This window comes from Cupressus sempervirens, chromosome 5 (genome assembly GCF_028749045.1).
Source record: "Cupressus sempervirens isolate cs-2001-9-10 chromosome 5, ASM2874904v1, whole genome shotgun sequence".
Lineage (NCBI taxonomy): Eukaryota > Viridiplantae > Streptophyta > Pinopsida > Cupressales > Cupressaceae > Cupressus > Cupressus sempervirens.
The window spans coordinates 306,361,844-306,433,932 of NC_143122.1; the positions used below are offsets into that span (position 1 = coordinate 306,361,844).

At 33.8% G+C, this 72,089-nt stretch overlaps 1 protein-coding gene across 1 annotated transcript; it reads left to right on the forward strand.

Annotated features, from left to right (window-relative positions):
• The first annotated feature begins 4,911 nt into the window (after positions 1-4,911).
• LOC149555806 (pentatricopeptide repeat-containing protein At3g03580-like) lies at positions 4,912-53,899 on the forward strand. The gene is made up of 3 exons (XM_089829959.1): positions 4,912-7,099; positions 50,125-53,212; positions 53,310-53,899. The coding sequence occupies exons 1-2, from the start codon at positions 5,198-5,200 to the stop codon at positions 52,495-52,497; spliced, it is 4,275 nt and encodes a 1,424-aa protein (XP_089686085.1). The 5' UTR covers positions 4,912-5,197; the 3' UTR covers positions 52,498-53,212; positions 53,310-53,899.
• Positions 53,900-72,089: the final 18,190 nt, after the last annotated feature.

The window sequence follows — 72,089 nt, forward strand, 5'->3', positions numbered from 1 at the left end:
TTCCACGGTGCTACAGATCTTGCTTCACAATTTTTCATTTTCCATGATCATCTGCGACCCTTGCTTGGCACGAAGCTCAGTCTTTCTTCTGCCAGACATGATATGAGAAGCAAACTCTTTTTTTCATTGATTCTTCATGTCCAAGAGGTCAGATCAACATACTCGACAGGCCATTCGCTGCCCAGAACAAAAGAGAAAGTTGCACACCATACTGAGCATCTTTTCTTATAAACAACTTCAAACTTCAAATCTAGGGCTTTTTAAATTACATGTGCTGTGCAAGCCGTCAGGGAATTGGGAGAGTAAATCCATCTCATTGCAGAGAAAATTTGTGATAGAGTTGAAATTGTAACTCTCTTATTAGCTAAATTGTGATTAACTTAGATTCATGCTCTTCTAATTCACTAAATTATAGACTTTAGGCCCCGTTTGGTTGCTGGAAGACGAGGGCCAAAATCGGGTTATCAGGGCTAAAATTGGGTTTTGGAGAAAAATATGGACATTTGGTTGCTTAGATTTATAATCTGGTTTTCACTTTTGTCTTCCAATTTTTGACCAAAACTAAGTGATGCGTCTTCCAACAAAAAGATGGAATTTGAAATTAAAACCGGGTTTTCAGTTTTATGAATGTTTTTAAAATAAAATTGGGGGGTCTGCGATTTTTTGCGGGCGGGGGTGGTTTTGCTGAGCGAGTTTCTATATTCATTATGGGTGTTGTTTGATTGACATTTGTATTTTTTAATGTTTAATGTTTATTTAATATTAAATATAGTTTATTTATTATTATTTTAATTTATATGTAATGTTAAAAGTAATAAATTCAAGTTTTTTTTCCCTTATTTATTATTTATTTATTTTTGTTAAGTTAAACTAATTATCAATACATTTCGTTTTATATTTTTAAAATGATGAGGTTAAATTAGTATTTTTGTTTTATAAATTTAATATTTTTAAAATTAAAAATTAGTTTTATTTGTATTTATTTTTAAAATGTGATATTCTTCTATAAAAAATTCAAACCTATGTTCTAATGTTAAACTATTTTAATCATTGATTGGATATTTTAAAAAATTATAATAAATTATATAAAGCGAATTAAATGTCAATTTTTTTTGAACTTTTTAACCTTGTTGAACTTCATAGTAATCGAATTCGAACTTGAACTCGAATCTTGTGACTTAGTTTTTGACCAACAGTTGTGGGTTTCTCTCGATGATGGGCAACTTTGATCACATCTCCAATTCCAATTTCTAAATTGGCAACCAAACGCAAAATGTGGATTTGTATATTCATCTTCCGTGTCAACCAAATGGTCCACTGTCTTCCCAAAACACAAAACCAGGTTTTCAAAACCCTGGTTATGAGATAATAAGGTTTTGACCCAAATTCCTCTTCTCCAACCAAACGGGGCCTTATAGATCTTTCTCAAATCTCATTCCCTAAGATTTCTTTTGGGCCACAACTCTCTTTGTTTCTCGTCTTTTCTTCCAAACATGCGATTGGAATTCTCATTAGCACTCACAAGCTTTCCAGCTGCAATAGCCATAATCGATTCCACATCCAGTTGCAGCATAATTAGTTGTCTTGCTCCTCCTCCCATGTTCCCCCACAATTTAATGTCATAAATATATGAAACAAATACATCACAAAAATGATTGTTGTGGATGAGCAAAATCGCTACAATGACGAGATGGGGGTAGAATTAAAAGATTTAGAGTCCACAAATTCCTCTTTGAAAAGCATAGGAGACATGCTTTGATTTTGAGGGTTTGTTTTGCTAAAATGTGTCCATAATGCCAAGTGGAAGAGAAAACTTTGGGAAGATGCCATGTGGTCACTTGATTTTCTATCACAGTTGCAGAGGACCCTTCGCTATGTCATGCTATTCCCATCTCTCTCCATCAGCTAGACTAGACTGTTTATAGATCAGCAATGAGTACAAGCATTTGAGGTTACAAAAGGTGGATGGACTATTAGAAAGGGACTTGTATTTTCAAAGCTTTTCATAGCTGCGAAAAGAAACCCTAAGTTAATGACAACAACACCAACCTAGGTAACGAAGATGGTATACATAGATCTTTTATTATTAGACAATAAAACCAAACATTGCCAAGCCTAATATATGTTGACACTCTTATTCTTATACTTTAAAAATATAATAAAATCAATTTTTAAATAACTAATATAATTTTGGTTATTTAACTATATGGTTTTTAAGATAGAGAATGATAGATACTTCTAAAAACTTCAAAGAAATTGTGTTATTTGTAATTTTAATAATCTATTACATTTTAAGATAGTTTGGTTTGGTCATTTAACAAAAATAGATATTAATTATTGAAATTAATTGAATATTAATTTTCAAATCATAAATGCATATTATTATTTGTTTTAACTTTGGTATTTCAGAATTAATATTGTCCTTTGAAATAGTTTAGTTCAAAAAAAGTTGCTTTCATTTGAAGATTATGAACTTTGACTTAAATTTAACACAACAAATGTAGGCTCAAATGATCCATTTCAAGTATGAACTTTTGATTCAAAATTAAATTCATTTAAACAAAGCAATAAAATTAAATTCATTTAATGATCCATTTAGCTTATGCCAACTATTTATGAACTGTAAATCACGGTTGTTAGTATACACCACAAAATTTTTGGGCAACAATTACTCCACCAAAACATAAAACTCAAGATTATAAAATAAATATTTCATTTGAGGCAACTATTTATAAACAATGTTTATGAGAGTAGAAAAATAAGCATTAAGAATTATTAAACCGACTATATGTTCATACCTACATTTTCACAAAATTTTACATTGACTAAAGAATTTTTAGAATCTACTCTGTACCACTCATAAGGTAGAGACTCCAGCTCAACCAGAGCTCTAGTTTCTCATTTTAATTATGTATAATGTTTTTTGTATAATTGTATTTAGAATGATATTTTCAATTTTATAATAAAAAATATTTAGATTTGTCAATTCATAGAAATGAATGATAATTTGAATGTAGAAAACTTTTAATTAGAGCTTTCGCTTGCCATTTACTTTGAAGCTTGCTCATATTCTGTGGTTTCTGCAAATTGGTTTCTTTAAAATTTCAATTAGACTAAGTTGTGGTGCTTAGTGGCCACTAGTGTTTAATATTGTGTATGTAAGGAATATTTAATGAAATTTTATTCTTTTTATTTATTTGTCAAATTTAGATTTTAAAGTCTAAATTATCCATCGATAAACTTAAATGTTTATTGATGTTAAATGGTCACATAAAGGTGATAATTGAGATTTTTTTATATATAAATTATTATTGTTATATCTATGTTTAATTTTTAGGACTTTTCATTAGATGGGATCAACATGTTTCAAGCTACCTATCTAATAGTTCAATCTTCCGTGTCTTACCTATCTAAAAAACTTAAGATAAATTTTATTGGTGAATACAAATTATTTTATGGAAATACAATTCAAATTTCTTTAATTTTTAATTGCTATTTTAGGTAATTTAATTTTATGTGTTAAATGTTTAAAAGATTAAAATTAACTATTGGATTTAAATAGACACAATGAATAAATGATAAACTAAGAGAATCAGAAAGAAGAAAAAAAGCTATATAGTAAAGGAAAACATAAACAAAGATAGTTCTTGAAGGGACCTAAATGACGATTCTAACATTCAAATTTAAAGGATAGGAAATGTTGGAAGTGAAGCCATAGAGTTACGAAGGCCATTATGCTTCCCAAATATATGAATTTGGAAGCCAGACAAAATACTTCCTATTGAAGTGAGGGAAATATTTCTCATTGAAGTGAGAAGGCTATGAGAATGCTATAAATTGTTAGTAATCAATCAAATATAACATTTGCGGAGTATATGTGCCTCTAAGAATATGTTCATAAAGGTCAAACATCTCTTTCAAGAAGAGAGAAAGATATCCTCATAAGCCATAAGAGCCTAGGAAAAAATATGTGAGTATTTGAAGAGATTTTTCTATTATCGTCTAGTTCAAGTAATTCCTTAGTTCGAAGGAGCATATCTTGCAAATACAATGCTCTTGAAGAGTGGTAATTTGTCAAAATCTGATTTTTGTGGGACCAAACACTTAAGTTGTGCAAGAGGAGCTCTTTGGCTCCCTCAAAGGGAGATGATTTTATCATTACACTAGAGATAGATCTAAGTAGCAATGATATTTTTAAAAAAAAAGTGACTCTTAATGTGGAATTCATGTGGGTCGAAGACATACTTTAAAGGTACATCTCGATACAAATACCTTTGTTCAAATCCATTGGGAGAGATGGTCAACATTCATTAAAAAGCTATGTGGTAGGTGCTTTGTAATATCAAGGTTTATGATGTGCACGAAAACTATTGTATACTAAAAAGAGTCAACCTTTAATTTGTGAGTATTGCATAAGATTTAAGAGTGAAACAAGGATACGAGACAACAAATCTAAAAGGTGGCTATTATGCATCATAATCATCACATATAATACATTGAAATAATATGCAAAATTACATCAAATTATACAAATACAATACATTGATAGATCTACCGCTTAATATTAATATTTTTAAAACAACTAATTATAATTAAATAAATATAATTCAAATACACACTAATTATTAATTTACATAGATATTATCCATATAAAATTTTAAAAAATTATAAATTAAATTATGCTATTAAAAATATTTTTTAATCAAGATAAAAACAACATCAAAACTAATAAATTTTTCCCAAAAAAATTAAATGACTTTCACATGCTCTCTAGTTTTTTAAAAATGAAACTATGTTAACTTAAAAAAAGAAAAGAAGAAGAAGAAGAAACCTCAACTTGATCATATTAAAAAGAATTATCTTTAATAAAAAATATTTCTTTTATACAATTATGTTGAATTTTTTTTTGAAATATTATAATAAACTGAATATATATCTTTCAGCATAAAAATCTTCAAGTTGTCGCTCAGAAAATATATTCGTTGGAAGAATTAAGAAGTTATATTTCTCCAGTGATAAATTCAAAGGTGAATGAGAGAGCGTATACAATCTTCCCAAAAAACTCTTGCTCATAATGACACTGGAAAGCTCATGCCTACTCTCTGTAAATGCCAAAATTATAAAATAGTGTAATCAGAGTAAGAAGATAATAAGTATTGACACAAAATGCTCACACATTTCATTTTCAAATCATGCAATGTCAGCCATAACCAATCTCAAAGCACTCTACACAGAAGGTCGTTTAAAGGAGGCTGTACAAATTCTTCTTAATAAACAGAATCCTTGCGTAGACTCTTGTACATACCTTCATCTATTACAGGCTTGCATTACCCAGAAAACGCTTGCTGAGGGTAAGAAAGTCCACTCTCACATCAACGACAAAGGACTTCCATTTACCCCAAACACATTTTTACAAAACACTCTTATCAACATGTATGACAAGTGTGGAAGTCTGGAGGATGCTCGAAATGTTTTCAACTACATGACGGAGCCAAATGTTTTCTCCTGGAATGTGATGATTGCAGCTTACAGAAGGTATGGGTTTTCACAAGAGGCATTGGCATTGTTTTCTCAAATGCAAGAAACAGCTGTCCAGCCTGATCAGTTCACTTTCTCTAGTATTCTACCAGTATGTACTAACATGGCATCTGTAGATCATGGTGTGCAGATACACGGAAAAGTCATTAGGTGTGGATTTGATTCTGACACAATCGTGATGACCACTCTAATAGATATGTACGCAAAATGTAAAAGAATTCAGAAAGCACGCGAACTGTTTGACAAAATACCTGTACCAACTGTTGTCTCATGGAATGCAATCATTGCTGGATTTACCCAAAACGGGCTTGTTAAAACAGGGTTGGAGATTTTTAAGAAAATGCAATTGCTAGGCATAAATCTAAACTCTGCAACGTTTGCCATTATCCTGCCACTATGTGCCAAAACAGGGTTTCTTGAACAGGGTATGGAGATCCATAGAATAGTAATAGAAAGTGGGTTCTTGTTGGATGGTGTAGTTGTGACTGCCCTGATAGACATGTATATTAAATGTGGATGGTTGCAGAAGGCAGATATATTGTTCGACAAAATGCCTCAACAAAATGCTTTCGCGTGGAATGCAGTGATTGTGGGATATGCACAATATGGGTTCGTGGAGAAGGCCTTCAAGAGTTTTCGGCAATTGCAAATGGCAGGTGTAAAGCCCGATTCAATAAACATAGCCAGCATTCTCCCAATTTGTGCCAAACTTGGGATTTTGGAACAAGGTATGGAAATCCATCAAAAAGTTATTGAAAGTGGGTGTTTTTCTCATGTGGTTGTGACGGCACTCATAGACATGTATGGAAAATGTGGGAACATACAGAAAGCACGCAAATTGTTTGACAAAATGCACAACTCAGATACGGTGTCGTGGAATGCAATCATAGCAGGTTACACACACAATGGTCTTCTTAATGAGGCTTTGAGGCTTTTTGAAGAAATGCCTCAACGTGATGTTGTATCATGGACCGCGATCATTGTTGGGTATGCACAAAATGACCCTGTTGAAAAAGCCTTGGAAATTTTTAATGAAATGCAACAGGCAGGTTTAAATCCGAATTTAGCAACCCTTGTCAGCATCCTGTCAGCATGTGCCAGAATTGGAGCTTTGGAAAAGGGTATGGAGATCCATCAAAAAATTGTCGAAAGGGGATTTTTGTCAGACGTAGTTTTGAATTCCCTGATAGACATGTATGCAAAATGTGGAAGCATGTCAAGAGCACATATTTTGTTTGACAATATGCGTGATGCAGATGTGATCTCATGGACTGCGATGATTACTGGGTATGCCCAAAGTGGCGTTCTTGATAAGGCTTTGAGTCTTTTCAAAGAAATGCCGAAGCGAAATGTGGTCTCATGGACTGCACTGATTAGGGGATGCGCACAGAATGGACTTTTTGGTAGAGCCATAGTGCTATTCCAGCAAATGCAAATTGCAGGCATAAGACTGGACTCAGCAACCCTTGCCAGCATTCTCCCAGTTTGTGCCAAACTTGGGGTTTTGGAAAGGGGTATGGAGATTCATCAAAAAATAATTGAAAAGGGGTTTCTATCTGATGTGGTTCTGAATGCTCTTATAGACATGTATGCAAAATGTGGAATTTTGCAGAAAGCACTTGAATTGTTTAATTATATGCGCCAACCAAATGTGACTGCATGGAATATAATAATTGCAGGATATGCAACACATGGTTACGGCAAAGATGCGCTCAAACATTTTGAGTTGATGAAACACCTTGGAACCAATCCCGACCATGTTAGCTTCATTTGTGTTTTATTTGCATGCAGCCACACGGGTTTAGTGGCTGATGGCTGTAAATACTTCAATAGTATGACCAACGATTATTGCATGATTCCTACAATGGATCATTATGTGTGCATGGTTGACCTTCTTGCCCGTGCTGGTTATCTTGAGGAAGCTTTAAATGTTATCATCAAAATGCCTCTAAATCCTGATGTGGTTGTCTGGATATGTTTGCTTGGTTCTTGTAGATCACATACTAATATAGGGCTAGGAGAGTTTGTTGCAAGACTCCTTTTTGAAATGCATCCAAAAGATGCTTCTCCTTATATTCTTCTGTCAAACATTTATGCAGAAGCAGGCAGGTGGGATGATGCTAAAATGGCAAGGAAATTTATGAATGATAGAGGAATTAAAAAAATACCTGGATGTAGTTGGATGTAGTTGGATGTAGTGCTTATTTTCGTTTAGGAGATTCACATCCAGTAATACTGGAGATCTACAAAAAATTGTCTTATGAGATGAAAGCAGCGGGATAAATCCCAATCAGAATACCCGTCTTCAATGGCGTCAGAAGGATTGCCATAAGAAGTTAACAATTGAACAGCTAAAGTTATGATGAGCTTCAGCCATGCCAAACTGCTTCGAACTTTATCTACAAGTTGTTGTGAGAGAATTTTTGGGAGAAATATGAACCATTTTGATTATTGAAATTTGGACAATGTCCTTGTGAAGATTATTGGGGATGCTTATGCTTGGTAAAGCAGGTCATCAACAAAGGTTGTTACCTAAAAAGGATGCAGCATGTCACTCTTGCAATTTGTTGAAGTTTAAAGCTCTATTTTATAATACAATGTAGGATGCATGACAATGAACTTTTTTCCACAAAGTCTGCTTTTGCATAGAAAGCCCGGATGAGGAGCTGCAAGAATTTGAAATATCAATGAAGGCAAATTCCTGAAGCAAATGGAACGCTAATCAGCCAGCAAAAATCACGACGACCTAAAATCAAGCCAATTCTTGGACAGAACGAGAAATGTATGTTGTTTATACGCTTCTGTCTTAAAGTCTGGATTAATTCTATTATCTTTTACATATTGCTCAGCCATTTAAGCTGAAAACCTGTATACTTGTTATATATGCAGGTTTATATTTGTATCAGCTGGATGTTTTGTGCAATTTTTGGTCATGAAATGATGACCGTGATGACCATATTTTGCATTCAATTAGACCATGTCCTGGACAGGTTAATTGCTGAGTACTTTTCGAGTCCAGTTATAAGAATTTTTTTATAAGAGTAAAATGCCAGGTGCATCCCAGTGACTTTTCAGAGATTACTTTTCTTCGTGGGGATGATGGGGATAGGTCTTGGAGATGAGAGAACATATTATGAGTATTTCAAAGTTTCATCTGTTATATGCTTGTACATCAGTGTGTTATGATCAAGATACAACATGCTAAGGACAACTACAGCTTTCTCCGCTCTTCTAAAGGTTCCATTTAACAAAGTACGCAACTCTAAGTAGACCAGCTTCCCTCAACAACAAGAGGACTAGAAACTTGGAACAGTAAAAGAATGACATGTGGTAGAAAAAGAATTAGGCCCGTGCATAGTCCAGTACAGAATTGGATCCTTATGCACCTGATCCATATTGGCCTCTTTTGAATATACTGCACCTCACGTCTGAATTGGCCCTCGAGGTGAGTTTCATTCCTCTTTTGTTATTAGTCCCTGCCTATATATAGACAGGAAACTAATGTTTTCATTAGACATCCCCTATTAATTTTTTCAATGTTTGAATCTTACATTCTAAGGTCTAAAATTTATGTATTTTTTAAATCAATAGTTGTAAAATAATATTTAAATTCATATTGGTCAGTACCAATTTTGCTGGGAGTAAAATTGAATTTTCTAAACCAAAAATAAGGAAAAAAGAAGTGAACAGATAATTATAATTATGCATTAATTACTGTCAGTGCTGACGGATTTAGAAGCATGGGTGATTGTCCGTAGACAAGAGATAGCCAGACAAAGTGGCAAGCGTCTGAAAACTTCCTCCAAATTCTAGAAGTATCTGGCATGTCCTCTTCTAGTTTATCCATCGGTGGGTAGTCTGTGAAAATGTAGGGCATATCCGCTATTCTGCATGTAGACGCAGATAAATCAACATTTTATTTTCCAAGCTAAATCAAACAGGCCGCTTCTACCATTATTCCAAATGCTCATTTCGGCCTTAAATACTGATCATGAAATGGGAAGACGTCGGTGTGGGATTATGCAGGCTTTCAAGCGCCTCTGCGGCTCTTGGATACCAGATAGGGTTCCAAGTCCAAGATGCCAGAAACGGCTTCCCTCAATTAGAAACTTATCCAATGCCTAATGTGTTAAGAAGACTGTAAGATATTGCTTCAACTGTCGCCATGAGCCTGGGCTCCTGGAATACCCCCATTTCAGCAATGGTGAACTGTAGAGAGGATGAAAGCAATTCGCTACCTCTTACACTCATTTCGGCAATGCACAAGAAATAATCATTCAATGTTTTGAGGAGCAAATACTAATTACCGCCGATGTTGAGTGCATTCTTGAAGTCAAGTCGTTGTCCAAGCAAGAGCGTGAAAAATATTTTGCGAGCCATATTTAGGCCACTGGGGCTAAATCGTATCTGATCGAAAGAGTACCTCATATTCTGTCAAAGTTCAAGAATCCATTCTTCTGGAATGCCAAATCAGCCCTGTTTAGCTCGCCCCCTGAACTCTTGTATGACTGGTATGAAGCTCTGCCTATATTCGTTAAGCTCCGCTCCTTTAACTGTGCTGTTTCTCCCCAAGCTGAAGACATAGATGTTAACAATCTGTTGGAATTGTTCATTGTCGAGGGCTTACTTTCAATCAAGTACCACCTAATTGATGCAGATTGTCTGATTAACGATGACATGGCTGGAGCGACTTCCAAAAGACATGACGGCCATGACAGAGTTGTGCGAGCTTTGGCTATTAATTGCGTGGAATTGTAGGAACTTCCGAGTTGGGTTTCTGAATTTTGTGACTACGGTTTCATTTCTTGAGCGGCTGTTACAATTGAAAAGTGGGAAAATTTCATAGGATTGAAATCTCGGTGCTTCCAGTTTCAACAAAAGCGATGTGGTCTTTGTCCCGGTGATTTAATTAGGGATTACTGGTTTATATTCTATTCTATCTGAAACAGTCCTCTTAAAGAACGTGGTATTTGAAAACAAAATTCCTATTCTTGCATGTTTTTGTAACCTCATGGAATTAGCATCTCGTGTGTGCAATTTCTCCATTAATGAAAACCAATGATTTTCGATTTCCATATTGCTGTGTGTGTAGGTTCAGGGGCTCCAACAACTTCCCCTTCTCCAACAACTTCAGAGAGCCTCTACATAGTACATAGACAGCAACAAATTCTCCAACAGATGCAGTGCAGAAATGATTTGTCCTCTGCCAAATGCCTTAAGAATTCAATAGCTCGCTATGCAACAAAATCGTAGGTCAGACTGAAGCTGTAATGCCCTTTCATCGGTCTTTGCATGAAAAGGATCAAACTAAACGTGGAGGGTGAGGATTCAATCCATTGAGTGTGGAAATGAGTATGCACCGCCCAACACAACAGTTTGGCACAACATTTTTAATAAAAAAATAGTTTATTTAAAAGTAAAACTCGTTACCATTTTGGTCAGGGCAGTTTTCAACACGCTAACTAGACAATATTAGAACTCATTAATCTTCTATTTATTTATTTAATTTATTAAAGATGCATTTCTTCACTCATTTTCTGGGCAATGTCACGATGATATTCCGCCCTGATAAAATGTGGTTACAGATAGCAATTAAGGCTACTAAGAAATACGAGTCATTTTATTTAACGTTGCATAATGTAGACTAATTTGAAATTTGAAATTTGAAATTCATTAAGTCAAGAATTCAGTGTTTTTTTTCTTTTTCATTTGTTACACATTTAAATTTTTATTTTTGAATAGGGGTAAATGCTTTGACTTGGAGCTATGAACCAATGAGGCTACAAACGGGGGACCTCATCCCCATGAGATTTGAACCTTGATGGAAGGATAACAACATAACAACTTAACCATCACAACTTGCCAGTATTGGCAATCGGCGAATATTTGTGGGTTTAAAAATGTGCTAATTCCGTGAAAATGAAGACCTGGAGAACCCATTGTTACACATTTAAATTAAGTTGATGTATTTAAAATGATTTTTCTTAAGCTATTTCAAATTAAATAATCATCAAGGCATGGTGAAAATCGTAGAGTTGCTTTATGTGCAACCAACGTGGGAAGTCCACACGTTTGAAGCTTGATTTGTTTTAATTGTTATAAATATAAATGACGATATCACTTTAGCAGAACCCCCACAAGTCACTAAAAGATGCATTATTTTTAACAATCAAATTCACTAAGCAAAAGGAATTTATTTTATGTGGTTTCTCTATTTTAAATTTTTTAACAATAGGTAAAATGCTTTTAGATAATTTAAGTTTAAATAAAAAATTTAAAAATAAAATTATAAATGAAAAGGAAAAAAGTTAATTACAAAAATATTTATAATTTAAGACTATTTTAAAATTTAAAACAAAATACAATTATAATTTTCTTTCCAAAACATAGTGATACAAAAAGTGAAAATTAAAAAAATTATAATCAAATATTATTTTAATAGCATTTTAAATTTAAACATAAGAATTCTTTAATTTCTAAAGTTTTAAAATTTTAAAACTATTACTCTACAAAAAACATTGAGATAAATTCTTAGTGAAAATTATAAGATTTTTTAAATTGTGTTGTTGTCAACTACAACTTCAATAATATCTCAAGATCTTTTAAGTTTGCTAATTAAATATAAATATAAATAATATATAACTTACCAATATTTCATAAATTTTAATCTCTATAACCACTTGATATATATTACAATTCTCTTATGACTTCTTGACATATATTAAATATCACTTATAGACATTAATATTACTTTGAAATTATAAATGTAAGAGGGAGAGGAAAAGAAGAAAAACAGAGGCACAAAGTCATCTTGAAATCTTACAACACTGAGCTTCCACATAAACATACTAAGATGATACCCCCAAAAGGCAGAAGGCAAGGACTCAAGCTCACAAAGAGCTCTCGTTTCACAACACTTATTTTGATGTTCCGGATTTGATAGTTTCGTGTGTTTCTACATTAGTTGCAGTTCAATTGGTTAATTTACTTGCATTAAAAACACACACAACATTAAAAGGAAAGAGCATTCTATAGAAAAGATCCTTTGAGTATACATCTTGGAAAAGGATTTTGATTCAGCATTGACACCCCTTGCATTCTCTTTGGGTTGTGCTAATCATATTTGGGTCCTTTGGAAGGTTATGCTTGAAGGTCCCTCCTTCGCTTTCCCTAATGTATATCTAAAATTAGGAATTCAATATACATATCTTAATAGCTATCTCACATATTCATGTGGTCATGATATATGATACTAATATTTATGTTACAGTTTCAAAGAGACCTTGGAAAAGTTCTATAATAACTTGGAAGGGCAGTTGAAACATGCACTACCAATAGAACTAGTAGCCTCATTCCCCTTCTCCCCCACCCCCTGTCTCATTTGTCGCCCCCACATTTGTTTTAATCTCTCTAATTGAACTCCAATATTAGGCTCTTCTTGGTCCCCTTTCCAAGTTTTGAGAAGCAGAGCTCATAATGGTATTGTACAAAACAAAATTCTTGGTTACCATATATATCATAATGTCATTAGTAATAACTTATGCTCAAGGAATTTTTCCTTATGGTTGCACATGTTAACTGCTAAGGTTATCATTGCACCAAAAGACCATCCTATTAATACCTAATACAACCACTAGACTTATAGAAGACACATGAGGTTGTTGAACCATGTTGCGAATCCAATGAGGGACGCTGGCCCACTGCCAACAATCCCCCTCCCAACAGTACTTGCCACAACTTGTAAGGATTCAAACCTATGACCAAAATTTGACCCCACTTGTTGATGGCTAAGGTTGTTGTTGTATTAAAAGACCAACCCGTCAATGCCTGATAAAATCACCAGGCTTATAGAAGTCAAGTGAGGTTGTTAAAGCATGTTCTGAATCTAATGAGGGACACACTCAGTGACAACAACACAAAATGCAAGAGCAAAGAATACACAAAAATATGGTCATTATTCATCAACCTTTATCAAACAATTATTTTGTTTTTGTTTTTCTTACTTGTAAGTCCACATCAAGTGTCGAAGATGATAGATAAAAGACAATAAACTTTATTTGATTGTTGAGTTTTAATGCTGAAAATTATAATCAAATATTTCTGTAAAAATAAACATTTATGAATAATTTAACAAATAGATTGAACATCCAAGTATTGTTTGAAAATTATAAAATAAAAAAATCGATCATTTAATAAAAAATTAAATTGTAACATGTAATGAGTAAGCTTTTTGGGCTAAATTAATTTTGATAGTACTCAACTATAATGAGTAGTTATTTTTCAAATTGAACAATTAAAATAAAATGTCACAAAGGGCCAAAGGTCATCTTCAGGTTTGAAGAAAGTGTTGATTCAATGAAGTCTTCACACTTGCTCTCATGCTACTTTTATTTTCACTATTCCTAATTCGAAATACCCTTTCTTTGCAATCTTTCTCTCAATTGTAACTTTGTTGATATTTGGAAATGACCTAGAATGAGTCTTAGATTCTTATATCCATAAGATTTTTGTGAGTGCTTAGGGTTTGGTTTAGGCCCATACACCATTAAGTATGTATTTATGACAAACATTTTATTTTCTCATTTCCTTGTATGAGGGATGCCTAGAAGTGTTGGAAACAATGAAAACACCCTTGGGAGTTCCTTGGACCTCTTGAAGATATCTCGAAAAACCCAAGCTTTCCCAAAATTAGTGGAGCATCACATAAATGTCTTTAGGTTGGTGGTGGAGGTGGTGGGATGATGGGGGATGTTTCCTCCAACTCCCTACATCTCATAAACACAAATATATTTATAGGGGAAGGTGTGCTAACAAAACATGAGAGATTATTTATTTAAATGTGATTTACAAAATTAAACAAAATTACTTTTACAAAAATCATAGTTTCCATATATGAAAAAGATGAAAACATACAAATAATGGTATGGAGATGCATATTTTGGATCTGATTGTGTGCCATATTTTTGCATCGACGTTTTGAATCACACTCTATGATCCATCATTAGGATGTGAAGAGCTAGAGGGATCCTGATGATAGATCATAGAGTGTGATTCGAAATGTTGATGCAAAAATATGGCACACAATCGAATCCAGAATATGCATCTCTCTATTATGACTGATTGTGGAAATTCGTTCATGTTAATAATGGTATGTTTTGAGTGTGGCTTGTACTAGGCTATTGTTTTCTCTTTAGGTCATATATCTATGACACTTTGCTATCCTTCCTTCAACTTTGACCATTTCTTCCCAAGCCTATCTTGGAGAACGCTACAAAAAAATATATAGCCTCATTACATGTCATTTTTGGACCCCAATGTCTTCACCCTACTTTTGGAGAAATTTGGAGGTGTTCACCACCCATATTCCACATTTTTGCTAATAATCTACAATGTGGTCAAATGTTCTATATTTTCTTTCTCATCTCCTAGTAATCTGTGACTTTTGATGTTAGATTATTTATTTCTAATAGTTTCATATAATAAGATGTGTGTTGTTTGGTTCTTATAAATAATTATTTTTCCTTTATGACACTCCTAGTACCAAAACTCTAATGTATTGGGGACTGTGAACCTTGTATGATTTGTTCACTACTTAATATATTGAAGACTCACCACCTTTTATTAAAAAATTAGTTTGGTTAGAGATGTCTAAGTAGATTCTATTGCATTCATGGAGAGTTGAGTAGTGGCACTTGCTTTCAAAACAACAATGTAAGAACTTACACTATGTCATTACAGTCTTGTTTGATTTCAACTTAAAATAATTTAATGTAATTTTGAAGTTATTCAGGAATAAAATTTAAGATGTTTAAAATGTTCACGTAAAATTTAAATAATGATAAAGTGACCTATGTGATTGGGCTCAATTAAGTATGAAAAGAAAATATATGTTGTTATACAAGTATAAAGCATATGGAGATCATTAGAGTAAAGTGTAATAAACAAGGGACACAATGTGTCATAGTTCTTGCCTATAGTTAGAGAGGAAGGAAAATAGAGATATATGGATGAATATGGAATTAAATGTATGTGTGTAAGAAAGAAATAAGAGAACAATAATTGGAGGAAAGAATATGAAGATAGATTTTGTAGATACTTGTAAAAATATAATGACATGGAGAGTTAGAGAGAATTTTACAAATGAAAACTATCAAACTTTTAAAAAGTGATATTAAAGGTTTTGGATGTCATTAATATCCACATTTATCTAGATAGAAGATACATTATTGTAGGTTATGTATGAGATTCTTGTATGTGAAGTTAAAACAATAGTACCTAAGATTACAATCTTTTCTAAAGATGTAGATTAATGTGTTGGCTTACTTCAGTTAGTATTGCATATCTCTATGTAAAATTCTTGATTTTGCTAGTTGGTGATTACATAAATACCACAAAATCATCAACACAATTTCATATATAATTTGTAGCTTACTCATCTGTATATCTAGAAATAACTCAAAATGTTAAAGAGCACTCCAAATTCCTCTTCCATTTTTTTTTTTTATCACAACTCCTATTTACATATTCTTAAATTTTTTGAAATAGTCTAAAGTCAATTTCTAACTACACATTTATTCCAAAGATTATTAAAATAGAATATTGAAATAGATTAAAATTTAAGCAATTTATATGAATATTAAATAATATTAGATCCAATTCATATCCTTAAGGAAATTTGGTTAGGTGTAATAATTTCAAATTCACACTAGACCCTTTATATTGAATTAGTTATTTAGTTACTACATGTGTCTAAGTATTTCTATCAAATTTATTATTATCTCATAAATTGATCTTTGTCATAGATCTCATAAATTATTATTATTGTGATATTACTCTATACTGGTTGAAAAATTGTGTATGCATTGTTGGTTATCAAATACAAAAGTTATACAAAGTTGTGTATGCATTGTTTTAGCTTCTTGTAAATTAAATGGGTACAATTAGCTGCTAATATGATTGGTATGGAAATCATATATAGGATGGTTCAAACTAATCAATATGCAATCATCTTATATGTGCAAGAAAGTTAGAAGACTTCAATGCCATACCTTCTACACTTCCATTGAATTGCTTCTAAAGAAATGGCAGTTAAAATTGTTTTTTGTGCACTAATACAATGTGGCATTCTAAACAAAGTTTTTTTTTTTCCATGAGTGCCCATCCCAAATTATTAACAAAAATAGAAATAAATAAATTTTGGCAACCTAGTTTTCATGCTATCATTTTAATGATTCAGATTTGACGACAAGAATATAAGTCCTAAATTTTTGTTTCTGTAAAATAAAATATTTTGAAAATTATATTTAAAAATCTTTATGTTGATTGTAAAACATTACATGCTAGGAAGAAGGGGATGTGGAACCATAGTTGTTCAATGTGAAATTTTGACTGGCAGATGTGCCTTGTTAAGCTTTTAACTTTATCATGCAAGTATGATTAGTACCTCCTTCATCATTTCTAATCTTTAAATTAAACACAAAATTTGTCCCCAAACTTGCAAAAGAAGATTTGTTTGAAACATAACCATATCTTATGCTCTATGACTCTTGGCAGCCCTATTTTTATCATAGTACCTTTTGGACTATACTACATCTTGGAATTTGTCATGTAGTATCAATACAAATCAAATAAATATACTAGCTATGCTAACTACTATTATCTTCACACACATAGAAGTAAAATTGTATGCTTCATTGTATTTTTTTGCTGAGCCATGGTTCGGTAGTAGTTGTGTTGCTTATTTTTGCATTGAGTAGGGAGTTTGGGTGGCTTATTCTCTTATGTTATTAGGCCATTTTATTTATGCAGTGAAAGAGTCTTGGAGCATTTTGTAAATGCTCGAATTTAGTACTGCACAATGTGATACATAAAAATGAAATTTTCAAATAAAAATTATGATATTTAAAAAAGTGAGTAAAATCAAAAATTAAGAAAATGACAATGATACTATTTTTATTTAATTTCCATGGTTTACATTACTCCATGACCTACGTGCCTTAGTTGTGCTTCCAAGTTTTGGATACACTTAAAGATGTGGAAAATGCTAGGAAAAATAGAGTTATATGTTATCATGGGGAGGCATCTATTTTTTTTTTACAATGATAGATGACAAGTGGTAATGTTAGACAAATGAATTCTTATCAGAAGGATTGGTTAAAAATAAAGATGGGGCTCTCTTTGCTGATTTTTTTAGGAAGCTTAATTTAAAGTTTGGTAATTTGTTTAATTCTATTCAATGTACAATTGAGGTCAAAGTTAATAATTTTGGTTGGGAGAAAATGGTACAATTACTGGAGGAGACAAAGACAGGTTGTCAGAGCTCGATTCACATGTCCACCAATGCTTTGTGGGCATTGAGGAATGCCTTGATTAATAACATTTCCATGTACACCCTTATTGGAACTCTTTTGAACTAGAATCAACTTGTCTATATTGTAATGAGAGAAGGAGCTTCCCAGCCTTCTCAAAAATAGGTTTTGTGGGTGATGGGTTTCTACAAGCTGGCTTTGGATGCATAAATGAATCAACAAATGACTATTCTTTTCTTTATTTTCCATTCACAAATTATATGATTTTGGAATTTAAAATTTGTTTTGGTTGTTTGGTTTTTTATTTTAACCCAAGCATATCTCCAAGATGATGCAACATCAAAATTATGTTTATTTGAACAAGAAAAACTAGGTTAAAACGACATTTAACTTGGATTCAACAAATCAACTAAGGCTAAAAAATAAGTATGAATGAAAGAATGACACTTTCAATCTAGGTGTGTATGAAGAATGGACAACCAGGATGATCAAGTAATTAAGAATTGTGGGGCTTCAAACATCCTTGTTATAGTCACTGAGAAAATTGTGAGGTAGAATATTTGGTCCACAAAACCAAAAGTTTAGTGCAAATTTAGAACACAATATTTACGAAAGATGTAATAAAATAATACTTATTTTACTTCAACAATTTATCAATTCAAGAATGACAAAGAAAAGGCGAAATTCATGGGGAAAAAAGTTTTGCTAAATTTTTTCTTTCCTTTATACCTCTATCAACGATCCTCATGTGGTTTTCTATGAGGTTGTTTATGACTTGATTTGTACTATAGAGAGGGATCCTACTAGTATGGGGGCTTCAACGATTGTCTAAGGATCACTGTGGGCCCTTCTAACTTGTTATGGTCGCCACCTTATCTAGCTCTGTGTGTCCTCCAAACCAGTGATTCTGAATGGCCTCTCTTGCTTCCTAGATTCTAAGCTTTTTACGTGTTGGCCTCATAGTGGGGGTGCGAGCATCGTTGATTATATCCTCACTGTTGCTTCTTTCCTCCCCTCCATCCACAACTTTACCATATCTCATCTTCCCTTGGCTGATCATGCCCTCCTTAGCCTTTCAATTTGTGTTTCTTCCCACCCTCTTCCACTCATCTTTAGTCACCCTGCCTAGATCCACCCCCATACCCATTTATGTTTTGAGAATAGTGATCAAGACCTCTTCATATTTCATTTGAGAAGATTCCTCTATCACGCTAACTTCATGGCTCATAGTCAGGTGTCTACCATGTTTCATTCATTAGCCACCGTGATTTGGGAGTCATCTCTCCTCTCTATCCCCCACCACTCCATCCCCAAGACTCCCAGATATGTTCGATGGAATACTTGCCCCATGAACCAGTGGTTTGATGATACCTTTAAAACTTTCCACCACTCCTTGTGCTTGGCTTTTGATACTCATTCCCCTGCTTTCACCAATCTACAACTCTCTTACAAACACTTTCTTCACCATAAGAAGTGGTTATTTATTGCTTCACAGGTAGATCCCTCTGCAACATGCTTATTCAGTATCCCAAATTGTTTTGGCGCACCATGTTCCATCGGCATAGCCAACCCTAGTCCACCCCTATCCTTTGCCTCCATGCCTCCCATGTCTCCACGTTGTATGACATCTCGGGTTAGCTCACTCCCCTTCCCAGCCCACCCGTCATTATCACTTGTTCTCCACCTCCAACATTTATGAGCCCATCAGACTTATGAGATGCAATAGGGCATCTGATGAGGAGGGTTTTTAGGTTGAGTTCTTCAAGCTCGGTACCATGATCCTGGGCCCTTATCTCTCTACACTCTTTAATAGAGTGGTTTTTGTTTTGGTTTTTCAGACCCATGGTCGAGATATGTTATTCACCCGATCCATAAGTTTGGGCTGGCCTTTGATCCTAGGAACTATAAGACCATCATCATTGGGCATACATTTGCCAAACGTTATGCTACAACATTGAATACTATTTTATCTAGTGAGCTTGACAGAAAGAATTGTAGGGCTAAGGGTCAAGTAGGATTCATGGCAGACTACTAGATCATGGATCATATCTTTACTCTACAGGCTATTATTGAAGAGGCTCGGCACCACTCGAAGAAAGTCTACTATTATTTTGTGGATTTTCGTAAGGCTTTTGATTCCATCCCCAAAGTGGCCCTTTTTTAGAGACTTAGAGATATTGGTGTTTCTAAGATCTTACTGATGGCTATCATGAGGTTATATGAGACAGTGATTGGTAGACTCAGGACCACTAAGGGCCTCTTTAACCCTATCCAGAGCACCATTGAGGTGAAGCAAGGCTATCCTCTCTTGCCCACCTTGTTCAGGATCTACATTGATGAGCTCAAGGCTTTTCATAGTTACTCCTCTCTTCTGAATGATGATTGTCATCCACAACAGGTTTTGATCTCCATCCTTCTCTTTACTAATGATGTGGTTCTTCTTGCTTCTCCTGAAGGTCTTTAGAGGCTTTTGGATAGACTTGCATCTTTTTGCGACATGAGATAGATAGTCGTGGACCTTGAGAAGACTCATATTATGGTCTTGAATGGTCTGAAGACCTCACATCTCCATTTTCACTTCCAAGGTCAGGAAGTTGAGATTGCGTCATCTTACACATACCTTAGGGTTAAGTTTTTTGAATCTTGTTTCATCTTGTGATCAACCATTCAACCTCATATCAAGTGAATGGTTGGGTTCCCTTGCCACGCTCGAGAGACAGTACTTCAGACACCACTTTTAGGACACATCGACTAAGCTATCCCTCCTGGATTCCTTAGTAAAACCCACAATGCTCTATGGTTTGGTGGTTTGGGGTCCTTCCCTTCTAGACTTGGATTGGGCCATGATCAAGTGCACCCAAACTCTGCTCCTCTGTCGAATTATCAGATGTCATAGATCTACCCCCCATAATATTATTTTGGCTGAGTTTGGAGCTCACCCATTAAGGCTTACACCTATTTTTGACCTGATCTGGTTTCTCCATTATCTTCATGGCTTTGTAGACTTAGTTGAAGGCCAACATAGATACACCTACTTAGACTACTGCTCCTCAATTGCTATTGTAGATTCTAATCCAGCCACTAGAGCTCATTGTTGGTATGCTTAGGCTACTATCCTGTTGAGTTCAATTGGGATTGACATTGACTGTTTCCCTCCCTACCATTTCTCATTGGATGCTCCTGCTCATCTACTCCCCTCTCAGCAGGAGTTGAACCCACATGTTAGACTCAACATCTACAGGAAGTATATTATACAGACCTGGGTTGATCCTCCAGGGGGAACTATGTTTGAGGATAGCTTTCTACATCGAGCACTTCTTAGATATTCAGGATGGGATTATTGTACACCCTGAGTACTTACATAGACACTAGACACAAGCCCTGTGTATTTCCCTTGGCTCCTTCAGGGTGGGCTCACACAGACTCTGGATCTAGGTTGATCACCATATTGCTAGAGACGATCGGGTGTGTAGGTTTTGTACCTTAGCAGAGGCAGAATCTAAGATCCATTGTCTTTTCAGATGCCCCATATACTATGAGATTAGAGGGAGATTTTATTTTGTTTTTAGAGATTGTGGATCCCTCTCTTATTTTTTTCAGGTACACATATTAGTGTTACATTATGCTCTATCTCCATGAGTCCATACAGCTTTGCGACCATACTTTACAACTATCATCTCCCAAGAGTCAGACCCAAGCACAACTTATTACAACCTTCTTCTCGCCCTTACCTCTAGCTTAGGGTGTGAAGCAACTGTATAGTTTCCCTAACATGGGCCATTCCAGATCTGTGAGACTTTGTAGGGAACCTCTTTGCTAGCGACACTCATCTCATAGCACTTAGCCTCATCATAAGGCCTCTGGTAGTCACCCAAATCAGTCGTTGTTGGACTTTTGCCCTGTGAGCATGAAAACCTAATCTTTTCTGTGATGTCTCCTGCTTTCTTCTTCATTTGTTGTACTTGTTCTTTTGTGGACACCATTTGGTGCTCTATTTTTATGCTATCTTCTTGGTGTAAGTTTCCACTCCCATAGACCCACATTGTGATTTTTTTTGGACATTAATAAAATTATCTTATCTCGAATAACTACTTCACACATTATAGGTGAATGTGTTTATATCTTCTTAAAATAATGATACTTTGTTATCTCCTTTATCTTTTTAAAGCATATTTATGATCTTCATCAATAATTTACCCTACTACTATAGTTTTTGACTTAGCTTGATTAAAACTTGTTTTTTTTCTTGTGACTAAGTTTGTGCCCTTTTCTTAGAACTGTTTTTATTCATTTTGTGAAATTATGTCACTTGTATAGTCATCTACATTATCATTAGTTCAAAGTCTCTTATATTGCTCATAAGCTCAAAGTCTCTTATATTTCTTTTTAGGACTTTTTGAAATTCTCATTTATGTTGACTATTATTTCTTATATGCTAAATGCCTAGAAAACATATTGGACCAAGTTAGTTGTATTCATTTTATATCCATGATTTTTTAAAATTTCACCTACCATTATTTCTCTTCTATATTTATCATTTTTGCAAATTTTCTACTATCCATGGACTATTTCCATTGAATGGAAAGAAAATAAAATTAAGACAATTCATTTTGACTTTGAAAATAAGAAAGATGCGACAATTCAATGTGTTTGAGAAGCTTGCTATCATTTTCAACATGGGACTTCACTACTATTATGTTTCCATTGGTATCACAACTAGGGTATTCTCACATATTGAATCCCTTGCAAGGGCTTCTATTGGTGATGAAGACATTTTGCAAAATTTTATGAAGTATGTAGGATGAAAGTGGAGAGACAACTAAAATGATAGGTATGCTTTAAATAGGCCTTTAGAAAGTTATCCTCACATTATGGAATAACCCTTCATTAATCCATCTGTGCACTATCTTCCTATGACCATGTTATACTACTATAAGGTAACGATGGTGAAAGTAAGGGGATTTCAAAGGTTAAATATTTTATTTTTTATTTTTTAATCTTGATTGGTGAATGAATATTTTAAATAAAGATAAGAGCTTTTTCCATTTGTACAAATACAAATGCAGACATCTTTTACACAAAAGAGCCATGGGCAACATACATACTTGAAAGAAAGATAAGATCAAGGGTAAGGACAGGTAAGAAGGGAGACAACTATTTTTTATGAGAAGAAAGCTATCTGTGATCATACTATTACAAAGCTATATAAACCACAAAACATGGAAAATTCATGCCAATATATGCCTTTTTAATCAACAAGTAGTAGAGAAATTTCAAATTTAATAGATAACAAACAAGTTACAAATTCATTAGGTAGAAAAGTAGCTTCAAATTCAACAATTACTTGTTTTGAATGACTACAACACTAGTCATTGAATGTATTTGCGAGTTTCAGGTGTGATAAATGGTTTCTCTTTTGAACATTTGCTCTGGCTACAAGTTTCCTTCTCCATGCTTTGTAAGTGCTTGTAACTTCTAAAATAACTATCTTGCAAGTGCTCAAAATTTATCAAGCAATTATCCAAATTCAAAGAATGTTGGATGAAATGCATGATGGGTCTCGGCTACTAGACAATGTTAGGTACCCATGTACATAATGAAATGCAATCTATCATAAAGTGGAGAAAGAGGGAAAACCTCATGGAAAAAACCCTCCCCCAAAAAGAGAGATAAAAAGAAAAGATGCATGGATGGATGGAGTAATCAAGACCCCCCCATTACGACATACATCAAGTATATAGAAAAGTGAAGAATGAGAAGGACAAAACCCCATAAGAGGAAAAAGTACCCCCCATAAGAAAGAAGAGGAAGAGAGACAAGGTAGTTCCCCCCCCCCCCCAAAATGAAGAGTGTTGATCAATGATAACTGCTCCAAGGAAGAAGCTAGTCCATAAGTGTTGAATAATGTTCCTCCCCTTTGGAAGAAACAATGGCAAAGGTACTAGTGAGATGCTTCCCCTGCATGTACAAAGAATCCCAATGATCAATGATGCCTCTAAAACCTACTCAATTGTTTCTGTGTTGATACTGACTATTGCCTCTTCTAACACTACTGAAAAGAACAAATGTAGATCTAGCAAGGATGGATGTAGAACTTATCCCAAAAAACTATCTATCTCCTCTAATGATAAAGAGACCTCCTGCAACTACTATACATAAGGATCCAAAAATCATATTAACCTATAAAGATCGATCATGTAGAGAATGGACATGAGGGTTAAAGTGAGCCCTCACAACAACTAAAGAAGGATTCACCTCATCAAAGAGAAGATGTATATCATCGATGATGTCCCCCAAGTCTACTATGTATGACTCCATAAACAAACCTAAAATGTCTGCTATGTTTTCATTCCCCGTTGCTGGAGTTGGAAGATGAGGTGTACCCTGCTATGCTGGACCTATCACTATGGAAATATATGCAGGTGGACTATACTGATGCCATGACCTCTTGCTGCAACTGTCAATAGAATCCCACATTTGAATCTATTGAAGAACTATTACTGGTGTCACTATCAGTTTCCACAGTGTATGAAGTGCGGAGAGGATTAGAGGATAAGTTGGGTGAACTTTCCTCAAAGTGAACATCCTTCTCCACAAAAATCTCATGTGCCTCAAGATCCATAAGTCTGTATGCCTCAACATGGTCTTCATATTTGATAAAAGTACAAGGCCTAGGTGGTGGGTCCTTGCATCCTCTAGAAGATATGTTTGCCCATGCTGGATAACCAAAGACTCTTAAGTGACTCACAACTAGTTTTCTACCACACCATGCCTCAAAAGGAGTCTTTCCATCTAAGGCACTATGAGGAGACCTATTAAGTATATGAGTGGAACCACTGACAGCTTTGACTTCTAGTTTAGGATCAACAGACTTGGCTTTAATCATGCAACTTGCCATGGACTTAAGAGTTTGTATCCTTAGTGTTGCAACATTTTTCTTGTGCAGAATGAATGTTGGTGGATTCTGAAGATCAATTCCCTCAAGTTTGCAAAAGTCTTTAAGTCTTTTGTCCACATATCTGCTTTCATTGTCCTTTGAAGAACCTTGATGGCTTTCCTTGATTTCTATTCAACATGAGCCTTGAAGGCTATAAGCTTGTCCAACACTTCATTCTTGTGATGAAGAAAGTAGATCCATGTGTAACGTGAAAATTCATCAGTGAAAGTAAGGATATAACATCCTTGGTTGACTGATGTCACTACAAAAGGATCTGCTAAAACCATATGAACCAACTGGAGCTGTTGAATACTTCCCTTTATCATACTTCTCCTCGAGATTCATATCCACTGAACATGATGAACATTCACCCTTAGGAAAGTTGATATTAGGTAGACCTTTGACCATGTTTTTTGAGCAAAGTTGTTGAAGAGAGTAGAAGGCAAGATGACCAAACCGCTCATGCCATAGTTTAGTTCGTGAATTATATTGAGTTAACAAGGCATGTGAAGGAGACTTAGGCACAAAGTGGGAGAAGGAATAAAGCCTCTTTTCATGATTGACTTTCCCCACTGCAATCAATGAATCATCTTTAAGACTTCATACGATTACTAAATCTAGAAGAAACTCAACTTTGCTGCCATCTCCAAGGTGAGCAATTTGGTAAATTGAGAGGAGATTAGAGCTTAGGTTTGGAACATAGAGAATGTCTTTGAATTCCCCATTTTCCATCTCTGCATGTCCTTTCCCTTCAACTTCCATTTTAGTATCATCTCCCACAAAGATGTACGGTACCTATGACTGCTTCAATGAAGAAAAGTCTCCCTTTGAAGAATCCATATGATAGGAGGCACTTGAGTCAAGAATCAATTTCGATGAAGAACTTGTGTTTTTCATAAGCGCTCACCCTTTTCCCTTTGAAGTGGGTGGAGTTGAATCCTTGGAAGTACTTAGCATTTGAATTTTGTTCTTCTTGAGTAGGTTTTCCAACTCATCAAGTCTCTTAGTCTTGCAATGATGCTCATCATGATTCAGCTTCTTGCAATATGCACAAAAAAGTGTGTCATTTTCATTACTTCCCCTCTTGTTGGAAGAAGAACTGCCTTGTTGTGAGGAGGATTGTTGTGTCTCAGATTGTGATTTCTTCTTCCACTACTTCTTCTGCTATTGTTAGAACTTTTTCCTCCTTGACTTGATTGGTTCTTATCACTAGCCACTAATGCTTTGGTCTTTGATGTTGTGAGAAGTCCCAAATCTATCAAGTGAGATTGTTTAAGAATCAACATCTCTACAAAAGCATCAAATGTAGGTTTCTAGAAAGCACTTCCCTTGGTTAACCTATGAGTATTATAACTCGAAACAAAGGAAGCATATTATGAAGGTAGCCTCTTCAGGATGTGATGAATCAACTTTTTATCCTTCATGAGATTTTCACAATCTTTAAGAGTGCCCTAAACTCATTGGCTTTGTTGATATAATCTTGAATTGTGTCAAAGTTCTTTGGATCCAATAGAAGTAGATCGTCCTCAATCTGGAATCTCTTTTCCTCATCCACCTTACCATACAATGTTTCAAGTTTGTCCCATGCAGATTTGAATTCCTTGAAACTGGAAATGTGGAAGTAGAGATCTCTATGTACACAATTCTTAATAATTCCTAAAGCCTGTTGGTCTTGCTTTTTCCAATTAACAAGTGTTGTAGCATCAGTGGATTTGGGAATTGTACCATCAACATAAAGACTTAAACCTTTTTCCCATTAATCTACTCCATGCAATATCTTTACATGTAGAATAATTGTGTGAGGTTAGAAGTGGACCTTTAGGTGAACCCATGATGCATAAAATGAAAAGAGCACACAAGAGAGACATAAAAACACAATTTACACCCCTCCTTTTCACTCAATCAAAAGACCCCCCAAAAAAGATGCTTTTGGCACTTTATATGTAGTGCACGTACAATAGGCCACTTGTCAAAATGTACAAAGTGGACTTCTAATTTTGCTATTCACAATTGCCTTTTGGGGCTCAAATTTGTCACTAAGCACTATAGCTCAGATGTACAACAATTTTGAAAAGTAATCAAAGCATTACAATGCAGAAAAGGCCCTAAGTCTAAAAGTGAAATTTTTGTCCACACAAGCCTATAATTTGATTGTAGATCTATAAAGTAAAAAAAAAATAACACACTTTAAAAAAAAAGGAACCTGAAAATGTGTCTAGATGAGCCCATACAAAGCATTTCAAGTTGTAAAATGCATGATTAAATAGGTACAGTCACCAAAAAATGCAATTTCTGACAAATAATTGCACCAAAACCAGAAAAGAACACCACCACTAAAAGTTTTAATAAATTCTACCCAAAATCAAGAGAAATTGCACCGATTTGGAGTCCAGATGACTGAGTTATGGCCTCCCAAAGTCGGACTATCAAATCAAAACTACATTTGGAGAGGGGTCAGGGAAGAAAATTGCGAGCTTAAATTTGATGATCAAATAACTGTCATAGCAATTTAAAAATTCCTGGAAATGACGGTCAGACGGTCATCAAATTTAATCCCATGAAATGTTGACATAAGCAAAAAAAACCTCCCAGGGTGATGTGGCAGCTGACTAGACCATATAGATTGTACGAAAATGACACGTGGCTGCTTGTTGGAAAGCTAATGTGTCAAGTCTGATGTGCTAAAGGATGGTACACATAGCAGGAGGCATAGTGGTCCATATGGAGGGGTCTTCATCCACATGTAGGCTGGGCAGAGGCGTCATGTGGTGGTTAGTGTAGTCGAGCAACCAAGAAAATAACAATGGCCGCTAGAGAGAATTAACAACGATTGAAAAATTAAAATGTTGTGTCAACACCGAAGTTTTTGTTTTGTGATGGCCGAATTAATCAATGTGCAGGCTAATATATTGTGTGCTGCAAAATGATAAATCAGTGTCGGGAACAGTTTCCAGTGCTGGCAATGTGGGCTTTATCCCACACGCACTGTGCACTTGGGAAAGTGATGTTTACAATGAAACCTTGGCAGTGTTTAAAATGAAGTGAAGCTATCGATTGAGGTTTTGCTGTTGATTGGTAATTTCATGTACATAACCATTGGAATGTGTACAAAACTGCCAAATTTGTATACCAATGATGTGGAATTCTGCCTATACTTATAGATATCACCAATAAAATAGAATATTCTTTGCGAATATTCTACACAAGGTGCAGGGTCGGGATGTGATTGCCTAGTGCTTGTACCAAAAAATATTTCTCTATTGGCCAAATTGGGCCGAAAAAATTCCAAAAATATGTAGAAATATTGTGATGGAAATATAGAGAAATTAAATAACAGATCTAAATGAAATTAAATTGCAGGTCTAAAAGATTGTACCTGAACCTGCAAATCAGGCCTTTAGGTGCCGATTTGCAAAAAAAATTTTGCCTCAAAATTGGCTTTTGCCTAGTGTAGGTGAATTTATAGCCTATTTTCACCGAATCAACGTTTTGGATGCAATGGCCCAGTGACTACGATACTCCAGATCTGGGTCGAGGTGCTAAAGCAACAATGGTCTCAAAGGGCTATATGAAGAGAAATTCTCCAATCTCTGCTACCATGTAAGAATTTGCCTTAGGGAAAAATTCACCCAAGATCAAAGAACTCAAGCACAAGCACAACATTAGACCAAAAAGAGTATGATCAGAATATTGATATGTATTCTACTCAATATGAAAAATAAACTAGGAGTGCTTGCATATAAAGGCCTCTGGAATGCTTCTAGAATGCATAGGAATCAACAACATGATAAGTCATACAACCAGGTACATTTCCACCAAATATAGGTTATCCTCCATTAAGTACAAGAGTAAGTGCAATGATGAGAGGATAAGCCTACAAAGGTGTAGCATGCAAAATAATGTTGTAGATTAGAAGTGCAAATAACTGTGTTGTTTACATGATAACTTAGTTAATGATGCAAACTCCAATGTTGTAGACACCATGTGTTGAATTAGAGTTGCTTACTTTTGTGTTGTCAACATGACAACTCATGAAAGTATGCAAACTTCTAAGTGTCTCACAAAATAAATAATAAAATAATGTATTAACCTAAGTAAACTTAAGTAAGTATAAATAGTAAATATGTATTTACACCAACATTTCTCTCTTCTTCATCCTCCTTTTTAGGTTTTGTGCTTGCTCTTTTATTAGCACTAGTTGATGTTCCATTTGGTGCTATCTTCTTGGTTGTAAGCTCCCAGTCTCATAGACCTATGTTGTGGTCTCTTGTTGAACATTAATATTATCTTATCTTATCTTATATTATGTATTATCATAAAGGTGTTTCTAGTTAGTGGAAGCATGCAAATGATGATAATTATCTATCCTAGCCCAATTTATTCCTCTAATAATTCTTCACAAGATGATAATGATTATGTCTAAATATGATGCATATGATGTTTCCTCAAACCTTGTGGATCGAACTTTGTATTTTGGTGCTAGTAGGGTCTTCTTTGGACACACATTCCCTCCTCAAATGGTTTCTCCTAATCTTCTCCAACATTTGGTTGTGAAGGCAAAACATGTACAACACTTTGTTCTTGGTTTTGATTGTCTAGTGAAGGAAGTTTCACCTCCTTCTAAATGTGGTGGCCCAGTGGGGGCTCTATTGAAATTATCACAAGGAGTTATCCATCAACAAAGGAAAAGTGACTTGAATGTCCCACATTCTCCTCCCATGAAATGGTTATAATATAATGTAGGTTTCTTGTTGTGTTGCTAGTTTTTTATTAATGATTTGTTCTTAGACATTATTGTATTTAGTTTTTTTTTTCCTTAAGGATGGTGTAAGGGCCAACATCCTTGCTTTTTTGCTTTTATTTATGAAAATCATTCACATTTGCCAACTAGATCATCGTCCAATTCTAAAGGATTTTAGGTGCTTCAACATAAATTATTTATTTTTTGTACTCAATGAATACATTTTTTTATATAAAATATGACTTGTTCACAAGAAATATTTTTTGATACACTTCATCTAGAGGTTTTGAATATAAAGTGCAAATCCAATGGAAGCTTCTTTCCTTCCTATCAAGCACTACCCTATCATTATATTTCATGGTGGAGGGTATATAACTAGAAAAAATATGCCAAAGATATCTATCTATGATAAGGTCCTAAATCTTGAGCTTCAAAAACTTTAAATTAGTGTTTTTGAACTTCTCAAGCATTATTTTAGATGTGTTTGTCATCTTTGTTTCTAATAAACTAGATATAATTACAAAGCTCATATTCAAGAAAATATTAGTAAAATCACCTTCTCCTCTCATAGAACTACTAATCTATAATAACAAACATGAAACCTATAAGTGCATTAACTAATCCCCAATTAATGGACAAATAGAGAAGCAATTCACATAGGCTAGGTTTATAAGAATTTTTGCAAAATAAGGAAAGAGGAACAAATCATAACCTAAATAATCCCTTGAAAGTGAAAAGCATGCCCTCTAAAGAATATCTATTTCATTTTGTTTTATATGAATTTGTAACAATGTGACTCACAATTCTTTGATAGAGATTAATGCTCATTATTTAGAATTATTTTTTGATAATATACTCTAAGCATAAAAATAGTTTTTTTTATAGATCTCAAACTGTTAATTCATAGGGAATCCAAGAACCAGCAAGTGATTCATGAAATGATGAGCAAAGTCACAATTACAATTTTTCTAGCATCCACAACATGTGTAACAATGGTAATTCATACTAATAATTCTATTGTTTTCTGCCTCAATAATATCTTTCATTACCCTTACAAGTTCCTACCTACAATAGGTAACTAATACGATTATTTAGGTGCAACTTTTCTTCTTTGATTGGTCAAAGAACCAATGAAAACAAACTATTAAATTTCCCTCACAAAATAAAAATAAAAATAGTAATATTTATTAATAATATATTAAAAAAATTCTAAATCCTCATTGGATTGAACAAGTAGAAAATTAAGTTTTTAAGATTAAAAATACACAACTTTGTAACATTGTAACTACAATTTTTTTTCTAAAAGATTTTTTATGGAAAAATTATAGAAGTAGGGTTTAGGGTTTATGAGAAGGATATGGTAATAATGAAATTCAGAGCTCATCATCGACAGATTTAATTACAAGATGATTAAATAGGCTTGAGTTGTTGATTTTGACTCTATATAACAATAGATAAGACACTGGTCACTTAATTTTAGTTGCAAGTTGATGATTCATATAATTTCTAAACACACAAAATTTAAACAGTCAATTTACTTTTTTATGTAATGAAGAACTAAATTTTCTGGTCATTACTTGTTTGCAATATCTTCTTAGGTTATAGTTAGCTACTGCAATAAGGAAGTTATTAGTGAATCATAGAAGAACATTGACCACTTTCTACTATAAGGGATAGTTTTGAAGAGAATAATATCATAGAAGTAGTCATAATAATCCTTGAAGTTTACACACTTTGGCCCTGCAGAGCCTAAAGTGAAGGGAGTCCTAGTGATTCTGTTGAAGTTAACCCAGAATTGAGATTTAACCCTGTTGAGCATAGGATTTAACTGATCCTTAGTCTTGTCCCTATCTTATGCTTTCTAGTATTAGGCCTAGATTGGCCTAGTATGTTCCGTATAAAAAAGAACTCCAACATGGTGTTCTTACTACTAGACTTGCACCTCTAGCAAAATGAGTACTCTATGGTGTTCTCGTATTACTTGATGCATCTTGCATTGCATATTATTCACATATCAATCTAGAGTGATCTATAATGTTTTTTACTTTTATCATATTTAGATGATTAAATAATATCATGTCAAAAATCAAACAAACAAACTTGTGTCCCTTATTCACCGAAGACCATCGCCATCAAATCATATGTGAGTGTGAAATCCCCCCTCTATATGAATAACAAGTATGCCCACAATGTACACATGGATGAGATGATACTACATCTTGAGATGCCTCCATATCTATCCCATCACACATGCTGACAACTAAAAAAAATGTTGATTGGGCCCCAAAGACTGTAATGATGCACGTGATGACAATGCAAGTGGCACAAGTGAGGATGGCACTGGTGGTGCATGTGACACAAGTGGAGATGACACTAGTGGTACATGTGACACAAGTTGAGATGACACTGGTGGTGTAGGTGATGTTGATGGAGTTGTCATAGGTTGTGATGACTGAGGTGCCATAGGTGATGATGATGAAGCTGTCACATGTTTTGATGACCCTGGTGCCATAGGTGATGATGATGGAGTTGTCACATGCTGTGATGACCCTAAAGGTGCATCTGATGATGGTCAGGGTGCCATAGGTGAAGGAAAACCACCTAACTATGAGCCATGTTGAATGATAACATCTGTCAATGATCCAACCACATGAAGAGTCTATAAATCAATAGACTTATTTACAATTGATGGGAGCACAACATGGGGCATGGTTTTTCATGTTGTACATCTCCTCTCATGTTGTGGTACCATCCTATGAGCCCCAAGTCTATCTTGCACAGAGCCTCTCCCTCCACCTTGGAATTGACAGATGTCAAAGTAATTTGACTTCTTGCTAAGGATGAACTCACAATATAACTTTCTCAAAAAAATAGAGGCACCTCATAATTATTACATGGTGGTAGGTCAAATACCATATACCACCTATCGCAAAAACATGATCTCATCCTAGCATGAGTGCACCAATGAATAGGAAAAGTTTTGGTTGTGTGTAATAAGGAGTTGCTAGATATAGGATTGGTGAAAAGAGAACATATAGTACCTTTCTTTATGTCTTTATCTTTCACTTGCTAATATGATAACTCGTTGGCATAAAATACATGACACCTATCCCTCCATGTACCACATTTCATAACCTCCCTAAACGCCTCAATTTTCATTTTGGGTCATTTGTTCAAGTGTATTTGCTAGGGTTGAGTGGTGAGAAAGTGTAGATGACCGCAACTTATTGACCATTTGGGTAATGTTAGCACTATTTTGTGACAGGAAGTTTATGAGGTCCTCTTGTGTAGTAGTTAAATGATGTAGTTGTATTTGTGAAGGGTTTATAGGAGGTAGTGGTTTTTGAACAGGAATATTGAGTGGAGGGTTTTGTGGTTGTGTCACAATGGGTGGAGTGTTTTGTGGTTGTGTCATCATGGGTGGAGGGTTTGATTGTGTAAAATGTGGTCTTTCTTCTCTTCCTCATTTTCGTGGATTCCTTGATGCATCTATATTAACTTTTTTTTTTTTAAATTACAAAACTTATAAATTACAAAACCAATTTACAAAATTTGATAAAAAAATACATAAACAATGAATATAATGAAGACTTGCCTTGTTTGTGGGGCACCATAGATGGAGATGCAATCAAAAATCATTTTTTATGGTAAACCTAATCGAGTTTTGGTGTTTTCTTGTGGAGTTCATGTTGTTGTTGTTGTTTAGGGTATAAAAATGCCCTCAAATGTAGACAGTAGTAACAATATATACTTTACAAAACCTGATCGAGTTTTTAAAAGTATAGTTGCCAAGCTTGGGTACCAAGCCTAGTTGATATTTCTCTTTTAAATAATCTAATCGAGTTTTTAAAAACTCGAACAGGTTATTGAAAATTTCACTTTTTTTTTTTGGAAGGGGGGAGGTGTCCACTTTTTTGTACACCATCTTGGTGCACTCACCCAAATGTCTACAAATTTTATTTTAATATCTAACATCCATTAATTTCTAAAAATCAATAAAGCTATTTCAAAATATCATGTAAATATGAAGAGGAATGACTACCTATCATTCAAAACTTCTTTACACTAAAAATATATATTACATAGTTTTCATGTCTCAAAGATTGATTAAATGCTTCACATGAAAACAAATATTTTTCCAATTCTACATAATAACATCATGTAAATGTGAAGAAGAATGACCACCCATCATTCAAAAACTTCTTTACTTAAAAATATATATTACATAACTTACTTTCATGTCTCAAAGATTGATAATGTAAACAAATACTCTTCCATTCCTACATAACCATTTAATAAAACATGAGATTTCAATAGGAAAAAGCTAACAATCACCATTTAATAAAACATGAGATTTTAGTAGGAAAAACCTAACAATCACCATTTAATAAGACATGAGATTTTAGTAGGAAAAAGCTAATAATCACCATTTAATAAGACATGAGATTTCAAGAGGAAAAAGCTAACAATCACCATTTAATAAGACATGAGATTTTAGTAGGAAAAAGCTAACAATCACCATTTAATAAAACATGAGATTTCAGTAGGAAAAAGCTAACAATCACCATTTAATTAAACATGAGATTTTAGTAGGAAAAAGCTAACAATCAACTAAGCTAGGTTTATAAGTCCATAGATTTATTCTCACATTTTAAAATATCAATAAAAACTTTCATACTATGAACACACCTTTCAAACTCCAAATGATAGTTGTAACTCTCTAAGTCATAATTGCTATAGGGCTTTCCTAAATATAAACTTTCAATAATGAAAATAATAATTGTTTTGAATTTATTGTTTAACTTATAGTCAAGATTTTTAAAGATAATTCTAATGCTAATGATCTCATCAATTTAATAATGTAGTTCAACTTAAAAGTTTAAGCTTTAAAGTTAAGAAAAATCAATGGCTTCATGAACAACACTACAATTGACATTAATAAATACTATCATATTCTCCTAGTTTATTTGTTTTTATGAGAATATACAATTTCATACAACCAACAAAAGAAAATAGTTAAATTAATCGATAAAAATAAGCTATGTGAAAAGAGGGGATAGAAATAAGCAACATAATTATTTACAACAAAAATGAGTCAAAATTTATTTAAAAATAATATTTAAAACATTGTTTAAGATTAAACAACAAATATTACAATCTATAGAGCCACCAACTCCATAAATTGTGGTTAAAAAAATAGAAGTTGCTAGCAAAAATAAGTTCCTATTTTATGCTTAAAAATAAGCTATGCAAGTGTCCCCATGTAATGTATTAATAACTAACAAAGAAAGATTTGGGATCTTTCCAACTTTAAAGGAGCCCCTGATGCTTATTAGAAAAATAACATATAAAAAAAAGAGGGACTCAAAATAAACAATTGTCGTATATTAAAAGAAATGTCAGGTGGCTATATAGAAAAGATTCCCTCCTTTTTTTACATTTGCTTTCATTATTTTCCCTCCATTTTAACATTTATCTCTATTTTTTCCCTTCCAGATTTATTTCACTGTTTAAAAATTAATTTTAAGCTTCTTAATATAAGCAGAAATGATTTTTGAGTCAAAGTCATTGACCCATATTCATGAGTAGTGGTTCACCTAACCCATCTCTCGTTAGAATGAATGGAACACTCAACACTCATTGGATCTAGGTGACATTCACAAAGGTGAAGCACAAAGACCAGTGATAACTTTAAGAAACCCCTCCCAAAAAAAAGCCTAAAATGTTGGTGAATCTAACATTTTGTGGGCAGGAAATTTTTAATGTCGAGGGCAGTTTTTTTGTTCTATATAGGGAAAAAAACATTATATGTTGGCAATTTCTTTCTTGCCCTAGCGAAAATCATTTTAAATGTGGCGGATTAATGTTTTTTCTCCTACTGACATATAAATAAATGATGGCTATTTTTTCCATTGCCAAAAATGAATTAATAATGTTAAAGACAAATTACTTGTTTTGTAGAAAAATGAATAATGATGGTCTTGGCTAATCCTTAGTGGTAAACTGAAAATTTGTTTAATTTGAAAACGAATTAGTAGTCACTACAAGTTTCAACTTGTGTACTATCTTAGGTCTATTATTAATAACGTTGTAACATTGTTATGTCAGTGTCACTATTACCAAGTTGGCTATTGTCACTTTCAAGTTTCATATTGTTAATACAATAGTTTTATCGACCGTTGATTAATTAGAGATCCACGACAGAAGATGTATTTTGGGGCCACTCGCTTGAAAAAACCTAGAGTCACATGAAATTCTTTGGAATGGAGACACGTGGGAAGTTTTACATGGAAACCATTAACTAGAATATACTTAATGTCAAGCACTTTTGATTTTCTGACATTAATGCGAGTACATTTTGCACACTTACAAATTAATAGGAATACAAAAAAATAAGATATGAAAGATCGCGAACACCAAACAATATAATGCAACTACCATTAAATGGCCTCTTCAATTCCTCTTTCATTATCATTTCTCAAATTCTTCAGTCAAAATTCAGTTTGTAGAGTTTCTTGAATGTTAGTCGTGGATACACCAATTTGCCTGAAATGCACTACAATGGCTCTGCAAAAGCCCTTTTTGGGTAGTATTCCTAACGATGTCCTTGCCATGGTTTGCAAGCCAGATGCCCAAAGTCCTTTTATCTGCCATGTTATATTCATGGTCCTCGGCCATGAATTCTTAAGAAATGATAAGAGGTACCATGTGTCCACGGATATTACTTCTCGCTTCCTCACGTCTCTTCTCGACCTTGGAGGTAGTCAAATAGAAATTTTGATGCTTCTATGCAATGTTTTTAAGGAAACATTTTTAGAAGATGATGTTAAAATTCTTGTATTGGTCGAGCAGGTACTGGGGCTGGGCATTAGCATCCCTTTTGCAGACATAGCAGACAAGTATTGGGAGCAAGGCATAGGGAGCATTGTACAGAAGCATCACTTCCTGCTCAACATGAATGAATGACAATTGACTAGCCATCAAAAGTGGGCGCGGTTCGAAAGAAATTTTCTACGAAAATGGTTGTTGTTGGATGATGTTAGCGAGACTGACTTCACATGGCTGGATGAGTTTAGCGAGAAAATTTTCTCCAACAGACTCCTCATGGAGGGACTTAAAAACCTGTTTGATTGAAGGCTTCAAGCCTTCGGCCCCTCATCTTACTAATGCTTCTAGCCTCCCTGTTCTCTATTTCCTGAATGTTGTTTCCTTAACCCTTGCCTTTGGGCAAAAAAATATTTTTAAGATATTTGTTTTTTCTTTGGATTGGGCCTTGCCCTTTAATGTAAATTATGAAATAATAAAACCAAACTGATTTAATCAGCTATTTTGAATATCTATGCTATGAATCAGTAGTATGTACATTGTACACTCTAAAATATTATCAATGAAAACAATAGTTTTTGGCTTCTCAAATCGTTGTTCTCGTTACTCTATGACTTTGTTTTTGGCATCTCAATGCACTGTTGAAATGTTAGTCTGCAACTTTGTTATAGAAAATTAATTGTTAATAGTTATAAAGTTAGAACTTAGAAACAAAAAAAGGGTTTCAACAATCCCTTTATGGTTTCATATTTGATTAACGATTTATAGTAAAAAATTATTCAATTGAAAATTATGTAATTAAAAGTTTTGTAATTTCTAAAACTATTTTTCTTTAATCTGATTGGTAAAAAAAACTGGAGTGATAAGAGCGGATTTCAAGGAAAACTAAAGATTATAACCTTAACAAAGTTAAATAGAATTTTGATAATTTATGTGTCAATTTTTTATTTCATACCTATCTTGTCACCTAACTTTTTTTCATTATGACATATTTTAAATGATGTAGAATAGTTTATAAACAACTATCACAATTTTCAATATATGTTAATAATTTATAGATAATTAAACTATATTACATTTTAATTTTGAAACTAAATAATAAATATGAATAAAAATATAGCATTTGTAACTATATTTTTAAATTTTAATTATTTTATTTAAATTAAACTATTGTTATTATTATTCCATATCTTGCACCAATTTAATTTTATAAAATTTAGTATATCTTCATTGCATTTTTCATATCATCTTTACGATAAAAAGTTTATGATAGAAAAGAAAATCATTTCTATAATAGAAAAGAAAAATCCTTTATTTATATTATATTATAACTATTATAATTATATATATATATATATATATATATATATATATAATTAAATTAACATCATGATTTTGACATGCTTAAACTTAAAAATAATTATATATATATATATATATATATATATATATATATATATATATATATATATATATATATATATATATATATATATATATATATATATATATATATATATATATAAATTAACATCATGATTTTGACATGCTTAAACTTAAAAATAAAATAATAATAATTAATAATAATTTTTTTAACAATATTTATTTCAATATGTTTCTTTATTTTGATTAATATTCTATTTAAATTCTTTTCATTCTAATATTTTTTTAAATCAATTTTTTACTAATTCTATCAATTTTTTGGCCACGAACTTAGTTACTATGGAACCTTGTTTAAATAATTAATATTAGTTATTTGAAAGGTTTAAGTTTTAACGATTCACAATTTGATCTAAACTGTTTAATGAACGATAGATCAATGACTGCGACTATATTTCGGGCCAAATTTTAAAAGATTGAAGTTATATTCTATTTCTACTCGAAATTGGGACACGTGTACTCGAAGACTCTACCTGAAATCCCAACCATTGACTAAAAGATCGATGACTTGAGATGCATTTCGAGCCGATTTGAGGAATGTTTTCTCATGTGCCTAGATTCATCCGAAATGGTGACACGTGTTCAGTTATTGCAAAGTTCAATTAAGTGTTAGGACTTGGTTAATATTAATAATAATTATGTTTATAAACAATTATCACAATTATCAATATACGTTAATAATTTATATATAATTAAACTATATCACATTAAAATTTTGAAACTAAATAATAAATATGAATAAGAATATAACATTTGTAATTATATTTTTAAATTTTAATTATTTTATTTAAATTAAACTATTGTCATAATTATTTCATATCTTGCACCAATTTTATTTTATAAAATTTAATATATCTTCATTGAATTTTTCATATTATCTTTACAATAAAAATTTTATGATAGAAAAGAAAATCCTTTATTTATATTATATTATAACTATTATAATAATAATTATAAATTATACTATATATATAATTTTTTATATAAATAATTAAATTAACATCATGATTTTGACATGCTCATTGCTCAAACTTAAAAATAAAATAATAATAATTAATAATAATTTCTTTAACAATATTTATTTCAATATTTTTCTCTATATTAATTAATATGCTATTTAAATTCTTTTCATGCTAATATTTTTTTTAAAATCAATTATTTACTAATTCTATCAATTTTTTTGCCACAAACTTAGTTACTATGGAACCTTGTTTAAATAATTAATATTAGTTATTGGAAAGGTTTAAGTTTTAATGATTCATGATTTGATCTGGACTGTTCACTGAACAATAGATCAATGACCATGGTTGTATTTTGGGACAAATTTTAAAAGATTGAAGTTAAATCCTATTTCTACCTGAAATCGGGACACGTCTACTCAAAGATTCTACCCGAAATCTCGATTATTGACTAAAAGAAATATCGACAATCCAAGATGAATTTTGTGTCAATTTGGAGAATATTTTCCCATGTGCCTAGATTCATCTAAAATCATGACACGTGTCTGGTCATTGCAAAGCTCAATTAAGTGTCAGGACTCAGTTAATATTAATAATTATTATGTTTAGTCTTTTAAAAAATTATTACTTAATCTTGACTCAGTGATGTTGCGATCGTCAAGTAAAAGGCAGATCAACGCCAATGACAATGACCCAGGATGAATTTTGGGTAAGTTTTGGGTCTGCTATCATTGTTGTCAAGAAACATCCATAATTGTGACACATGTCCTTGACAAGTGTCATGACTCTGGATGACTCTTGACAACAACGATAGCATTCCACAAATTGACCTGAAAATCATATCGATAATTAAGTTCAATTTTTGTTAACTAATTTATTTAAAATGAACAAATTTCAAAATTCAAATGTATATTAATATAATAAATTTTTATTTTATTATTATTATAGTTATGTACATTACTACATTATTGAGTTTTTATGTCACTTACATGTACATTGTACGTACTATTAGTAAAGTACCTAAAATCATTAATTACTTAATATTTTCGATCTAACTATTCACCTTCTATGTTTTTAGAGTATGAAGTTGAAAGTTCTTCAAGTCGAGAGTCTGATATGATAGGATTTTCAAATTTCAACTTTTCAAAGACTGACTGAATTCCAATTTGTGTTCTAAAGATTGAAAGTGTGAAACTTGAGTATCATTGGACAACACCAATTATCGAATCTCGATTCTAGGTATTTAGATTTTTAATTTTTCTTTCATTGCAATTTGCAGCAATAGAAATCTTGATTTTAATTGTTTTAGGTTTACACTTTACAGTTTTTTTAAATAGGGCTTGAAAATGAATTTTGTGTAATAACTAATAGCAGGCATGGGCAAAACAAAGTCAAGAACCTCTAGTATGAGTGCAAGCATAAAGGAAAAGAAAGACATTATAGAACTTGGGCAAGTGCTACAAACCCCAAGTTTCACCGATGAATGTCATGATATTTGTGATCCTATTATCCATGGAGATTTGGAATCATGGAAATTGGACATTCATTGTTTAATAAGTGGAAAGATCCATAGAAGGGGAGAAATTATTACAAATATAACAACAGTATTCATGCATATACAAATAAACTAGCTACTTTGGTTACTGGATTAGCAAACCTCATTGTACCCGAAGTATTCCCTTGCCCTAAAATTGTAATGCTATGTGCTCAGAATTATGATGAAAATAGAAAGGCAATTGTAAACCAAAACACACAGGAGGAAATTTTATCTATAATTGAGAGTGAATTTTTCACTCTATTAGACCTAGGGCTAGGGTTTAAACCAAAAATCTTTACAAGCACATTGACTTGGATAAACTAGCACATGCTTATGAGAAACTGGAAAGAATTTTTCAAGATTCATATATTAAGGGTTTAATAAACTCAAAGTCATCTACTAGTATTACACTGGGCATGGACCATAAGCCTCCTTATTAGTATGATATTTTTGTGCCATGGGTTCAAAATACTATTTCTTTGTTATCATTTTGTCTAGGATTGGATAATAACAAGGAAGTGGGTCCAGTACTCTTGAAATGATTTATAATATCCATTGTTGAGGTTAGTCAGTTGAGAAGGTAGATGTAAGATATAATTTTGTTCAACACAATGTTGAATCTATGCAATAACAATTGCTAATGATTAAATAAAGTACAACTAGACAAGAAATACAAAGACATTTAGGTTCACAAGTTACTTGTGCTACCTTCTTTTAGAAAAGAACAAAAAGTTTGATATTGAGGTCTATAAGTTTGATGAGAAAACTTAGAAGAAATTAGAGACTCCAAGTCCAGTATATGAATGAACACATAAGATGAGGATGACTGCTAATAATAATAACTACAACCATTTTGTAGACTTCTTTTTGGCACCTATCTACCAAAAAATCACAGGCCCTTCGATGCCTAGATTGCCTGTGTCTTGTAAAGATTGCATTCAACTAAGAAGTTGAATTCAATTGGCTGATTGGTTCTTCATAGAAGAGTACACTATCTTAAGCTTTTACGAATCAACAATTAAACTCTGCAAACTTCCAATGCATATTACAAATTTATTTTTTGCACTAGAATATGTATGGTAGATGGAGAGCGTAGATGAACTTTTCACTAGACAACAAAAGAAAATGATATTTCCTTCTTTTCCTTTCACAATTGGTGGCCTCACATTTGAGAGAAAGGCTTTCAAAGTGACAAATGAATTGGTAACTTTTTTTGGCTTTGATTTTGTCAGTCATTGGAATTATGATCCACTGAATATAATAAAAACAAGACTTATTGCCAATGGAAACTCTATGAGCAAATATCAACATCAAGAGATGCCATTGATAAAAAAGTTAGAAAACAAGGATTCATGGGATGAGGTTAAGAAAGAGATGGAGAAACATGCAACAGAGAATAATATTTCAATGTAAGAATTGTCATCTCAAATTACGACATTGTACATATCAGAGTCACACAAATCAAAGCCTTTGACATACTTAAATTTCTACAAGAAAGCATCTCAACCTTCTAAGAGGTCTATGCTGAAAGCAATTAAAGAGGCATGCATATTTGAATTGTGATGTCAAACCAAGATGACTAATTTTTGAAAAATGAGGCAAAATTTGGGTGAACCAAAGACATCAACAAGTTGAGGAAATTGAGGAGGATGAACTTTTCAGCGATTATCGGAATAAAGAGCATCCAACTATACTATACGATTTTGGCAGTTGCACACATATTGTTAATCTTCAAATGAGTGATTCAATTAAACAAACATATAGTAAAGGGGCAACTATGACACAAAAAATGGGTTATGTAGGTATAGGGCCCATTGGTGCAAGTGGTGAAGGGATTTGGAATCCAGTTCCAATACCAGACCCACCCAAAAGAGGAAGTAAACCAATCATTGGCCTCTTCGATGAGATTGAAGATGATTCTGAATGTCATCCCATTGATCCCAACACATTATTTGTTAAATCTTCAAATCCAATTGTAGTTGATCCCACTGGCACTAGCATGGTGAACCTTGTGCAAAAAAGAAAAAAGTTATGACAATTACACTACAAGCAATGTTAGTGGTTACTTCACCAATGCATGCACTAGTAGCACTAGCTTCTGTACAAAATTCTGAAAATAGTCCTAAAACGCCAGGATTTGGAATGGGTCATCTTCAAGATGTTGGCAATCCTCAAAATACAATTGTAGGTAGAGTAAGTTTAACTAGATTTGGAGGAGCATACAACAATACAACTAATAATTCACCTTTTAAACATTCAATTGTGTCAGCAAACCTAGATTTTAGTTTGAACGAGTTTGCATCAAAGTTTGATCAGACAAGTGAAATAAATAGGCAAATTATGAAGACTTTGAAAAGTGATGTAATTATTTAATGTCAGGGATCTACTAATAGAATATTTCCAACATATGATTCAAACAATAAAATGATGAACTTCATGGTTGTTATGCCCCTAGCTACAGATAATAATCCACTAGAAAATGTAATAAATCGTAATGATGTACAAGTTACCAGTCTTCAAATGGATTTGTCAAAAGTGAAAAAATTGACAAAATTAGTATATCAAAAGAGAGAAACAAAACGATCTACTCTACACTCCTAAAAGTGGAGAGGAAAAAAAAAAGACTTACAAAGCAAATAGAAAAGTTACAGGTAGACCTTGATACTGTGAAGGCCAAGAAGAAAGCAATAGGAAATAGGTTTAAAGAATTGCAAAACAGGATAAAGAATTCTTCTCTTACAGAGACAATTTTCCAACAAGAAAAGATGAATGAACAAGTGCAAAATTTGACTAAAGAATTGGATGAGTGCCAAAAAAGAATTTAGCATGAAAAATCCTCTACTACACAGTTGTTCAAGTCTGTAGAGAGTAGCGTACAGGTCAACAATAAATTAAAAATTGGCCTGGACTCGACTGTCAAGGAAAATAATAATTTGAAGATTGAATTGGAGAATGAAAAGAAAAAAGAGGAGTCTAAGGCAAGGATAATTGATAATTTGTTGAAGGAATTGGGGAATGAGAAGAAAAAAGAGGAGTCTAGTGCAAACACAATCCACAATTTGAAGAAGCAATTGGAGAATATGAAGAAAAAAGAGGAGTCAATTGCAAAAACAATTCTTGATTTGAAGAAGGAATTGGAGAATGCGAAGAAAACGGAGTCTAGTGCTACTGCAAACTGTAACACAATCCACCATAAGAAGAAGGAATTGAAGAATGCAAAGAAAAAAGAGGAGTCAGCTACAAAGAAAATCTTGGATTTAAAGAAGGAATTAGAGAATGCAAAGAAAGAGGAATCTACTCAAACATTCCATGATTTGAAGAGGGAACTTGAGGATGAGATGAAAATAGAGGTAACTATTGCAAAGACAATCCAAGATTCGAAGAAGAAATTGGAGGATGAGAGGAAGAGAGCAACTAATTGGCAATGGCAACTAGAGAAAATACAAAAATAGAGTGAAATAGAGATGTTTGAAATGAAGAAAAAGATGGAGAATATAATTGCACAAAATAGAACGACATCTTTCAAAGATCATCATGTCAAGGATACTATAATAAACACGGTTAAGTTTATCAAACAAAAAAATTGGGACAAAATAATGAAGAACAATGATAGTTTGTTTGAATGGCTTAATTTAAATAACAATCTCAGAATTGTCTTTGAAAATATTAAAAAAAGATGTTGAGGATAAAAGATGAATCTTCACCAATTCTTTAAAAAATCTTGATAAACAAATTTTGAATAAAGTACAAAGATCTAGTGACAAGGATTTGGCAAACCATGGAATAAACAACTGCCAGGATGCCTCTGTAATGACCTTTGCTGTTTGTCACAATTGTGAACAAGTAATGGAAATAGATGAAGCTCTCAAATCTGCTTCTAAAGACTTGATGAAGATGAATCATAGCATACTGAACTTGCTAAATGTTGGCTTACCAAATCCAGCTTACTCAGATGGCAAATTCATTGAAAAAGAAGATTACTTGAAAAAGTTGCAGAACACCATGAATTCTATTTTAGGCAACTTGCTTGAGGAAACCACTCTAGAAAGAATTGCAAGTTGCAACAAACTACTACCAACAATGAATGCAGTTGTAGATAAATTCCTCGATTCATATAAAATTGTCTCTGTGAAGTATTCATTATTGACAAGGTTACAACTATTTAGCTACAACCTCAAACAATTGGAGCTTCCAAATGATGTAGAATGGAGCGCCCTAAAGAACTTCATTAGAGTTGGGTCATCTTCTCAAACTATTACTATTGCTATTAGTGGCAGTCATAGCTGATAGCACTAAGAAGTAACAACTTAGTAAGTGATAGTACTATAATCATTTTGTTACTTTTTGCTTTTTAATTTCAAAATTTGGATTTAATTTCAATTTTGTTTAATGTTAATTGTTACAGGAATCAATAGACAACATATCAAGATAGTTGGACAACTAGGCATTGGCATACTATTACTACATTGAGAAGATGGAAAAAATTTCCTTACTCCTACTTGAAAAAATTGTACAATTGGCAATGTGGCAAATTGACAATGTGATTGTCCACACATAATGTATTATGTAGTAATAATATGATTATATATACAATTACAAATTGACCTATAGCTATTGTTGCTCCCTTGTATCCGCAAAAGGGAATTCAGGGTTATTTCAATTTGACATTGAGTCATTTGCAAAGGGTTGTAATTGTTTGTAATTGTTAAATGTATTATGTTATAGGCTCGTTTATAATTATAAATTATAATACAATTTTTTAAAAATAGAGCTTATTTTATTGAATGCATTATGTTACAATTTCTTAAGGAAAGTAGAATCAATGAAAATCTCAATATGTAAGTTTGTAAAATCAACATATTTTTAAAAAAAAGCATTTATAAAAGGGCAATGAATGAAGGCTATAAATTAGCTTCTACAAACATAATTAATTAGTAGATAGAGTCTTAGATCAGAGCTACTAGCCTACTACTTGACTCACTTAGAAGTTAAAACTTGAAGTTGAGAAGCTGCTTTAGTTGCCACTCCACTTGGATCAACTCAACATCACTATCATTAGAATCCTCCTCATTTATTTCATATAACATTTCATTGTTTGTTATGTTTTCTTCAAGTTCACTATCAGTGTCAGTATGCATGCCAAAGTCAACATCATCTTCATTGCTTTCAATATTAGGACATGAACCACCGCCACTACCACTGCCACTTGGGTTTGAAATGTTGGCCATCCCTCTTCTTTGACATTGGTTTCTCCAAATGCTGAGAGTCATGTCATAAGAGAAACTATCTACCTCATACCTAGAATTATAGAACCTTAGACAATTATCCAAAATTTTGTTTAATTTATTTCTAACCTTTGACTTTAGGAAGCCCAAATTACTGAAAACTCTCTCATCCTCCACTAAATCCAATATCATTGTCAAACATAAATCAATAAGCTTGAAATATTCTGATATTGACTCTCTTAATTGATTGCTTTCACCAAGGTTATTCCAAAGCTTTGTTCCTGCTCCCTCTTCATTTGGATTCTCCATAAGAACATATTGGTCCCTCATTATGTTTGCAAAAGAATATGATTGATCTCTCAGTCGAGATTCATCTAAAATTTTATTTATAGTTACTTTATTGATTACTTTAGGTTTGCAAAAATGTTGAATCAAAATCATCATCCTTATTTGAAAATCAGTCGGACAGTTTAAAGACAAATATTGAGGAAAAACAATTGACATTGCTTCGAGCAGTTCCTCTGGAGGAAATTTGAATCTAATTTTTGATGAAAGATTGTAACAAACTCACTTAACAGAGTCAAGCACAGAGTCTTTGATCTTCTTGAAGTCTTCACTTGTAACACGTGAAAGTACCTTCTCTGGTGCTGATTCTACTTTGCTTCCTACTTTGTTGGGGTTGGAGTCAAGGTTGATGCAGGCAAAGTACTTCATTGGCATGTCAACTCCACATACCCTAGCAAATACGTCATTGTGTGCGCCAGTATGTAAAAACTTCCTAGGATTATTCAAATTTTTGATTTCTATCCACTTTGCAAACTTTGATTCATCTAATGGTAGTAATTGATACAGATTATCCAAGCTATTACTGTTGGAAATATTCAAGATATGACAGGTTACTTAGAGGGGAGGGGTGAATTAGTAACCTTAAAATTTTTATTAATTTACCACACATCCATCTATGCTACTGCATGAATTAGTTTTGAAACATAAAACATTCATTACAAAAAAAAACACAATATTTTGGTGACCCAGAAACCTTCCAAATAGAAAGTAAAACTGGGGTGGGGATGATACCCACAAAACTTCAATACTGCAGTATAAAGTTGGCTTGTTAAGGCTTACATTGACCACTTTCGGTGATCTGCCCTGTTAGGAGCACAAGGGATTGCTAGGTCCACCTTGTTAGAGGATTTACAAACATACAATGAAGTATGTACTCGGTTAGGAGATTTATATAAAGACTATTAAGTCTACCTTGTTAGAGGATTTAGAAAATTGATTCACCTGTTAAGATGAAGTAGTGGATCTACTTACAACTGATTGTTGATAAGATCCTTTATGCACTGATCACCTTATGTGATGAATATAACTTTTCTGCCTCTGTATTGACCTTGCTGTATTCCTTGAACTACTGTTGAAAATCCTTCACAGATACTTTTCAAAATTACTTCACATTACTTCACTATTCCTTTCATATGTGATATCTTACAATACATCTTACATATATACCTTTCAAATTTACAAAATTGCAAGGTCATCCAAAATACAAGTGAACAAATACATTACAAAGTCGGCCCAACAATAAATAACTCGGGTTCACTGAACTGACTCGGTGACCTTCTGATACACGACATCCATTGCATTACTCGGCATCATCATGCACTCGGTAGAAGTGAAAGCTTGATCCATACTAATTGTAATACTTTAACCAACATTGCTTTCTTAATGAAATCTTCAATGGAATCTTTTACTACAAAATGCTTCTCCCGTAATTGCTGGTGTAACTCGTATGTTTTGGCATTCCTGATATGCAAATAGTTGTCCTTTGTTTTCCAAGTTAGCATGGATTTTTCAACTCCATCTATAGTTTCTTTTTTGTAAACTTTACCGACATGCTTTTCTATGGTATCAAGTTTAAGTTGCAACCTCTTCTCCTTCTTTGTTATCTCTGTGCAAATCCTACATCTGCATTCTACAGGAGGCTCACCATCAACTGGATTGGCCACTGGTTCAATGAATCAGTACTTTTCCACCCATTCTAATTGAAAATTCCTTTTGGATAGATCCCAACGAGATTGATCTTTCTTTGGTTCCAATTTTATTTTCCCCTTTTGTGCATGAATATGATTTATGAAATCACTTTTGGTTTTCTCACTCAGTTGGTTTGGAACTGACTCCAACTCTATAATATCAGTTTGTGACTCCCTACTGAGGGGAAGTGCCTCCAAATCATGTTCAAGTTCATCCTCGACTGAGATATCAGGTTCACCAACTTGAACTTCTTCAATACGATCTGAGTCTCCAACTTGTGATGAATCTCCTTTTTCAATAAGTATTGGAGATCTAACTTGTGAATCTTGTAGGTTGCCAACATTTCCACCACAAAAATATGTCGATATGGTTTTGCGTTTTGGTAATGGTGGCCTCTCTTGGCTTTTAGGGATCTTACCGGAACCCCTGTTACCCCTCTTGTTTGACATTGCAAACCAATAAATGGTGCAAAAAATAAATCAATTTAGTTGTTGAACAAAAGACTCAAACAGTGACGAGTCAAAGATTGTAAACAGTGATAGTAGACTACTTAGACTACATATAATAACAATAATATGATTCATTTTCAAAAAAAGGGTACTACTGCTACGATACTATAGTCTACGGTACTACCCAATATAATTTGCAAACCTATAGGCTATCTTAGCATGTGAGATGTCCAGTCACTAGTGAACACTAGATAGTAAAACTAAAACAATAACCAGTACTACTATACCTGTACCACTGTTGACATAAAAAATAAATTAAAAATCACTTGCCTTTTACAAAAACCATGGTCCACGAGTCAATGGGCAATGCACTCAACACTCTGAAACTTCAACAACAATAAGAAATGCCAATCTCTAGACTAGAAAAGAGCGAATTGTGTAGAATAATAATATCTTGTAGTCCAATCTAGGTTGGTGAATTACACGAGATTAACAAATAGGAATGTCATATGTAGGAGAAATACACCTTCCTATGCAAGCCTACAATAGGAAACAGTTGGCTAAATGTGGCTGATGGTCGACACACGTCGAAAAAATGGTAGGCAACGCCCAACCCAAGGGAAAATTATTTGGTTGTAGTAATGGCGAAAGAACGTGGGCTAATAAGAAACAACATGCAAAGGATGGTAGAATGTTTAAAATAAATATATCCAAAATGTATATTGCATTGGCGATTGGATTGATATTTTTGACCAATCATGTGATAACAAATAGGCGACTACCACTGGTGTTGAACCCAAATTTGATAAATATCTGGCAACACGATTGACCTATGTTGCATGCACTATTCGCCAAATGATGATCGACCCATGAGATGGGATCGCCAAATGGTGAAGATTTATCACTAAAGTAATCTCTGACGAAGACTTCCCGGAAGGTCACACATCACAATACTACTCCAACTCATCCCCATTCATTCGAATGCCCCTTAAGCTCATCAATTGATAAGAACAAGTTATATTGTGATAATGCTATCATGATTAAACTATGTGATTTTTGAGTCAAACTCATTGACCCATGTTTCATAAGTAGTAGAACCCATCTATAATGGAACACTTAGCACTCATTAGATCTAGTTGATAATAAGAGGTCACCCACTCCACTGCCACTCCAAATTTTACCCATTACTGTGCAAGGCACTTGATTTCTCTCTGATTCTCACCAATTTGTTTTGGGAGTTGGCTAATCTCCAGACAAAATGCAGCAAAGACAAAAAAGAAAGTACAAAATGATTCGTTTTTAGATTTATAAGAGAATTTTTTTTTAAAAATTGTTGCTTTCGATCACAAAATATACAAATCATATTGAAAATTTCAAAAAAAAAATCATTGTATTTTCATTTTTCAAAAATTTAGTAAATGATGCAATTTATAGAGAGGACAGAGATCGCCCTGTCCTTTGTTTTGATGATCCCCTCAAAAAATCGAGCCACTAATATCAAATTAACGCGCAAGTTTCCCTGGCTATGGCAGAATGGAAAATTCACTGCCATCAACGAATGTTTTTCTAACATGCATTGTTAGTTTGAAATTCCCGGTTGATTCTTCATCATTCAATGTCAATCATTACTAGTCTCAATCTCAAACTCAGAGAGCTCTGTCATGCGGGTCGGTTGAAAGAAGCCCTACATCTTCTGATTACTACCCACAACTCTGCGACTCACTCCTCCACTTATCTTCATCTATTGCAGGCTTGCATTGACAAGAAAGCTCTCGCAGAGGGTAAGCGAATCCACTTACTCATCAATGTCAGGGAACCTACATTTGCTACGAACCCATTTTTACAGAACACGCTTATCAACATGTATGATAAGTGCGGAAGTGTGGTGGATGCTCGAGAAGTTTTCGATAACATGACGCAACCAGATGTGTTCTCATGGAATGTCATAATTGCAGCTTACAGAAGGCATGGTTTTCCTAAAAAAGCTTTGAAACTGTTTCATCAAATGCAACGAACTGCTGTAGTGCCTGATAACTTTACCTTCTCTACTATTCTTCCTGTTTGCGCCAATGTGGCATCCCTAAGACATGGTTTTCAGATCCATGGAAGGATACTGAAATGTGGCTTTGAGTTTAATATAATTGTGATGAATGCCCTGATAGATATGTATGTTAAATGTGGAAGAATGCATGATGCAGTTGAACTGTTTGACAAAATGTCTCAACGAGATGTGTTCTCTTGGACTGCAATCATAGCTGGATATACGCAGATTAACCTAGCTGAAATTGCCTTTGAGGTTTTTAAACAGATGCAGTTGTCCGGTGTGAAACCAAACTCACCGACCTTTGCGAGCATCCTTCCATCGTGTGCTAAACTTACAGCTTTAGAACAGGGTTTGGAGATTCATCAGAAAGTGATGGAGAACGGATCTTTTTCAGATGTAGTTGCCACTGCACTGATAGACATGTATGCAAAATGTGGAAGTATACTCAAAGCAAGAATCTTGTTTGACAAAATGCCTCGACGAGACGTAGTCTCTTGGACTGCAATCATTTCTGGCTATGCACAATATGGATTTGTTGATAAAGCCTTGGGTTTTTTTAAGCAAATGCAATTGGCTGGTGTAAAGCCCAATTCAGCAACCTTTGCCAGCATACTCCCAGCTTGTGCCCAAACAGGATATTTAGAGCAGGGCATGAAAATCCATAAGAAACTATTTGTAGTTGGACTTTTGTCAGATGTCGTAGTTGCGAATGCCCTCATAGACATGTACTCAAAATGTGGAATTGTACAGAATGCCCGTAAATTGTTTGAGGAAATGGATAATACAGATGTAGTTTCATGGACATCAATCATTGCTGGTTATGCACAAAACGGGCTTGATGAAGAAGCCTTGAAATTATTTAAGCAAATGCAATCGATAGGAGTAAAGCCTATATCAGCAACTTTTGCAAGCATACTCTCAGCATTCGCCAAAATGAGATTTCTGGATCAGGGTATGGAAATCCATCAAAAAATAATTGAAAGCGGATTTTCATTGGCTACTGTAGTAATGACTGCCTTGGTAGACATGTATGCAAAATGTGGAAGCATAGAAAAGGCATGTGAATTGTTTGGACGAATGCATCATCCAAATGTGACTTCATGGAATGCAATGATTACAGGATATGTAGAAAACGGTGCTCTTGATGAAGCTTCTAGAATTTTCAAAGAAATGCCCCAGCGAGATGTGGCGTCATGGAATGCAATAATTACAGGATATGCGCAAAATAGGCTTGCTGATAAAGCCTTGGAGATCTTTAAGCAAATGCAACTGGAAGGCATTAAGCCAAACTCGGGGACCATTACCAGCATCCTCACAGCTTGTGGCAGAATTGGAGCCTTGGAACAGTCCCTGGAGATCCATCAAACGTTAATCCAAAGTGGATTGTTGTCTGATGTTGTGATTACGACTGCCCTGATAGATGTGTATGCAAAATGTGGAAGCATACAAAAGGCGCGTGAATTATTTGACAACATACATCATCCTGATATGGCTTCATGGACTGCAATGATGAAAGGATATGCACGGAATGGTGTTCTTGACGAGGCTTTAATGCTTTTCAATGATATGCCTCAACGAGATGTGGTATCATGGAATGCAATCATTGCTGGATATTTGCAAAATGGATTTTTTTATGAAGCCGTGGAGATTTTTAGGCATATGCAATTGGCAGATGTAAAACCGGACTCATCAACTTTTGCCAGAATCCTCCCAGCTTGTTCAAAACTTGGTGCCTTGGAGCATGGTATGGAAATCCATCAAAAAATAATTGAGACTGGACAACTGCCTGATGTCTTTGGAACTGCCCTGATAAAGATGTATGCAAAATGTGGTATAATACAGAAGGCGCGTAGGTTGTTTGATAAAATTGGTCATCCTGGTGTATTCTCGTGGAATGCAATTATTGCAGGATATGCAATGCATGGCTATAGTGAGGATGCCATTGAACATTTTGAACTAATGAAGCACACTGGAATTAATCCCAACCATTTAAGCTTTGTTTTTGTTTTGTTTGCATGCAGCCATGCAGGTCTAGTGGATGATGGCTGTAAATACTTTAATCACATGACTGAATCTTATTGCATCATGCCTAGAATGTATCATTATGTATGTACAGTTGACCTCCTTTCCCGTGCTGGATATCTTGAGGAAGCCCTGAACTTTATCTTCAAAATGCCAATTATACCGGATATGGTTGTCTGGATGTGTTTGCTTGGCGGCTGTAGATTGTATAAGGATATAGGGACGGGAGAATTTGTAGCAAAACTCCTCCTTGAGTTGGATACTGAAAATGCCGCTCCTTATGTTCTTCTGTCAAACATCTATGCAGAAGCAGGCAGGTGGGGCGATGCTCAAAAGGTAAGAAAATCGATGAAAGACAAAGGAATAAGAAAAAGACCTGGATTTAGTTGGATTGAAGTCCATAAAAGGTTACAAGGCTTCTCTGTAGAAGGCAGATAAATCCTACAAGCACTGGAAATCTATCAATGGTGGGAAATTTTTATTGGAATGTAAAGGCGGCAGGGAGCTTGGACATATTAGAAAATTAGAAACGAAGAAACATGATGTGCAATCTTGACATGGGGTTGTTCAGGATGATTTGATGGTAAAAAAGGAAAATAATTCTGAATATTTTGAGAAGCTAGACAGGAATGAGTGACAAACCGTGTTGAAACATACAGAAGTTCCCCATTAAATTATCAAGAGGAACAGAAGTTCAAAGGAATAACCGCTTCAAGCTTGGGGTGACAATACTGGTAATAGTTTTATTAAAAGATGGGCGCTAGAGAGTTTTGGCAAGAAGAAGACAAAAAGGTTCTCCATCAGGAAGTCAGTTGTGATTGTTAAGATAAAACAAGACTGGTAATTATGTTGTGCATTTCTGGATTTAATAGTGTCAATTTTATTTGCATCAATGTTTTGTATCATACTCAATTATCCATCATCACGATGAAAGAGAGCTGCATGATTAAAGTGTGGGTTGCCAGGGAATAGGTGGATGGAGGGATTTGACCAGGCAGATGTCTGTAATAATCTCTAAAATTGTTTGTGATAGGAAAGTGAGGATCAGGTCCAAAGAAGTCTGCAAGTAATAGCTGGAACTTTGAACCTTCAGCTGCCATTATCTCTAGTACAACACATGGCCTAGGGATGTGGGATTCTTCAGGTATGCTAGGTAAATTGGACTCTCGCCCTCAATATTTTGAAAGGCTGAACATGTTTTCTTGCACTTTTGTATTCTTCTAATTTTCAAACCTTTCATTTTTTTCAAGGAGAGAGCAAGTTTTCCTGTTCTCAAGACACGAGTTCATAAAACATTGCCTAAGGGCAGGGTAAAGTACTACTTTTTGATGGCAAGGGCGAGAGCACATTCAAAGAAATTAAGAGTAGATTCAAATGGAGCTATACGAGAATAGAGTTTGGTCTTGAGGAAACCATCTGGAGAATAGAACTTTGGCTCCTCTTCACTTTTAATTAGGCTTCCTCCTCAACATGGGGTTAGAATTGTTGATAACATATAGGGTTGGCCTGTTTTAATCCCGTTGATAATATGACCTCTACTATTTTTGCGGCTGCTGGATCTCCTTCTCCTCCACACTCTGAGGATGATGGGACAAGGACTTCTGAATTGAATATATGATGTGAATTCATTAATGAATTAAAGGGCGACTCTTAAATCTTGTTGAGCTTTGTAGTTTTGAGCTAGGTGCATCTTGTAGCATCGAGCAACTTCCATTGTATTGTTCATTATTTGTTGGATATGACTACTCTTTTAAGCTGGTAGAATGGTCCTTGGGGTAGATTGCATATCTCACGGCTTAATATTTTTCCTATTGCAATATAAAAGAAATTGGTGGACAAAGATCTTGGGAGAACGATACTGCAGGGCAGGTTCCATGTTGATAATATGTAATGAATGGCATTGATCAGAATCAATTTCTCATCTGCCACCACACAGAAGTTGGCAATTGCTTCTAGTATGTTAATCGTCTCTCCTGGAAACAACTGTTAAGGAAAATCAGAACCTTCGAGTATGTGATTACCTCAAAATTGCTACCAAATTACTCACCAGTATTGTTGCAAGAGATGCAAGCTGTTTTCATCATTTTAAACACGGGCTATATTTTTGTAGAGATGATTGTATACGCTAAATAAAGCAAACAAATAAACACAAGCTTGAACTATGAAAAGGCGAATGCTCTCAAACTTCCAGTCGCAAAATGAAATGAGGTGTTATATTCCGTTTCTAAAAATATATTGCTTCCAAAAGTTTTGAGAAGTAAATCATGCATCATTGTTTACACATACTGATGGGATATTTGTTATGTTTTGGAGGAACGATGAGATTTGAAACGTTATTCGTGATGCATGCATGCCTCTGGACTGAAAACCTCAGGTAAGAGACGAATGATATATGTGAAAGTAGAGGATTGCTTGAAGAAACTGGACAGAGGCTCAGCCAGCATGAAATATGAGACAGGTGTTTACAATAAAGCCAATGCTTCTATACAATGACTAGAGCATCTGTTGATTGTTGCTTATGCTTATATTTGTAATTCTGTTTGCTCTTTACACGTAGATTAATTCTATTATCTTGTCCCTGCGTTGCGTTAGTCATTTGAACCCGTATTGTTATTAAAACTACAATTTTATGTTTGTCCAGGTTTGTTTAATTTGTGGCTGTGGAAAATGACGTTTTCGACTAAGGTCCAAGGCCTCTCAAAGATATGTTTCAATAAAATGTGATCTCTTGGTGACTGCAATCATTACTGGATACATAAAATAAGCTTTGAAGGGTTTTAAGAAAATGCCAAATACTATTGGCTGGTATGAAGCCAATCTCACCAACCTTTGCCAGCACCCTCTCACTGGGATTTGTTCAGAGATTGTAGTTGTGAATTCCCGAAAACCTATGAATGCAAAAGGCCTACAATTGTTTGAAAAAATGCCAAACCAAAATCTGGTTTCATCAAATGTCATAATTTTTTGATGTGCACACAAGGCTTACAAATCGTTTGAAAAATCGCCATAACGAAACGTGGTTTCATGGAATGCCATAAATGTCGGATATGCATTCAATGAGCTTCTTGACAAAGCCTTGAACAGTTTTAAACAGGTGCAAGTGAAACTGTAAAATTACATGTACCAACCTTAGTCAGCATTCTCCCAGCGTTTGCCAAATTGGGAACTCAGAAGCAGGGTATGGCAATCGATAAGAAAATACTCAAAAAGAGCAGGCTTCGGATACATTGCGAATTCCATGATAGACAAGGATGCAAATGTGTAATAATTCAAAAGGGTGTGTGAATTGTTTGACAAAATGTTTTCATGAGATGTTGAATGAAATGTGACGATTACGAGGTATGCAAAACATGGTGTTCTTGATGAAACTTTGAGGATTTTCAAACACGTGTTTAACCGAGTTTCGGTTTCATGGCCTGCAATTTTTTCTGCAATATACACAACTTTGGCTTGTGGATAAAGCGGTGGAGTTTCGTTTCAAGCAAATGCTATTGGTTAAGTGTAAAGCAGATTCCTTAACCTATGCACACCATTTGCCTCATCCCTCTTACCTCCTCCTTTGTAACCCTTTTCTTGTGTTTCCACTCGTTCTTGACATCTGAGGAGTATATAGCTGTCTAGTATTTCCATAGCGCACAATGTAAGACACGCTAGGCTATATCATGGAATGTTGTGTGGAACTCGGTAACATGGATTGTAAAACTCCGATGCCCGTAAAAAGGAATTGAAATTTGTTAATAGATCTGAAGAGGAATGGAGCGAAGTAACTAAAATTATTTCAAACATAGGTAAGATAGCTAAGAACTTGCATAACTAGATTGAATGATTTCTTTACAGGTTATAAATTAAGACGAGTTAGCAAGGATTAAATTTTATACATTTTAAACAACTAATTGCTACCTATCAAGACTACTATATTCATGCTTTTCCAAAAAGTATAAGCACAATCATGTTGTACCAAACGAAAGTGTACATGTCACTTTCACCTCGATGCCCCTATGAGCATATATATAATTCTTCAAGTTGAGTTGGCTATTATTGTGCACTCACTAATCATAAGTACGAATATTGTAATTTGATAGAAATTATTCTCCACCTTAAACTAACTTTGACCCATTTCTTAGGTATTTCTCTTTATTTAACATGATGATGCAATTTGATCTAGTTCAAGAAAAAAAGGGTCCTTGTGAAAATTATGGATAGACTTTATTAAAAAAGGATTTGGATGAAGATAAATTTAAGAGTTCATTAGGTATAAGTCTTTGAATTGAAGTAAAGGTCTCAAATCTAAAGAGAATTGGTTATAGTTCATAAATAATTTCTATTTTACAATTTTTTAAAATTCAAATAAATAATAACTCATTTTAAAAGAAATTTATGATCGGATTGGATAGAGATTTTATCCATTATTTTTATATTAAAGTTCTCTAAATGTTGTCTTGTATAACTTGTTTGATGTCCTCCTATGTTCTATGCTTGTACTAACCTTGAATAAGTTTCCACGTTCATTATTTTCTATCACCAATACATGATTTTATGATGGCCCATTAATATTCATGCGTGATCCTCATACCCTACACACAACATATCTATGTAATTCTTTCCATCTTATAGTTATCTTTAAATTATGACCCCTATGCTTTGCATATTTACATCTTACAAGTATGGCACTTATCATATCCAAGTGAACCTCATTAAGTTAGAATCCTTATCATTAGTATCATCTTATATGATGCTTATGATTGTGTTTTTACATCCTATGTTTACAATCCTCATTAGAAATGATTACTTTACTTAAATTTTAATGCCTATATTTGAGCCTTATCATGTATTTCTAAATTAGTTTTATTTTGTTTTAATATCATGATATTGACTCCTTAATGTGAATGTTCTTAGCATGGCAATTAAAGGTAGCTTATAAATCATACTAATCATATTGTCGCTAATTGTGGCTTAAATTTATGTTCCTTCACAAATTGATTACATCTTAAATATATTTGTACACTTACACACTTATCTAGATCAACATGGTTAGCTTTTTAAACCAAAATTTATCATGTACTTAGTGAATTTTTTTTTGGATTAATTAAGGGTCATTTAAGACATTACAATATTTGGGTAGTCATATGTTTGTTATAATTTTACATGTGCATTGTACACTCTTTATGCTTCATTATCCATAGGTACATAGATATATGGTCTTTGTCATGAATAATTATGATTTAAGGATCCTAATAGATATAATTTAGGGTGCCTAAATGTTGATTAGATCCACCAACTTTAGATTTCTAATGTGACTAAGGAGGAAAGTTTTAGATTAGGTCAAATACAATGAAATACAGGGCTTTTTCAGAAGTGGAAGGAAAATATTTGCTAAGAAGTCACAATGTTGGGTTATATGTTGAAAACTTGTGTTGTAAAGTTTATTTTGAGTATTACCTATTACGAAAATGTGGCACACGCCTAAGGATTATCATATGTATAAAAGGCTGAGTCTCTCAAATATCCTACAGATTGTTTATGTAGAATAGAGTTATAGTCTCATCCAACATACTAGACGCATTAAACAATTATAATCAAAGAACATTTAATTTCTCACATTGAATATAAAATTATAGCACCCATGGGTTCCCTACACTATCTTAGGTACTATATTATTCTAGAGTGGTAAGTGCTAAGATTTATATAAAAAGTCAATTCATTTTTTCTTTAGGAACAAGGTTGGGCCTTTACGACTAATAGCTCCACATGGCCCAACTAATCTTGATTCATCCAAGAGCACACCCTCTTTCAAGTGCCAAGAGAACAATAAGAGCCTCTATGTAGTTATTGGTTTTTTGGGTCTTATACAACAAGATGAAAAAATAACGTTTTTCAAGTTATTCCTATCAACTCCTACATGACTACAATTACGTCGTGAGAACCCATCAATATTGATCTTAAGGGTCCCTAGAGGTGGGGAAGACCATTTACCATCCTATTCAACCTTTTCTTTAGCGTGGTGATGCTTTATCTACTATCTCTTGAAAAATCCATCTCTAAAATTTGCAACAAAATTATTTTAAAAATTGGACAACTTGCACTTCTTTAGGCTCTAATTCATCAGAATGATCACACCTATCCATTAGAGTTTCTTTTATCATGCAAATTACTCACACCCACACTTGTTGCACCAACATTTTCTTATCCTAAAAGCTCATGGTTTCTTTCTAACCAAAATTACCAAATAATGAAATCACGCCTAATATGCATGCCACATGGAGGAAGGGAGTCTTAGTAGGGGGTTGCTAAGGTTATTATGGAAACCAACCAAAGAGTTAGCATGAACATAAGCATGCTTCTAGACTCTCCACCACTAGTGCCATATTCCTAGGAGAGGGCACTCTGAAAAAAGAGACGAGTGCTAGTCTCTTCATTTTTGTTCCAAAGAACCCAAATAGAAGGTGCTTAGAGGATCTCCCAAGTGAGGTGTCTATTACATACAACTAATGACCAAAAAATTACATTTAGGCCAAGCCCTCCTATTCTAAACTTGCTTCCACCAAGGAATATTCACCTTTCCCAAATTTAACATATCTAACTTTTGATACTCTAAAGCCATCAGAAAATAACCTTTTGAATTAGAGCCCCGAGAAAGAATATCCACTCCTTTGAGTCAGTTACACATTGTACTAGCCAAGTGTTGCAGGTTTGAGTAGAATGAGTTGTTGGTTGAGTTATTGTTGTTGTCATTAATGTCAACATATTTTTGGAGTCATTAATGACTTGTTGTTGCACATGTTAATGTATTTTCTATATAGTGGTGTTGAGAGGTATGCTCTACATTTTTATATATTACAAATCTATTTATGTAGTTTGGATATGTTGTTAAGTAGTGTTTGAAGGGATTAGATTTTTAGTTTTTTGTACTTCAAATCATAATTTAGAGAAAGTGGTATTTATTTAAGTATAACAATGTTTGACAATATTTCCTACGTGAAAAGCAATATTTTTCATTTCTTGATGTGTTAGTTTGTGGTGTCACGATTCTAGGTTTGGGATTATAATGATCTTATCTATGTTTGGTTTTGTTGGCTTATATCTTTGTATTTTAGAAGCATGGTTGCAAATTATGATGGTGCTTACTCTAGGTTTGGTTGACCTTGGGTGTCTAGACTTCCATAAAATTCTTCACTAAATGCAAGATGAAGAGTAACATGTATGCAATCTATTTTAGTCCTAGATAAGATGTATTTTGGTCCACTTTCATTCCTTTTCACCATAGTAATGTTTATGTGCTAACCTAATTTTAACTATGTTCGATTAAGATGCTTAGTCAACTTTGATAGATTTTGCAAGTGAAAGGATGATATAAGTAAAGGGTAAATTTATAAAAGTGTGTGTTCATGTGTGGGATATGTGATGAGGATTTGTGAAATATAATTTAGTTGGTGCAAATTGTGGTGTTGTGCAATGTGGACTTTCATGTGTTAGTTGCTAGAAGCAATGAGAAGAAGGTATCTACAAATCTTTCTGTTGCAAAGATGAACTAGTGGTGGATCTTTTATCTTTTACTATTTTTCATCTAGATAGTGCACCCTCCAATAGTGAGTCTTTTGTTGGGTAGTGAGAATTACGTGTAAACATCACCTTTGTTAGTGTTACCATGGTGTAGACACCCTAAAATTGGCAGGACTGAAAATAACAAAAATTCTGATCAAACAATAAAAATTAAAGACAAAATCAGATAACAAAGGAAAATAATAGACTTTCAAATCAATGGCAAAATCAAGTCATTCGAGTGATTAATCAATCAATCACCTATCAAATCCAAAAGGAAAAAAATCATTTTAAAAAGAGAAAATACAATTCATAAAATCATAAAATGAAATTAAAAAAGGAAAAAGATAAAGACAAAAGTTGAAAATAAATGCAACATTTAATAAATCAACAAAAGTCATTTATCCTCTCAAAAGTGAAATTCACCTTTTTTGGAAATTTAACGAATTAATAAATCCTCATTTATCCTCACAAACTTAGTTTGTTGGACTTTTCCTCTTAGTGCCTTATGAGGTATTTTTAGTTTCACCATTACCTTCCGGTGAAAAGTAAAATCTTGATCCTTACCCCAACCCCGTCTTAAAATCCTATAAATAGGAGGGAAATCCAAGAGCAAAAGGACCCAAGTTTTTGTGCATCCATACTATAGGCATATTTAGAGCTATCATCCATTTTAGCATTGTTATTGTAGAGAATTCATGTCATTTTAGTGTTTATTTAACATCACTTAGCATTGTTTAGTCTTATGCATGCACATATTATAGCATTTTAGTGTTATCATCTTCATATAATTTACATTTTCGTATAGATCTCATATAGATTTGCATAGATATACATCAATAGTGTAAGACCCCTCCTCATATGTACTTAATTAAATATAAACTTCTTTGTTAAATCCTATAGGAGATTTGAATGGATATATGAGCATGACAAGGAAATGGTATGTGAAAATACTCTTGTTCTTGCTAGAAACCATGTAGAGGACATCATGATAAATTATGGATATCTTATGTATAATAATTATGGTGATGGATATGAATTAGTTTTATGGTTTAGGTGTCCTAATGGAAATTGAGATCACTTGATACATTCATGCTTTGATACTCCATGATTTGAGACTTGCTACATTGTTTGACTGTTTAAACATTGATTGTACTAACAATGATATGAGGTGTTTCACGTTATGATGATGATGTTAATTATGGTACCTTGATGATTAGGTTATATGCATTCAAATAGTTCAGTATGCCCTATTGATGATGTTTATGATGTTTTAGGCATACGTATGCATTACAATGATTATTTCAGTATTTTAATTCAAATTGATGAATATGTTATGATGATTCAACTATGAGATTTGCGATGATTAAATATGTGTGCAGAAATGAGAAAGGTTGTTTAAATGAAAGTTTTGATATTTTGATCAATGTGATTATGCAAATTCGGTTTAAATAAATGGATGTGATGTTATTAAACTACTAATATTCGAATTGAGTGTGTAGGATAATTAACCATGGAATTAATTGGAGAATCAGTAATTGACCCTATGTGCAAATTTTAAGACTAAGGTTGAATCCAATAAAGTGATTCAAACCTCGTTGTCAAGTGTTTAATTTGTATCATAATCTAAATGTGTGTGCATCATTATGTATTTTGGGACATGTCGAATATTATGTAAAAGTAAATCTTGTGGTGTCACTTGACACTTGTTATATGCATATGTGTGTCGACATGTCAATTTAGGGTTAGAAGAGTAACTCATTAATTTAAGACTGATTATTAGTAACCTAAATTAGTTCCCCTTAATTAGGGTTAGTCGAAACGTTACATCCTTAAGATTTTTGAAGATCAAATATTTCAAGCCACTTGTATAGGTCATAAATTGACCCTAGAAATGAAATTTAATGTAATTCAAGTGCCCAAGTCGTATGTGTATGGGTTAGGAACCTTTTCCACCCTTCTAGAACTTCCTAGCACCATTTATGATCCCTAAAATATCCTATTTTTCCTTTTGTGCGAAAATGGACCATCACCATGAGGTTACCCAAGTTTCCACTCTAAAAGGTTGTCTTTATGATAGGGGCAAGTAGGAAGACCATAGAAGGCTTAAGTCAAGTTTGGAGTTATTGCTATTTTGGGTGGGTGAGTTTAGAGGCTATTTAGAGTCCCTTTGAAGATTTGAAGGTTGTTCACCCATTCTCTACATTTAGAGAAGTCAAGTTTGGAGTTGCAAGAAGGAGAGGATTTATCTAATCTCAAATTTCATTGCCATAACCTTTGTGAAGGTAGGATCTCCATTGTCATGGTTATGTCCTTGTTCATTTCTTGCATGTGTTAAATTCTTGCATATTATAGTATGTGTGTGTTTGTATAATGTGAGGGATGGGTATTGTGGATTTTATTGCTTTCTTTTCATGTTTATTTTCCTTGTTTTATTGGGGAAACTATGAAGGGAGTGTTGGCATTACTCACCCTTAGATAGGGCAGAAGTGGCCATGTATGGGAGAAAGGCTTTAGTTGGACTCCAGGTCAGTGCAGAGTCTCTTCTCATGTTGAGAAAAGGGAGAAAGTAAGGTGTTATGGGCCCTTGCTTATCAATACAAATTGATTTTGTTTTGGGGAAATAAGGAGAGAAAGAAATAGAAGTTTATGTGATTTGGTGGCCTTGGAAGAGGCATATGATTTTTGTTCGTGATTGACATCTCCTACTTGGAAAAATCCACATTCTCCCTAGTCATAGTTTCATTAGGAAACCTATTGTGCATACCTTGGATGGGAACTATATGTTGACTGTGCCATTGTTATTGTTTTCTGAATGTCACCTAGTCAATTATTGGTTCTCCTAGCTTGGGGTGTGGCCTCCTTGAGGCCTTGGTTGGGAGGTGAGATCTCTATGGTTGCCCTTGTATATTTGCAAATTTTAGATGGATTCAAATAGGGGAGCAAACTTGGAGGGTGATACTTGATGCAATTCTTGAGTCATTCACTAGAAAACTCTCCATTGTTACTTATCTCCTTGTTGCATTTTTGCATGCTTATGTTGAAGGAAATGAAGGCAATTTCATTACAATGTATGGAAGTAAGCCAAGTTATATTTACATATTCATTAATAGAAAATGATAGTTCCTTATATAAGAGAAGTTTCATTGAGTTATTATAATGTTTCAATAGTTCTCCATTGTAATTCTTGTCTTTAAATGAAAATAAAAGACATGTTTGTTTAAATGTTGATTTACATTATAGTAAAAAATTTATTCCCTTGTAACTTGTATAAATGATGAAAGAATGAAAGGATTTAATTTTAAGTATGTTTGTGAATTATCAATATGAGTTCAAGTGCAAATTTAATCAGGATCATAGTCCTTGAATTAACCTACATTTGGATATGATAAATTGCATAGTATCCAACCTTATTGATTCAATAGATGTAATGGATATAATATTAGTTTAGTAAGCCAATATAAAACATTAGGAACATAGTTCCTAGGTAGTACTATTATCTTAATTAGTATTCCAATACATGATCCCACTTAGAGAAACCAAAAATCATTGTAATGAAAGGTTATAGTAATATAAGAAAACAAGAATTATGAAAGTTCATACTTGTCTAGGAGAGCATATTAGCTCTCTCGAAAATGTATGGAAAATAATTAAAATCATCCTTGAGACTTCCCAATAGAGCATATTCCCCAATAGATTCCCTCTTGCAATATAAAAGAGTTTATTAATGAATTTTCAATAAGATAATATAGAACTAATTCAAGAATTAGGAAACTTCATTTAAGACAACCCTTGTTTTTTAATCTAGTAAAATATGGAATTGACTTGGTTTTTTGTTGGGTGGACAGTTTGCAACTCTGTACAAATACAATGCATCAGGGTTTGTGTGGCATTGTTGGCTTGCCCCGTTGCATGAAGTTGGTTGTCATGTCCTTCATTTTGATTGTGGTTTTTTATGATTCCTTGAACTTGTGTGCCTTTAACCCGTGTTTTTTTCTCTGTGTACCTTGCTTGTATTTCATGTGTGCTTTTGCATATTTTGTATTGTATGTGATAGAGAGTTGATGGAGGACAATGATGAGGTAGTGGCAAGTGAGCCACTAGGGGGACCAATGTGTGTTAATGATGAAACCTTGAGGGATGAAAACATTCCAAACAATGATAAACCAAACATCTCTAGTAATGATGGAAAGGATGGTTTTAGTGAAGGTATCATGGGAAATGGTGGCTCTGAGAACAAGAGTGATAAACCTTCATATAAGGTAGTCCTTACAGATACTTCAGTGCTAGTTTGCCCTGATATGACTTGTTTTAAGAGCAGGTTTGAAAGGATAGCAGTTTTTGAGTGTTCAAATGGAAGTGGGAGGATTGCAACCCATGGAGATAGACGAGATGTTGTAGATGGTGGTGGAGACATTCTTGAACATGAAGATGGTAGGAGCCCTTCTGACAATTTGAAAACCCTAACCTTGTCTCCCAATGAGGATATGGTTAAAGCTGTTAGAGCATAGCAGAGTTGGTTACAAATTATTGCCACATTCTTTGTTTGTTTAGATGGTAATGCTTTGCCTTTGTGTAAATTTCTTGATGATTGGTTGAATGTTGTGTGGGGAAATTTTTTTTGGTTTGCATGTTAACTTTTGTAGAATGATTCAAAAAGGGCTCTTCGTTATTTAAAAAAAAAACCCATAATATGCAAGAAAGAATATTAAAAAAGGGTTTTTGGAATGTTGGACATTCTTTATTTAGAGCATATCCATGGTCATCTAATGGTAATTTTGATGAAGTTATAAAAAAATCCATGCCAAATTGGGTGGAAATTAAGAATCTCCAAGCTGAACTTTGGCCATTTGTTTCTCATATTTTGAAACTACTTGGGTCAATTTTGTAGATTGAAGAGTCTAGGATTGCTCTTCCTCATTTAAATGTGTGTTCTTGTGGCCCTAGACCCAATTGTGATTTTTCTTGATATTATCTCTTTAAATTTAGAAGAAGATAAATTCTCTTGGGAGGTTTTTCTGCTAGGTAATTTGCATGCATGTTTTCATGGTAAACTTAATGGTCATATTAAGAAAAATTGCTCGACTCATAATATACATTTTGAGAAAGCTAAGGTGAGTGTTGATAATACCAAAGAAACAATCTCAGAGAGGGTTAATGTTGTCGAAATATTGGACAAGGATGGTTTACCATCTACTCCAAAGGAAAAATTGGATGGCGGCGTGTCTAACCAGACCATGCCATCAAAAGTTTCTTCTGAAGCTGACTCATTGGAATGTGGTGGGTTTGTCTCTTTAGATAATCCTTTATATGATAAATAATTTGAGGTGATATCGAATATACAAGTCAGTCATATTCCTGGTGTAGTTCATCCCATGCCCTATGTTGTTTTAACCCTAGAGGTGGTTGAGAATAGTCTTGGTGAGATCTCTGCTAGATTGAATGTTCAATAGCTTGCAATCAGATCCATTAAAGAAAAGGAAAAGGATATTAATAGTAAGGGTGGTATCCCTGAGGAGATTAGTTCTCCCTTACTTGTGATTCAAAAATCTCCAGATGTAGAGTCGGGAGGGCAATTCACTGATGTTGTTAAAAGAAAAAGAAAAGCATACGAGAAAAGGTCAATTTTCGGTAGTTCTAGTGGTAAGAATGCCATCTTGAATTGTTTCAGTAGGCTCTATAAGGCTCTGAAGACTCCCTCTATTCAACCCCCTTCATTATGATAAATATTTACAGTTGGAATGTTAGAGGACTAGAAATGACTGATAGGAAATAAATTGTTAGAAAGTGGTGTAATAAGTTAAAAGATAAGGATATCATTTGTCTATTAGAAATTAAAGTTGTTGGTTTTTCAAACATCTTGTATTAATAATTTTTTATGGGATAAAGCTGTAGGGTTTCATTTTGAGCATGAGAAAGGAAAAGATGGAGTGGCCATATTAATTGGTTTGAATTGAGCTGAATCCATCCTACAACATGGATGCTCGAGATGTTAAAGGGCACTTTGGGTGTCATTTAAATATGAGGAGGATATAATTGGGGTATGTAACATTTATGCACCAAATGATTATAGGGAAAGTGTTGTGTTATGGCTTGGTGTTCATCTAACTTTCCTAAAGCATTTTGGATATTTGTAGGAGACTTTAAAATGGTGGAAGTTAGATGTGATAAACAAGGAGGTCTGAAACATCAATGGAAAGGCAATGAGCAATTTTTTGGGTGTAAATTCAGAAGATGTTTTAATTTGATTGATCCCTCAGAGAATAATAGGGAGAACTTTAATGACATTTGGTTCACTTGGTGCAATAATTAGGGGGGGCAGAACAGAGTATACTGTAGATTGGATAGGTTTGACTGTGAATCTTCTTTTTTCTCGTTTCAGATTGAAGAGGGTCATTCACCTATTATTGTGTCACCTGCTGCAATGTCAGATCATTCTCCTATCTCTGCAAGGATGTTGATAAATAAGGATTATAATGTCAATAGAATGAGTAATAAAGGATTTTTTAAAAAGTTAAACACCTCTTTGCTGAAAGATCCTGATAATAAAGAGGCTATTAGAATGGTGACTTTTTTTTTAAATCTAAATTATGTAATCAATTTGTAAGACCAGTTAAGCAATGGTGCCATCTAGTGGAATCTTGGAAAAAAACTTATTAGATTATTGGGAAAAATGTAGCCAAAATAAATATGAAGAAGAGAATGACCTTCAATTCAAATTAAATGAAGCTGAACTTGTGCTTCAAAATTGTCCAGATGACCTAGTGCTGCTAAAGAATTTGGTATCCATTAAGCATCAACTAGGTTTTCTTCATAGATATAAGATTTAAGGGTAGAGGATTCAGGCAAGAATGAATTGGCTTAAAGATGGTGATATAGGGTCCAAACCTTTTTTTTACATTATTAGAGAAAAAAATTAGGTAGAGAAGATTGAGAATATTCAAATAGAGGGTGGTAAAACTAATGATCCAAAGGTTATTAAGGAAGCATTTTATAGTTTTTATTCTAAACTATTCTCTTCAAAATTTGATCAAGATCAGCATAAAAAATTGGTAGAATGTTTGAAGATGATCCCTAAGAAGATCTCTGATAGTGACAGTGATAAACTGAGTAGAAAAATCTCTCTAGAATAGATTCAAGAGACAATCAAAGCTATGGCTAATGAAAAATCTCTAGGAATGGATGGACTGCCTATTGAATTCTATAAAGATAATCTAGATTGGATTGGGGAAGGGCTTCTATTATTTTATAATGATGCCTTTGATAATGGTTCTCTAAACATTAATGTGAATCGAGGAGTCATTAAATTGCTTCCTAAAGCCAAGGATAGATCCTTAGCCAAGAATTGGAGACCCATCACCCTACTTAATTTGTCATATAAAATCATTGCTAAGTTTTCGGCAAGGAGTATTGCATAAATTATTAAAAACATTGTTTCAGTCACTCATACTATTTTTATAAAAGGAAGATATATATTGGAGAATCTTACGACTAGTTTGGAAGCTATGAATTGGGCTAAGGCTAGTAGGAAGGATGTGGCTATGAATTGAGTTGAGTGGCCTTTTATTATTGGAATGTTAAAAGCTTTTGGCTTTCCTTATTATTTTTGCAAATGGATTGAGATTATGTTTAAAGATTCATCCGCTGTTGAAGAATTTTTAAAACCTATTATTCTTTAGAGGTCTATTAGGCAAGGATGTTCTATTGCACCCTCCATATTTGTGATAGCTATTGATGCTCTTTTCTAGATTTTAAGGGATTCTTATTTAGGATATCCTATTAAGGGCATCACCCTCCCTAATGCAAAAGAATTGATCAATGCTCACTTTGCAGATGACACTGCTCTTTTTTTGGAACTATCTGAAGATAACTTTTCTATGGCTCTTAACATACTTCATTTTTTTTGCTTTGCTTTTGGAGCCAAAGTGGCCCCCCATAATTCATTTGTTATGGGTTGGAAGGAAGTGCCTCCTAACTGGTTTTCGAAGATGGGATGGAATTGGACTAGACCTAACATTATTACTAGGTATTTGGGTATTCCTTTTTCCTTGGAAACATCATTTGCTGATATGTGGGAGTGGATGTTCAACAAGATTAATGGAAAGCATATTAGATGATAGACTCACTCCCTTTCATTGGCTGGGAGAGTTTAGGTTGTGCATAAGGTCATTTCTTTTTTTGCTTTGGCTTGGTTGTTTACTAAAACTCAGTTTGGTATGCTTGAAAAAATTCTCAAAGACTTTTTATGGTCGGATGACTTGGGATCCAAGAAGAGACATTGTGTTAAGTGGGAGTGGTGTTCCTTGCCCAAACAACTAGGGGATTGGGGATTAAATATATTAGAATTCAAGGTACTTCTCTTGCAGCCAAGTGGATTTTCAAAGCATTTTGGAGGAATGAACCTTGGAAGATTCTTGTGAGAAACAATGTTGAAAGGTCTATTATTAAAAAAGGTAAACATTGGGCCAATATTCCATTTTGGGATCTTATCATGGGAGACTTTAGGAAGAAGATATTTGGATCTAAAGTATTCACCTCCCTATGGTTTGCATGGTCACAAGTGAGGGAGCTTATCTCTTGTAGGAATGCCACTTGGGGTCCTCCTAATTATATTGTTACTGACAGATCAATCTGGTGGGGGTTGTATTTGAATGATAAGCCTCTTTCTCTTACTCAGAGTTGTTTAGCTAAAAAATGGAATGAGAAAGGTATTTCTTTGATTAGTGACTTAATGGTTAATAATAGGATTGGGTCATGGGATGAGATATCCAGGAAGTTTGACATCCCTGATTCTCAAAGGAAGACATATACTCTTTTGACCAAAGTTTTATGCAAGGAGAAAGGTGGAAAGTTCATCGATAGCAATACTTTTATCAGAAATGTAAAATAGAATGATGGTACTGGTATTGGTGACACCTCTATTAAATAGATTTATAATATGTCTAAAATTGATCAATCTATGTTATAGTGTATAGTTAATTGTTGGGGTCTTGACTGTACTTTCTCAAACTGGCATTCTTTCTTTCTTTGATTATTTTTGGAAAGGTCCATGTGAGCCTAAGGTTATTCATTTTAGATGGTTGTTGTTAATTAAGAAGCTTGATGTATAGTCAGTCCTGTCATCCATTAATGTTGAGTCTGTGACCTTCAATCTGTGTAATAGACCTGAGAGCTTTGAACATATTTTCTTTGAGAAAATTTATGCATCTAAAATTTGGGCTATTTTCTTTGGTTATCCTATTGATTGGAAAAACAATATTGGTTTTTCTTGGTGTGAAATTTTGGCTAGTTATGTGAGATCTTTTGACTTATCTCTTAACAAATTTTAGTTTGCTCTTACTAGTGAAGTACTATGGTTTCTTTGGAAGGAAAGGAACAAGGAGATATTTAAAAACATGAGAAGGTTCCCTACTGAGTTTAATCTTAAACTCATACATTTTTACATCATGTTACAAGTTTTTTTTGCTTGGAGATTCAAAGTCCAGATTCATGAAGCTAATGCATGAATATGGGATGTTGCTGATTTACAAAGACGAAGTTAAAGCTACACAATACATTGAGAGATATCAAAGTTTCCTTACACAAGCATAAATTGAGGAGCTTAGTAGTCTCTTGGAGAAATGTCATCTAGATTCTAATATGGAGACAACTACATGTGTTGGATCCACTTCAACACATGTTAATGTTAGTGAACATCTAGAACGTGAATATTAGAAATTATAGTTTTATATTGCATGTATTGTCTATTGAGAATTTTTGTTGTATCCTATATGGTTCTCGATGTTCATCATAGAAACAATATGTATAGTCCTATAGTTGGTTTAACTCCTCTCTCCAATTTTGTATAGTATTGAGAGTTGGTTGTTTTTCAAATAGTCAAGTTTTCTCACATGTTGTTTAAACTTTTTCAATATTTAAAAAAAATCTAGTAAAATATGCAAATGGGGGGTGGGTGTTAGTGGGATGTGAACACATTGGACCCACACCCCACAACCCCATCCATCTGCCTAAATCCACACACTTTCATATAAATTCATTCAAACAAAAAACAAAACTTGCATTACTCACCTTTAATGCATTTAATAGAGCCTTTCCATTGGGCCGCCCATCCCCACTTGTGTTGTCCCACTAATTCCTTACCCCAAATCCTTGTGCATTGACTTAGGCTTGCATACCTTGGTAACCACGTACCCCCTATCCTGACATGTTTGAACATAAACCTTCCTCAAGGTGGCAACAAAAGGTGAAGTAATGTTGGAAGGTTTATGTCTTGGGAGATGTCTATACAACAAAAAATTTGCACCCGATTTGACAGTTTATGCAATTAATTAATTAATTTTAAAACCACAAAACCACTGATTTGTGACTTTAAAATTAATTAATAAATTGTATAAACTATCAGATCAGGTGCAGATATTCGGTTGTTTAGCCAAGGGCTATGTCTTGGGCTATGCATGCAAGTATCCCACCTCCTCCCTAGGAATCTCCCCTTCCTCTCCTTGCATGCAGGAGTGTCCACATCACTTGGTGCGCTGCTCCATGCGCCCAAGTGGCTCTTAATTCATTGGAGACCGCACCCCACTCATGGTTACTGCATGGACATGGGTTAGGAGTTTTGGGTGGATTTGGGTACGCATAGAAAAAGGTTAGTTGGGAGTTGTTAGTAAAGTTTCGTTTGTTATTAATAAGGGTTAGTGTGTGGTAAATGAAGCTTAGTATATTGTTAATAAAGCGTAGTTAGTATTATGAAGTATTATGTAGGGGTTTGTGAATGTTTAGTATTTAGTAAGTAAAATACATATGTATAGGATTTAATGGGAAGGGGTTTAGGGGCATGCGTGATATTTATGGTTGTGTTTATGTTTTAAAATTTTATGTTAGGAGATAATAATAATCATTTTTTGATAACATTTTCGTCAGTAGTGTTTTGGATTTTAAATATTTATGTCAATGAGATTGTGGTTTTAAGTTTCTATAGTGATGAATTATTATTCGATGTCATGATTTAGATATTTTAATGATTTTAGGACATCATTTAACAAATAGAAATAACTAAATATATGAGGCTTAAGTTAGTAATTTGATAATTAGAAGATGTTAATGTTTGAAGGTGTTATAGATTAAAGTTGACTAGATGACTTGATAAGATGAGTTGGATTTTTCTAGAAGATTAAGTGTATGTCATAATGATAAATATTTAATATTTTAATTCATTCAAAATGGTTAGCTTATACTCAAGATTAAGTGTTAAATAATTGTTGGGTCAACCTATAAGTGCAGATTTGCACACCTGGTGAATTGAACTAGAATAATGAGTTAAGGATATGGTATTGAATAAAATCTAATGTAACTCATCAAATTGATCTAGTCTAATGATGTGAAATGAAATATAGCTAAGTAATGTTGACTTAATGATTAATTAGGATTAAAACCTGAATGTGTCAATGTTAAGGTGTCCTTCTGCCCTCATGTTGGAGAGTGAAACATGCAATTACAACCTTACCGAACCTAAACCTATCTAGCTTGAGTTCAACTTAAAGACTTGAAAACCCTAAATTCTTCTCAAATATGATGTCATATTTTAAATTATGACTTGATCGACAAACCTTAGCCAACCTAAACTGAGTGTTTCCTATAGTACTTAATCCATAGGTTTTGAACCAATGAATTTTTTTGGATACCGACTCTGCATAACTCAATTATCACCTAAACCTCATAACTCAAAAATATATGTTTATCATGTCAACATCTTTCCACAATGTATTCTATCCTAGTATGTGTTAGCATAGTTGTTATTACTTTTAAAAAATAAAAATTTGTTCTCGTTCTTTTTAACCCTGATATTTGGGCATGACATTTTGGTATCAGAGCCCAGTTTTGTAACAATTGGGCCACAATGGGTCCATGATTAAGCATGGAATTTTAAATGTACTATACAAAGTAGGGATTTCTCATTGCAAAAATTTAAGAAGCAAATGCATTCTTTCTAAACTACGACACTAAGGAGTAAACCTAAGTAAAACTTGAAATTGGTATTAACGATTGTAAATGGTCAACCACGATAGATAACCTAGTCTTAATGCTTGAAATGAATGATTAAATGCAAGAATATTATATTGGTATTAGGGTAGATCATGATCTCATAAAGGATTCAAAAATTATATTGAACACGATCACCTTAGGGAAAACTAAGTTAAGAACCCTAAAACATTTTTCAATCATGTGATTGGAAACGAGTAAATAACCTAGTAATCAGAGAGAAAGTGTTTATTATCACCTTTAGTAGAAGTCAAATTATGCTTGACCATGTCACACACGAATGTACTGTAGTTTGTATTAGACATGGAGGTGATCAAGTAGACTAGTATTGATTTAGACATTAGAACATAAGTAAAGGAAACCTATGATTTTCATAATTTAATTTTGTACCTTTAGATTAAAATATTTGATAGATAAAATGAATGGTGAGTAAATAGGAGGGTAACAGTTGA

What these genes read in the sequence shown, in the direction of transcription:
- LOC149555806 (XM_089829959.1), top strand. Translation starts at nt 5,198, where the DNA reads ATGTCAGCCATAACCAATCTCAAAGCACTCTACACAGAAGGTCGTTTA. An exon ending in AAAAGGGGTTTCTATCTGAT is followed by an intron (nt 7,100 to 50,124) that starts GTGGTTCTGAAT and finishes TGTGGCTTTGAG; the next exon opens with TTTAATATAATTGTGATGAA.